The sequence below is a fragment of the Podarcis bocagei genome, assembly GCF_964188305.1.
Source record: "Podarcis bocagei genome assembly, chromosome: 7".
NCBI lineage: Eukaryota > Metazoa > Chordata > Lepidosauria > Squamata > Lacertidae > Podarcis > Podarcis bocagei.
This window is the reverse complement of record NC_138132.1, coordinates 78,871,056-78,943,144: the sequence shown is the minus strand read 5'-3', so window position 1 is coordinate 78,943,144 and position 72,089 is coordinate 78,871,056. Positions and strand designations below refer to the sequence as shown.

Below are 72,089 nucleotides of genomic sequence, written 5' to 3'. Positions count from 1 at the left end.
CAATCAACCTTCACCTCACCTGCCAGCTTCTTAATTACAACAGACCCAAGGGTTGGCACTGCCAGTCAGCTCCCTTCCTCTGATCTTTTGCCCTTACAGAACTCATCTGTGTAGAGGAAGGGTTCTGCCTGTAATTGGCTCTGGAACTACTTACCCATGGCCATGGGTCCAACAAATGAAATAGGCTCCCCCACCCCCACCCCTTAATCATATGCTGTTCAAATGATCATGAAATCATAGAACCGTGCAGTTGGGACACAATGGGTCATCTCGTCTAAACTCCTACAATGCAGGCATGTAGCAAGTCACTTGGAGATTTCTTTTTTTCCTAACAAGCAATGAATAAAATTAATTAAACTATCACCATCATGTGTGCTTTTCTCATAGGGTGACCGAAAGTGGAGTACATTAAAAGGAACCTGGAAGATCCAATGTAAACTAAAAATACAGCTTCCCAGATCCCTCCCCACTGAAACAGGTCAAAGTGCCACCCTTAAGAAGCCAAATGTTTCTGCCTGGCACCAAAAAACAGATAAAGATTATGCCAGACATGCCTCCCTGGGGAGAGCATTCCACACGGGGGGGGAGGGGGGGAAGTCACTCCTGAAAAAGCTCAAAGATCTCAGAATTTATTGAAGAAGCCAAACTGATTTTCACCAGGACTACGGATTATTTATTGGGAGTTCCAAAAAATAATACACAGGGGTTCAACATGTGGAGCCATATGTGACTCCTGCTATTCCTACTTAGAGCATGTCCGTTGGGTTGTTTCCAATGATAGTCAAAACCACAGCTAACCCTGTGCAGGTGCGGCCTTAGAGTATTGAGCATGCTCAGAAGAGCTGCCTGGCCAATCTGGAAGTAAACCCGTTTAACCCAAATAGTTGGTTGAATAATGGCCATTTGCCCTGAAAAAATAAAAATAAGATTACACACACACACACACACACACACACACACACACACACACAACATTTAGTGTTACTCCTACTAATTTCTACAAGAGAGCTGTCTACGTCCTCACCCGTGTTGGGCTCATCTGCACCCATGCTGTCTGCACTGTTGGCTCCAGAGCCTTTCGATCCGCCCTTGTTGCTGCTGCCCTTGTGGCTACCGGAGGACGTATGGCGCTTGAAGATGTGCTGGACATTGGCCTGGTAAAATTTAAAAATAGTTTACTTGTTTTCCCGTCTAAAGATTCTTCATCCCTTCCTCCATGTCCTTTGTTTTCTGCCCCTCAAATACCTTTTGAGGGGGGTCAGAGTCTGAATGCAGTTAAAAATAAATAAATGCTGGGCATTTCTCTTGGTAGGGCTAAGCCCTGGCTGCCCGCTTGGACCAGCCTCCACAGAAAGCACCATTACTCAAGACATGGTGGTAGCTTCCAAGTGTCAAGACCTTCTCCCACCCACTGCTTTCAGTGTTAATTCTACTCACATCATCTAGGACGCCAGCCTGGTCCTCAATGTGGCTCTCCTCGTTAGCCAAAATTCTTGTAGCACAAACCAGGATCATTACAGCTAGCAGGATAGACAATTTCATGATGGCTCAGAATCAGGGTGTCTCCCTTTGGTCAGCAGAAAGGAATAGAGGTGAGGAAGAGTTGCCCCTTGTCTTGGCTCTGCCCGAGATGGTGCTCTCTGCTTTCTTTATATAACCCTTTTTAGGCTCTGTTGGGTGATAAGATCTATCTCTGGACTAAAAAAAAGAAGAGCAATTAGCCATTTCCTGATGGCATGGAGGACACTAAGCTCCTTGCCAGGGCTGAGTGGACTTCCTTCATTCTCCTTCCTTGACTGTTCTGCTGGTTCATTCCGCTCTAGAGCTCACCCTTCCCGAATTTGACCATTCCTGATCCCACTGCTGAAATGGAATCATGCACCATTAAGAACATGAGAAGAACTCTGCAGCAGCAGGCCAGAATCCCACCTAGTCCAACATCCTGTTCTCAAAACCAAAGAGCAGGATTTGAGCACAAGAGCCCCCTGTCCTCCTGTGCTTTCCAGTAACCGGTATTGCTGCCTCCAACTGTGGTGGCAGAGCATAGCCACAACGGCTGATAGCCATCTCCTCCATGAATTTGTCTAAGCCTCTTTTATATCAATCTAGGTTGGTGGGCGTCATTGTCTCTTACTGGAGCAAGTCCCATAGTTTCACTATGTGCTGCATGGTGAAATACTTTCTTTTATTGGTCCCAAATCTTTCAACTTGCCCAAGTTTGTGTTCCTTACTGCTCTCTACCTTTGGACCCTGGTTTGCTGTATAAACACAAGCTGAACATCTAATATTGTATCTTTAAACAGTTCCCAAGCATTTTGGAGTTATTTGACCCTCTTGAATTTGCCTTTCTGCCCTTTTCCCCAACCTCCTCATTTTAAGGAACTTTCCCCTTTTTAAATCAGATGAAATCTGGTGATGGTGGTGGTGACCTGGCTTGCCAGTGCAACATGTGAAAAGGATCTAGGGGTCTCGGTAGACAATAAGCTAAACATGAGCCAAGAGTGTGACAAAACAGCAAAAAAGAAGCTAATGCTGTCATAGGCTGCATCAACAGAAGTATAGTGTGCAGTTGAAGGGAAGTAATAGTACCATTTTATTCTGCCTTGGTCAGACCACACTTGAAGTATTGTGTCTTATTAGGGTGCCACAGTTTAAGGAGAATATTGATGAGCTGGAATGTGTGCAGAGGAGGGTGACCAAGATAATCAAAGGTCTGGAAACCAGGCCTTATGAGGAACTGTTGGGGGAGTTGGTATGTTTAGCCTGGATAAGAGAACGACAGGAGATATGCTAGCCGTCTTTTAATATCTAAATGGTGGTCACATGAAGGATGGTGTGAGCTTGTTTTCACCAGCTCTGGCGGGTAAGTCCAGAAGCGATTGGGATTGTGCTCTCTGTGCAGTGATCAGGGAGATGAACATGGAGGTGAGTGGGAGGAGTGCCCAGTGCAGACAAGGGACACATGAGTCACCTGTACAAGGTGTGTCAGGTAGTGCTGAGCCTCCACCTGCAATGATGGGATCTTGGAAAGGGACTGGAAAAGAGCCCCAATGCAGTGCTTTGACACTCCAACCATCAGTTTATGACCTTCTGATATGCAGTAGTACCTTGCATTACATACGCTTCCGGTTACATACTCTTCAGGTTACAGACTCCGCTAACCCAGAAATAGTACCTCGGGTTAAGAACTTTGCTTCAGGATGAGAACAGAAATTGTGTGGTGGCACAGCAGCAGCAGGAGGCCCCATTAGCCAAAGTAGTATCTCAGGTTAAGAACAGTTTCAGGTTAAGGACGGACCTCCAGAACAAATTAAGTTCTTAACCCGAGGTAACACTGTAAGTTGATTGACAGGTGGACAGATACACCACTTATTACATTTGGCCCACTGAGGAATGTGGAGAAAAATATCTGACCTTCTTTCCCCACCCATTTCACGAGGGAAACAGACCCCTTTAATCCACATTGATTGCAGAAAACCTAATTTCCTAGGATGTGCTGGAATCCATCCCACAAAACACTCTTCAACTCAGTCCGGAGAAGTACTGCCTCTGAATGGAGGGATGGAATTGGATGGGGATGTGGGATATTGTGTCCCTGCCCATGTTTGCAAGTGTGGGAGAGCAGGTTGTAGGGGGTATAGGGGTGTTTTTAGTGGGTGAGGCAATTTGGTGGTTATTGAGCGAGAAGAATCTTGTTCTATGGTTGTTGATGTTTCATGTCTTCTATATACTGTAGTATTTGGTTTATTTATTTGCCAGTCTTTGTAAACCGCATCAGAATCCTTCCTGATACAAAAAGTGGTATAAAAGTTCAGGGGGGGGGGGAAGAATCATACCCACAAATCCTCACTGATCTAGCAGTTCAGATTGCAGGGGCAGGGAGCACTCTTGCTGCATTTCAAATATAACAAGTCAGGGGGGAAATGAATTAGCAACCCCCACCCTGCACTTAAGGATACAGTTGCATGACCCATGTCTCATGCTGTTGTAGAACCAATGAGGTGGGAAACATTAGGTACCATGGGGAAGTAACCCCCTGTGCCCGGAAGTCTTAGGAATGAAGTTGAATTGGTTGTACCTACAAATGAGGCATGGAATCTGCTGAGGTGGTCCTGTTCTAAGAAGCATTGCAATTTAACAGATGAACCATAACACAGGTAAAATTAATGGTCAGGGTGAGCTTGGCCAGATGGGGATGATCTGGAGCATTGATTATGAAAGTCATTGCCGCCTCATTAGGCCAAGAATGGTGCATGTTCCTTGTCATGTGGTGCTTAAATGAACTGGAAAGTGTGTCTGCTTTGTAGCAAAGAGAGGACATTCAGCAGAGCTCAGAACATATTTTTTCCTTCCTTATCATGAGACAGAGGAGCAGAGGCCATATTGAATGTGAGCATGTAGACAGTGGATGGGTAAGGACCCTGGAGTGAAGGAGGGCTCCTGCCCTTGACCCTCCCCTTTGCTCCTCTGCCTCTTTTGGGACATATGAAGAAGCCTGCTCCGTCAAAGACTCCACGTGGTGTAATATCCTTGTCTCAAATGTAGCTATTTAAATACCAGCAAAAGCCAATGCAGCAGGGCATGGCGGCATCACTCATGGCCCCAATGTTTACCTGTGAATGTCATGCAACAGTATTTATCAGACATAGCAGCCTTTATCAGAGGGAGAAGGGAATAACCTTCCTTTCTTTCACACCCCCAGCAGAGAGAACAGTAAATGCAGAAGACTCTCAGTAGGAGGAGGAAATGGAAAGGTCCGAGATAGTTGCTGAGCAACCAGGAGGGTTGTTTGGAAGGTTCTTCTTTTGAGAGCATGGGGGTATCTCCTTCCCTCCCCTCAGACTAGGAGGTACAAAAGGGTTAAGGTGCAATGGAAGCAAGGGGTATGGAGATCGGAGAATTGGTGCACTTCCTGTTGCAGAGGAGGAGGAGATTTAGAGCGAACAACTGGTTCCTTTGAGAGAGTTTGGCACAATACCTCTCTCCCTGTGTTGTTGTGAATAAATGGCTAAAACCTGCCAGAGACTCATTACTTCTTATTGGAAGCTTTGGTGTCCGCCGGTAGACCTGACAGTTTGTTCACTCTCAAGTCTCTTCACATCCAGCGCCAGAGAAGCAAGCAAGGATGCCTGAGGGGCAAAGTACGTTGGCAGCAGCAGAGGCAGGGCCATGAGGAGGCCAGGAGCATCAAGGAGCCACATGTAGCCAGATGCAGGTACTATGTGCTCTCATTCAGTATAGCCTCTGCTCCTCTGTCTCATGATAAGAAAGAAGAAAATGTGTTCTGAGCTCTGTTTAATGCCCTTTCTTTACTACAAAGTGGACACACTTTCCAGTTCAGTTCGTTTAGCACCACATACCAAGGAACATGCACCATTCTTGGCCTAATGAGGCTGCAATGACTTTAGTAATAAACGCCCCAGATTGTCCCTATCGGGCCAAGCTCACCCTGACTATTAATTTTACCTGCGTTATGGTCCATCTGTTAAATTGCATTGCTGTTGGGAACAGGACCTCCTCAGCAGATACATGCCTCATTTGTAGGTACAGCCAATTCAACTTTATTCTCAAGACTCTTCTGGGCACAGGGGATTACTTCCCCATGGTACCTAACATTTCTCACCACCTCATCGGTTCTCCAACAGCATGAGACGTTGGTCATGCAACTCCATCCTTAAGTGCAGATAGGGGGTTGTTAATTCATTTCCCCATGTCTTGTAATATTTGAAATGCAGCAAGTGTCGCCCCCTGACCCTGCAATCTGAACTGCTGGATTAGTGAGGATTCATGGGTACGATTCTTTCCCCAGTACTTTTATACCACTTTTTGTATCAGGAGGGATTCTGATTCGGTTTACAAAGCCTGCCAAATAAATAAATAAATAAACTTCAGTATATAGGAGAGATGAAAGATCAACAACCATAGAACAAGATTCTTCTCACTGAATAGTCACTGAAATACTCACCCACTAAAAACACCCCTATACCCCCTTCAACCTGCTCTCCCATACTTGCAAACACGGGCAGGGACACAGTATCCCACATCCCCATCCAATTCCATCCCTCCATTCAGAGGCAGGACGGATTCAAGCACATCCCAGGAAATTTAGGTTTTCTGCTATCAATTTGGATTAAAGGGGTCTGCTTCCCTCATGAAATGCAGTGGCATAGCGTGGAGGGTGCAGGGGGAGCCGGGCGCACCGGGCGCAACATCTGGGGCTTAGGGTTAGGAGGCGCTAATCCACGGGTTAGGGGGTGCAAATTACTTGCCTTGCCTCTAGTGCAGACAACCCATGCTACGCCACTGATGAAATGGGTGGGGGAAAAGGTCAGATACTTTTCTCCACAATCCCCGGTGGGCCAAATGGAATACGTGGTGTGTCTGCCCACCTGTCAATCAACTTATGAGGACGTAGACAGCCCTCTTGTAGAAATTAGTAGGTGTAACACTAAATGTTGTGTGTCTGTCTGTCTCTCTCTCTCTCTCTCTCTCTCTCTCTCTCTCTCTCTCTGTGTGTGTGTGTGTGTGTGTGTGTAATCTTATTTTTATTTTATCAGGGCAAATGGCCTAGTCTGAGGGGAGAAACCAATGAGGTGGGAAACGTTAGGTACCATGGGGAAGTAACCCCCTGTGCCCGGAAGTCTTAGGAATGAAGTTGAATTGGTTGTACCTACAAATGAGGCATGGAATCTGCTGAGGTGGTCCTGTTCTAAGAAGCATTGCAATTTAACAGATGAACCATAACGCAGGTAAAATTAATGGTCAGGGTGAGCTTGGCCAGATGGGGATGATCTGGAGCATTGATTATGAAAGTCATCGCCGCCTCATTAGGCCAAGAATGGTGCATGTTCCTTGTCATGTGGTGCTTAAATGAACTGGAAAGTGTGTCTGCTTTGTAGCAAAGAGAGGACATTCAGCAGAGCTCAGAACATATTTTTTCCTTCCTTATCATGAGACAGAGGAGCAGAGGCCATATTGAATGTGAGCATGTAGACAGTGGATGGGTAAGGACCCTGGAGTGAAGGAGGGCTCCTGCCCTTGACCCTCCCCTTTGCTCCTCTGCCTCTTTTGGGACATATGAAGAAGCCTGCTCCGTCAAAGACTCCACGTGGTGTAATATCCTTGTCTCAAATGTAGCTATTTAAATACCAGCAAAAGCCAATGCAGCAGGGCATGGCGGCATCACTCATGGCCCCAATGTTTACCTGTGAATGTCATGCAACAGTATTTATCAGACATAGCAGCCTTTATCAGAGGGAGAAGGGAATAACCTTCCTTTCTTTCACACCCCCAGCAGAGAGAACAGTAAATGCAGAAGACTCTCAGTAGGAGGAGGAAATAGAAAGGTCCGAGATAGTTGCTGAGCAACCAGGAGGGTTGTTTGGAAGGTTCTTCTTTTGAGAGCATGGGGGTATCTCCTTCCCTCCCCTCAGACTAGGAGGTACAAAAGGGTTAAGGTGCAATGGAAGCAAGGGGTATGGAGATCGGAGAATTGGTGCACTTCCTGTTGCAGAGGAGGAGGAGATTTAGAGCGAACAACTGGTTCCTTTGAGAGAGTTTGGCACAATACCTCTCTCCCTGTGTTGTTGTGAATAAATGGCTAAAACCTGCCAGAGACTCATTACTTCTTATTGGAAGCTTTGGTGTCCGCCGGTAGACCTGACAGTTTGTTCACTCTCAAGTCTCTTCACATCCAGCGCCAGAGAAGCAAGCAAGGATGCCTGAGGGGCAAAGTACGTTGGCAGCAGCAGAGGCAGGGCCATGAGGAGGCCAGGAGCATCAAGGAGCCACATGTAGCCAGATGCAGGTACTATGTGCTCTCATTCAGTATAGCCTCTGCTCCTCTGTCTCATGATAAGAAAGAAGAAAATGTGTTCTGAGCTCTGTTTAATGCCCTTTCTTTACTACAAAGTGGACACACTTTCCAGTTCAGTTCGTTTAGCACCACATACCAAGGAACATGCACCATTCTTGGCCTAATGAGGCTGCAATGACTTTAGTAATAAACGCCCCAGATTGTCCCTATCGGGCCAAGCTCACCCTGACTATTAATTTTACCTGCGTTATGGTCCATCTGTTAAATTGCATTGCTGTTGGGAACAGGACCTCCTCAGCAGATACATGCCTCATTTGTAGGTACAGCCAATTCAACTTTATTCTCAAGACTCTTCCGGGCACAGGGGATTACTTCCCCATGGTACCTAACATTTCTCACCACCTCATCGGTTCTCCAACAGCATGAGACGTTGGTCATGCAACTCCATCCTTAAGTGCAGATAGGGGGTTGTTAATTCATTTCCCCATGTCTTGTAATATTTGAAATGCAGCAAGTGTCGCCCCCTGACCCTGCAATCTGAACTGCTGGATTAGTGAGGATTCATGGGTACGATTCTTTCCCCAGTACTTTTATACCACTTTTTGTATCAGGAGGGATTCTGATTCGGTTTACAAAGCCTGCCAAATAAATAAATAAATAAACTTCAGTATATAGGAGAGATGAAAGATCAACAACCATAGAACAAGATTCTTCTCACTGAATAGTCACTGAAATACTCACCCACTAAAAACACCCCTATACCCCCTTCAACCTGCTCTCCCATACTTGCAAACACGGGCAGGGACACAGTATCCCACATCCCCATCCAATTCCATCCCTCCATTCAGAGGCAGGACGGATTCAAGCACATCCCAGGAAATTTAGGTTTTCTGCTATCAATTTGGATTAAAGGGGTCTGCTTCCCTCATGAAATGCAGTGGCATAGCGTGGAGGGTGCAGGGGGAGCCGGGCGCACCGGGCGCAACATCTGGGGCTTAGGGTTAGGAGGCGCTAATCCACGGGTTAGGGGGTGCAAATTACTTGCCTTGCCTCTAGTGCAGACAACCCATGCTACGCCACTGATGAAATGGGTGGGGGAAAAGGTCAGATACTTTTCTCCACAATCCCCGGTGGGCCAAATGGAATACGTGGTGTGTCTGCCCACCTGTCAATCAACTTATGAGGACGTAGACAGCCCTCTTGTAGAAATTAGTAGGTGTAACACTAAATGTTGTGTGTCTGTCTGTCTGTCTCTCTCTCTCTCTCTCTCTCTCTCTCTCTCTCTCTCTCTCTCTCTCTCTCTGTGTGTGTGTGTGTGTGTGTGTAATCTTATTTTTATTTTATCAGGGCAAATGGCCTAGTCTGAGGGGAGAAACCAATGAGGTGGGAAACGTTAGGTACCATGGGGAAGTAACCCCCTGTGCCCGGAAGTCTTAGGAATGAAGTTGAATTGGTTGTACCTACAAATGAGGCATGGAATCTGCTGAGGTGGTCCTGTTCTAAGAAGCATTGCAATTTAACAGATGAACCATAACGCAGGTAAAATTAATGGTCAGGGTGAGCTTGGCCAGATGGGGATGATCTGGAGCATTGATTATGAAAGTCATCGCCGCCTCATTAGGCCAAGAATGGTGCATGTTCCTTGTCATGTGGTGCTTAAATGAACTGGAAAGTGTGTCTGCTTTGTAGCAAAGAGAGGACATTCAGCAGAGCTCAGAACATATTTTTTCCTTCCTTATCATGAGACAGAGGAGCAGAGGCCATATTGAATGTGAGCATGTAGACAGTGGATGGGTAAGGACCCTGGAGTGAAGGAGGGCTCCTGCCCTTGACCCTCCCCTTTGCTCCTCTGCCTCTTTTGGGACATATGAAGAAGCCTGCTCCGTCAAAGACTCCACGTGGTGTAATATCCTTGTCTCAAATGTAGCTATTTAAATACCAGCAAAAGCCAATGCAGCAGGGCATGGCGGCATCACTCATGGCCCCAATGTTTACCTGTGAATGTCATGCAACAGTATTTATCAGACAGAGCAGCCTTTATCAGAGGGAGAAGGGAATAACCTTCCTTTCTTTCACACCCCCAGCAGAGAGAACAGTAAATGCAGAAGACTCTCAGTAGGAGGAGGAAATAGAAAGGTCCGAGATAGTTGCTGAGCAACCAGGAGGGTTGTTTGGAAGGTTCTTCTTTTGAGAGCATGGGGGTATCTCCTTCCCTCCCCTCAGACTAGGAGGTACAAAAGGGTTAAGGTGCAATGGAAGCAAGGGGTATGGAGATCGGAGAATTGGTGCACTTCCTGTTGCAGAGGAGGAGGAGATTTAGAGCGAACAACTGGTTCCTTTGAGAGAGTTTGGCACAATACCTCTCTCCCTGTGTTGTTGTGAATAAATGGCTAAAACCTGCCAGAGACTCATTACTTCTTATTGGAAGCTTTGGTGTCCGCCGGTAGACCTGACAGTTTGTTCACTCTCAAGTCTCTTCACATCCAGCGCCAGAGAAGCAAGCAAGGATGCCTGAGGGGCAAAGTACGTTGGCAGCAGCAGAGGCAGGGCCATGAGGAGGCCAGGAGCATCAAGGAGCCACATGTAGCCAGATGCAGGTACTATGTGCTCTCATTCAGTATAGCCTCTGCTCCTCTGTCTCATGATAAGAAAGAAGAAAATGTGTTCTGAGCTCTGTTTAATGCCCTTTCTTTACTACAAAGTGGACACACTTTCCAGTTCAGTTCGTTTAGCACCACATACCAAGGAACATGCACCATTCTTGGCCTAATGAGGCTGCAATGACTTTAGTAATAAACGCCCCAGATTGTCCCTATCGGGCCAAGCTCACCCTGACTATTAATTTTACCTGTGTTATGGTTCATCTGTTAAATTGCATTGCTGTTGGGAACAGGACCTCCTCAGCAGATACATGCCTCATTTGTAGGTACAGCCAATTCAACTTTATTCTCAAGACTCTTCCGGGCACAGGGGATTACTTCCCCATGGTACCTAACATTTCTCACCACCTCATCGGTTCTCCAACAGCATGAGACGTTGGTCATGCAACTCCATCCTTAAGTGCAGATAGGGGGTTGTTAATTCATTTCCCCATGTCTTGTAATATTTGAAATGCAGCAAGTGTCGCCCCCTGACCCTGCAATCTGAACTGCTGGATTAGTGAGGATTCATGGGTACGATTCTTTCCCCAGTACTTTTATACCACTTTTTGTATCAGGAGGGATTCTGATTCGGTTTACAAAGCCTGCCAAATAAATAAATAAATAAACTTCAGTATATAGGAGAGATGAAAGATCAACAACCATAGAACAAGATTCTTCTCACTGAATAGTCACTGAAATACTCACCCACTAAAAACACCCCTATACCCCCTTCAACCTGCTCTCCCATACTTGCAAACACGGGCAGGGACACAGTATCCCACATCCCCATCCAATTCCATCCCTCCATTCAGAGGCAGGACGGATTCAAGCACATCCCAGGAAATTTAGGTTTTCTGCTATCAATTTGGATTAAAGGGGTCTGCTTCCCTCATGAAATGCAGTGGCATAGCGTGGAGGGTGCAGGGGGAGCCGGGCGCACCAGGCGCAACATCTGGGGCTTAGGGTTAGGAGGCGCAAATCCACGGGTTAGGGGGTGCAAATTACTTGCCTTGCCCCTAGTGCAGACAACCCATGCTACGCCACTGATGAAATGGGTGGGGGAAAAGGTCAGATACTTTTCTCCACAATCCCCGGTGGGCCAAATGGAATAAGTGGTGTGTCTGCCCACCTGTCAATCAACTTATGAGGACGTAGACAGCCCTCTTGTAGAAATTAGTAGGTGTAACACTAAATGTTGTGTGTCTGTCTGTCTGTCTCTCTCTCTGTGTGTGTGTGTGTGTGTGTGTGTGTGTGTGTGTGTGTGTAATCTTATTTTTATTTTATCAGGGCAAATGGCCTAGTCTGAGGGGAGAAACCAATGAGGTGGGAAACGTTAGAAGTAACCCCCTGTGCCCGGAAGTCTTAGGAATGAAGTTGAATTGGTTGTACCTACAAATGAGGCATGGAATCTGCTGAGGTGGTCCTGTTCTAAGAAGCATTGCAATTTAACAGGACCACCTCAGCAGATTCCATGCCTCATTTGTAGGTACAACCAATTCAACTTCATTCCTAAGACTTCCGGGCACAGGGGGTTACTTCCCCATGGTACCTAACGTTTCCCACCTCATTGGTTCTCCAACAGCATGAGACGTTGGTCATGCAACTGTATCCTTAAGTGCAGGGTGGGGGTTGCTAATTCATTTCCCCCCTGACTTGTTATATTTGAAATGCAGCAAGAGTGCTCCCTGCCCCTGCAATCTGAACTGCCAGATCAGTGAGGATTTGTGGGTATGATTCTTCCCCCCCCCCCTGAACTTTTATACCACTTTTTGTATCAGGAAGGATTCTGATGCGATTTACAAAGACTGGCAAATAAATAAATCAAATACTACAGTATATAGAAGACATGAAACATCAACAACCATAGAACAAGATTCTTCTCGCTCAATAACCACCGAATTGCCTCACCCACTAAAAACACCCCTATACCCCCTACAACCTGCTCTCCCACACTTGCAAACATGGGCAGGGACACAGTATCCCACATTCCCATCCAATTCCATCCCTCCATTCAGAGGCAGTACTTCTCCGGACTGAGTTGAAGGGTGTTTTGTGGGATGGATTCCAGCACATCCTAGGAAATTTAGGTTTTCTGCAATCAATGTGGATTAAAGGGGTCTGTTTCCCTCATGAAATGGGTGGGGAAAGAAGGTCAGATATTTTTCTCCACATTCCTCAGTGGGCCAAATGTAATAAGTGGTGTGTCTGTCCACCTGTCAATCAACTTACAGTGTTACCTTGGGTTAAGAACTTAATTTGTTCTGGAGGTCCGTTCTTAACCTGAAACTGTTCTTAACCTGAGATACTACTTTGGCTAATGGGGCCTCCTGCTGCTGCCGTGCAACCACACAATTTCTGTTCTCATCCTGAAGCAAAGTTCTTAACCCGAGGTACTATTTCTGGGTTAGCGGAGTCTGTAACCTGAAGCATATGTAACCGGAAGCGTATGTAATGCAAGGTACTACTGCATATCAGAAGGTCATAAACTGATGGTTGGAGTGTCAAAGCCCTGCATTGGGGCTCTTTTCCAGTCCCTTTCCAAGATCCCATCATTGCACGTTGAGGCTCAGCACTACCTGACACACCTTGTACAGGTGACTCATGTGTCCCTTGTCTGCACTGGGCACTCCTCCCACTCACCTCCATGTTCATCTCCCTGATCACTACACAGAGAGCACAATCCCAATCACTTCTGGACTTACCCGCCAGAGCTGGTGAAAACAAGCTCACACTATCCTTCATGTGACTGCCATTTAGATATTTAAAGATGGCTAGCATATCTCCTGTCATTCTCTTATCCAGGCTAAACATACCAACTCCCCCAACAGTTCCTCATAAGGCCTGGTTTCCAGACCTTTGATTATCTTGGTCACCCTCCTCTGCACACATTCCAGCTCATCAATATTCTCCTTAAACTGTGGCACCCTTAATAAGACACAATACTTCAAGTGTGGTCTGACCAAGGCAGAATAAAATGGTACTATTACTTCCCTTCAACTGCACACTATACTTCTGTTGATGCAGCCTATGACAGCATTAGCTTCTTTTTTGCTGTTTTGTCACACTCTTGGCTCATGTTTCGCTTGTTGTCTACCGAGACCCCTAGATCCTTTTCACATGTTGCACTGGCAAGCCAGGTCACCACCACCATCACCAGATTTCATCTGATTTAAAAAGGGGAAAGTTCCTTAAAATGAGGAGGTTGGGGAAAAGGGCAGAAAGGCAAATTCAAGAGGGTCAAATAACTCCAAAATGCTTGGGAGTTGTTTAAAGATACAATATTAGATGCTCAACTTGTGTTTATACAGCAAACCAGGGTCCAAAGGTAGAGAGCAGTAAGGAACACAAACTTGGGCAAGATGAAAGATTTGGGACCAATAAAAGAAAGTATTTCACCATGCAGCACATAGTGAAACTATGGGACTTGCTCCAGTAAGAGACAATGACGCCCACCAACCTAGATTGATATAAAAGAGGCTTAGACAAATTCATGGAGGAGATGGCTATCAGCCGTTGTGGCTATGCTCTGCCACCACAGTTGGAGGCAGCAATACCGGTTACTGGAAAGCACAGGAGGACAGGGGGCTCTTGTGCTCAAATCCTGCTCTTTGGTTTTGAGAACAGGATGTTGGACTAGGTGGGATTCTGGCCTGCTGCTGCAGAGTTCTTCTCATGTTCTTAATGGTGCATGATTCCATTTCAGCAGTGGGATCAGGAATGGTCAAATTCGGGAAGGGTGAGCTCTAGAGCGGAATGAACCAGAAGAACAGTCAAGGAAGGAGAATGAAGGAAGTCCACTCAGCCCTGGCAAGGAGCTTAGTGTCCTCCATGCCATCAGGAAATGGCTAATTGCTCTTCTTTTTTTTAGTCCAGAGATAGATCTTATCACCCAACAGAGCCTAAAAAGGGTTATATAAAGAAAGCAGAGAGCACCATCTCGGGCAGAGCCAAGACAAGGGGCAACTCTTCCTCACCTCTATTCCTTTCTGCTGACCAAAGGGAGACACCCTGATTCTGAGCCATCATGAAATGGTCTATCCTGCTAGCTGTAATGATCCTGGTTTGTGCTACAAGAATTTTGGCTAACGAGGAGAGCCACATTGAGGACCAGGCTGGCGTCCTAGATGATGTGAGTAGAATTAACACTGAAAGCAGTGGGTGGGAGAAGGTCTTGACACTTGGAAGCTACCACCATGTCTTGAGTAATGGTGCTTTCTGTGGAGGCTGGTCCAAGCGGGCAGCCAGGGCTTAGCCCTACCAAGAGAAATGCCCAGCATTTATTTATTTTTAACTGCATTCAGACTCTGACCCCCCTCAAAAGGTATTTGAGGGGCAGAAAACAAAGGACATGGAGGAAGGGATCAAGAATCTTTAGACGGGAAAACAAGTAAACTATTTTTAAATTTTACCAGGCCAATGTCCAGCACATCTTCAAGCGCCATACGTCCTCCGGTAGCCACAAGGGCAGCAGCAACAAGGGCGGATCGAAAGGCTCTGGAGCCAACAGTGCAGACAGCATGGGTGCAGATGAGCCCAACACGGGTGAGGACGTAGACAGCTCTCTTGTAGAAATTAGTAGGAGTAACACTAAATGTTGTGTGTGTGTGTGTGTGTGTGTGTGTGTGTGTGTGTGTGTGTGTGTAATCTTATTTTTATTTTTTCAGGGCAAATGGCCATTATTCAACCAACTATTTGGGTTAAACGGGTTTACTTCCAGATTGGCCAGGCAGCTCTTCTGAGCATGCTCAATGCTCTAAGGCCGCACCTGCACAGGGTTAGCTGTGGTTTTGACTATCATTGGAAACAACCCAACGGACATGCTCTAAGTAGGAATAGCAGGAGTCACATATGGCTCCACATGTTGAACCCCTGTGTATTATTTTTTGGAACTCCCAATAAATAATCCGTAGTCCTGGTGAAAATCAGTTTGGCTTCTTCAATAAATTCTGAGATCTTTGAGCTTTTTCAGGAGTGACTCCCCCCCCCCCCGTGTGGAATGCTCTCCCCAGGGAGGCATGTCTGGCATAATCTTTATCTGTTTTTTGGTGCCAGGCAGAAACATTTGGCTTCTTAAGGGTGGCACTGTGACCTGTTTCAGTGGGGAGGGATCTGGGAAGCTGTATTTTTAGTTTACATTGGATCTTCCAGGTTCCTTTTAATGTACTCCACTTTGGGTCACCCTATGAGAAAAGCATACATGATGGTGATAGTTTAATTAATTTTATTCATTGCTTGTTAGGAAAAAAAGAATTCTCCAAGTGACTTGCTACATGCCTGCATTGTAGGAGTTTAGACGAGATGACCCATTGTGTCCCAACTGCACAGTTCTATGATTTCATGATTATTTGAACAGCATATGATTAAGGGGTGGGGGTGGGGGAGCCTATTTCATTTGTTGGACCCATGGCCATGGGTACGTAGTTCCAGAGCCAATTACAGGCAGAACCCTTCCTCTACACAGATGAGTTCTGTAAGGGCAAAAGATCAAAGGAAGGGAGCTGACTGGCAGTGCCAACCCTTGGGTCTGTTGTAATTAAGAAGCTGGCAGGTGAGGTGAAGGTTGATTGAGGTTATGGAGTCCTGTGCCTCATTTGTCCTGAGGCTTTAGCCCATTCCTGCCCATAGCATTGGATACAGCCCAAGGAAAACAATGAGCAGTCCCCCCCCCTCCCCATCTACTACACTGACCTTCCTGAAGCAAATTGAAAAGATGTTCAGGGGAGGAAAGTTACTGATAAGCAAATCAATGTAGGGAGGGTAGAAAGCCACTTCTGCAGCAGTGAGGCCTTAACCTCTCTTCTTTCTATAAATAGGGTCTGCTGCTTCAGACAGGTATTAAGGAAAATGTGTCATCGTTCAGTGAAGCCACATAAGACAAGGAGCCAGTGCAACAGAGTAGTCCTCATTGCGGATCTTCCTTCTTGGCACCTCAACCCAGAATGCAGAATCCCAGATTGATCTAAAAATCAGTTCCTTTGGACCCCACCCACCAACATATCTGAGGACCTTGATGCTTATGGATTCGGTTCAGCTCCAGGTTTTTAGGGAGGGGGGTTGGGGGTTGGGCAGGAAGTCTTGATTTCATGCACAAGTCCACTCTGCCCCCCATCCCAAAAGGCTCTGGAAGGGGTGGAATTGGAGCCCATTTCAGGGAAAGAACATGCATAGCCATAACCACATAACATGAACCTACACATTACAATAGTGGTGGAAAGAGGAGCTTAACAGAATCTGTATGACATCAAGCAATCTACACACTCCTTACTGTACAATCCTACATAGGAAACTATCCTTAATATAACTGCAAATAATGAAACATTCTTTGTTTTAATTTCTCTTGTGTAACCAATGATCAAAGTATTGATTGATTGATTGATTGATTACCAGAATGATGGGAAAGGCTATTAATAACTTTGATGTTTTCATTTCTTTTCGGCCTTGGCACTCTTTGCTATAATCACATATAACACAAGTGTAATGCAATTTCTAAAGTATAAGCAATCTATTGTGGCAAGAGGAGAAAATCTTTAAAAAAACTTCGATTGATGTTTTGTTTTCACATAATTAATAAAGAGGGCATTGCACGGCACTTTGCTCCTTTGTATATTTTTTCTTAAATGTGTCATTTCTGTCCTTGAATTGTGATCATGCCTCCTGCTTGCCTGGCAGAGAGATGTGTGATTGCGGACAATGTCAGAGGTTTGCAGCAGAGTTCATTCGGTGTGTAATTTAAGGGTTAACTCTGTTATGAGTAAAGTCAGCAAACCGAGATGGTGTTGGTGGAGGCATTGCATTCCTTAGGCCAGCCTATCCAGACATTTTAAATGCTTTTAAAAAATTCTTTTCAACTGGTTTCTAATGAATACAAATACACACACACACACCCTTTGAGGTTTTACTGCAATCAAGAGCTATTGAAATTTTGTTGAATAAAAAAGGAAAGAAACCAGGGATGATCTTCAGGGAGGTAGCACCTCGTCTGCTTGGCTGCTTAGTTCAAAGGGAATTTTTCCACTGTATGTTTGGTTGCGTGTCTCCCTCCCCAGTACAAGTGCTGGCTTAAGAATGACCACAACCTCTATGTCTCTTTCTCCTCAAATTAAACACGGCTTTTGTTCTGTTTGCTCAGTAAATTGGGAAATGTTATTTTCCATTGGCAGAGTTTTAATTAATGGTGTGCCAAAACCCACCATCTGATTTCTAGAACCTGTTTCTTCCCCTGAGAAAGAGGCATCAATTCTCCTGCACACGAGAAATTCTTTAGAATTAATTCATAAGGACTTCATTTTTATGAACAACAGCACACCAGCAGATAAGCAATTTTTTATTACATAGTAGGCAGGTACTGCCTTTCCCTGTACTGACAAGGGAAAAACGTAGCTGAGGATGTGATGAGGGGTTTTGAGGATGAGCAGGAAGTTGGAGAGGCATTAGTTGGCAACACCTCTCTCTCCAGGCGAAAGGATTCCTCTCAGATGACCCGTGAACACCTTTTGCCATGTTAACAGATTTGCTCTTTGCTAGGCCATCCAGGCTGGTTTTCGTAAGCCAGCCCAGGGATTCCTTGTCTGACACAGTTCTGCAGTTTGTACTTTCATCCATATCCCAGTTCATCAAAATCCTACCATTTATCAGTTTCTAGGGTTTAAGGGGTTCCCCCCAAATCTATAGAAATATGTTCCTGAATATGCAGCATCCCCTGAATTGACCTGATGTTTTGCAAGGGTCACCAACCGACCTGAAAATACCTGGCCCAGAAGTATCCTGAGCAGTAAAGTCTAGCTGCTCATTCACCAAGGAATTGGTCCATTCTAGGGAGTCCTCAACCCTGAGGCCCCCTTTCTCCCTGACAGCAAGGGAGCTATCCTTGTGGGAGTGGGACAAAGCTAGAACACTCCCGGAGGCCTCATCCACCAACCTCTCTGCCTCCCATTACTCACCTTGGCCTCAAGGGAAATGATGCAGAATAATAGCTAAAGGAGCTGAAAGCCAAGACCAAAAAACCAAATGAAGAGATATATGAACCTTTTCCTCAATTTTGCCTTTTAGTCTGCTCTCATTTTAACTCGCTCCTCCCGTTATTTCTCTCCTTCGAATCCTTTCTTTCCCTTTGTCAAATAAAGCATTTTTCTTTCTTCCCTGCACTGCCCATTACTCTATTTCCTGAATTGTCTGCAAAGGTGCCAACTATGCAAGGTCCTTGGAGCCTGGGCACCCACAAATTTTAAATGAAGAGGACACCCCCAACGTTCTATTGCATGGTGTGTACATGCAATTGCACAGGGTGTGCAATTGATGTCAGCACACTGCGGGACGTGCCGACATCACTCACGCACGGACGCATGCCACAGTAATGTCACCTTGCCCCAGGCACCCACTGTTGTGGGGGCAAGGCGACGCGCCTGATTGTCTCCATTTGTGCCTTCAATACTTCACCTTTAAGAAACTCCCTTCTCTTTTAGTATTTCTGACTATCTGATCTCGTCCAGAGCACAGTTGAGACAAGCCTAGTTAGCTCAGTTGGCTAGAGTGTGGTGCTGGTAATGCCAAGGTTGCAGGTTCGATCCCCGTATATGAGACAGCTGCATATTCCTGCTTTGCAGTGGGTTGGACAGGATGATCCTCAGGGCTCCTTCCAACTCAACAATTCTGTGATTCTATTCAAGAATACATGGATAGAAATGCACCCTGTGTGTGCTCAGAAGGGCTCTTTTAAAGCCTGCAAAAGACATGGTGCCTCCAAGAGGTAGGTGCAGAGAGTACTGATGTCTGGGGACCACAGCCAGCAGGGAACCCAGACTTGGAGCTTTCATGTTCTTTCTTTCAGAAGCCCATCTGTGTTCCCGCTGGAAATGAAGTTATGAAGCAGAACCCCCACCCCTCTAGTGCATTGTTCTCGTCCTCAAGTTGTAACCCTTTGAATAACCACAATCTGCCTTTTGTTTTTTACTAGCAAGAAGTACAGATCTTTCCTGGGGTGGGTTTGTCTGCAATCAGGGGCTCCCTAGAAATGATCTTCTGCAATAAGTGTGGGTGGGTCTAAGAGGATTCTCTGACCCCAAATAACAAATGCAAAATGTAACAACTGTTCAGTGAGGCTTAGGCAAGAAGAAGAAGAGTTTGAACTTGATATCCCGCCTTTCACTCCCCTTAAGGAGTCTCAAAGCGGCTAACAATGTCCTTTCGCTTCCTCTCCCACAGCAAACACTCTGTGAGGTGAGTGAGGCTGAGAGACTTCATAGAAGTGTGACTAGCCCAAGGTCACCCAGCGGCTGCATGTGGAGGAGCGGGGTAGCGAACCCGGTTCACCAGATTACGAGTCCACCGCTTTTAACCACTATACCAGAAGCTAAAGACTGGGCACTCAGTGAGAACTCACAGTATATTTAGATTAATGTAAAACTGTATACATGTCTACTTTGAACTCTCTTTGTGGCTTTAACAGATGTGTGTGTCTGGGAGAAATTCAACAGGTTAGGCTTTTCTTCTAGGAGATTCCATTCTGGAGAAAAGCTTCACTACCTGGCATCAAACTATCAGTGCGTACATAAATGGTATATCTTGGGGCCTGACAATGCACCTAAAAAGGGGACACAACTTTGAATATGACATGAGGCATATGCATTTTTATTTTTTTGCAGAGCTTTTTCCTCTTTTCAGAGTATGTTGGAAGGTGCAGTATGTGGGTGCACCTCTGGATAAACATCTTGTAGGTTCACATTCAAGACACCAAATGACAGGCTTGAAGACCACAATTTATTTGCAATTGCTGAATTTTGACAGGTTCCTTGAGGCAACTGGGGTGACTGCCCATGAAATCAGGGTTCAGGGCTAATGGAAGACAGGGGTGGAGTGGAGGTATCAAGCAGTGGAGGTGTGCCTTTGAGATCTTTTGGTGAACCTGCTGAGCATCTGGGTTGATTGCAATCTGCTTCTCAGTTTTCTTCAGCCATAGCCTCCTCTGCATCTGTGAGGAGAAAGTAGAGGGCATGTGATTCATTACTCTGAAAGATCAGCCCTCAGGAAGGCAGGAACCACACAATTAGAGAACTGAGAGGGACTTTGGAAGTCATTGAGTCCAGTCCCTTTCATTACAAGCATTCCCAACTTGTGGCTTTCTAAAAAAGAAGGGGCAGATTTGCTCTCTCACTCCCAAACACAAATCTATTGGGATTGGGTCCATTGTCCCCCTGTTTTTACCATCAGGAATTGCCTCCTAACGTTCTACCAAAATCTACTTTCCTGCAACTTAAGCCACAAGACCCACTCCTCTCCTCTGGAGCAGCAAAGGATGATTCTTTGCCATCTTCCAATTGAGAGCCTTCCATGGATGTAAAGAGTGTTCTCCTCTCCTCTCCCCCTTCACTCTTCTATTCTCTAGGCTGAACCAACTATGTGTTGTATCCAATGTTAGTGCCAGTTCAAGTAGGCCCATTGAAATTAAAGAGCATGCCTAACATAGGTCCATTAATTCCAATGGCTCTAATCGGAATATAAATCAGTTGGATATGACTATAACCTTTCCTCTGAGGGCATGCTTCTTGGGTCTCAGCTCATCCTTATTGCCCTCCCCCCAACTCATCCTGAGTCCTCTATTGATTGCCTTCTCATCTTCCTAGAGCAGCATTCACCTTGTGGAATATCTGAGCAAAAGACAGACATTCAGCAGGTCGGAAACTTCCCATCATGGATACTTCTTTGTTAGCAAAGTTACACCTGCTGAATTCTTGTCCACTAAAATTAAAGGAATGGGAGGACTTGGCTTGGACAGAACAGCCAAAACAGAAAGCCATCTTGACCAGAAAGTTGCCAGCCTAGGTGTTCTCTCTCACTGCCCAAATCACGTTTGAAAGGACAATTCTGCTGAAGCCCATAGAAAGGGTTGAAGCATGCAGTTGGCCTTAGTTTATGTTTAATGCCTGAAAAACTTTCCCCTGTACTCCAATGTGCCCTCAAGACAAGATGTTAGCGAACCATGATCAAGACCATAAATGGTGCGGATCTCATTTCTCAGAGAGGAAGGACTTTTAAATAATTCATTGGAGGAAAAGGGAAAGCTGCCAAAGCATAGAGACTATCCAAAAGGTTCATCATCCTTTTCCCCCATCCCCCAGAATCTTCTGGTCCATACCAACCTCTTTTGCTTACATAACTTCCTATGGGTTTCCAATTTTCGTCATAGCAAATACATTCCATTTTTCCCGCACTAGAAATAGAAAGAGATGCAGCTTAAGATCAGACTATGCATCTCTAATACATATTAAAAATGACTGAACAGCTTCCTCCACCACAACAACCATGCCTCTGAATCCTGGAATGATTGTTTGGATATCAGCTGAAACAGCTATCCTTAAAAATTATTTAGGGGAATTCAAGGCACTTAGAAAACAATAATGCACTGTATCCCATCTTAGTCCTCCTCAGAGTAGACTGAATTTGAATCAATGGATATGACTAAATAGATTCCATGAATCTAAGCCCACTATTTATAGTGTGTGTCCTTTGAGGTAGACATAAGCTTACAGTGAAGACGTCGTAGACCATTGATGAGCAGAAAATTGACATCCATCAATTTAGTTGGTTTGCAGGTGGTTTAGCCACAATCTTACATGGATGCAGAGTGGTTGATTGTGCAATGGCACCAGCCTTCCTGAATGCACAAGTGCCCTCCAGGTGTTTCACACTACAGCTCCAGCCAACTTGGCCAACAGTCAGAAGTGTTGTAGCATCCAAAGAATCTGAAGGGTACCAGGTTAGGGAGCATGGAGCACACTAATAACATTGATCATAATGATAATAATAGAGAATGGAGAATAGCTTCCTGCTTTCAGTACACCTATGTGATGAACACAGAGTGTTCCTGGAGCTACACAAATCCCCACTATCTACCTTTCCTTAGCTTTTAAACCAGGAGAGCCTCTGTACCTTTTCCCTGCTGAGAAATTTCCAGAAGGCCAACTGGGTGCCCATTTTTGTGTCCCTGAACCTCCACCCTCTTTGAACTGCTCCTTGTGGGACTCTGACCTTCCTTTGTTTAGGATTTTATGATCTGCTACACACCAGTCTGCCATGCCTCTCCAGCTACAAGGATGTCCTCACCAAGCATCTGAAAGGATTTCCTTTCCCTTTCATACTTACGCATTCGGTGTACACCTCTGACGACCGCAGCCTCCGGCCATTGCACAGCTCATGAGTGCCAGAACAGACACCAAGATCACAAGATTCTTCATGATAGATGGTGAGGGAACTGGCTTTGAATCAACTGAAATGAGAAGCGGGAGGAACTTGCAATTATATTTTTACTGAACTCCAGAAAACATACAATAAGCACAAAGCAATAGAGTCCATGAGAGCAATATCTGCAGCAACATTTAGAGTCATATTGCAAAGGATAATATCACAAAACATCTGAGGAAGTGACTCAGAATCATAGAAATGTAGAGCTAGAAGGGACCCCGAGGATCATCCAATCCTCTGCAATGCAGGAATCTCATCATCATCATCATCATCATCATCATCATAATAATAATAATAATAATAATAATAATTTATTATTTGTACCCTGCCCATCTGGCTGGGTTTCCCCAGCCACTCTGGGCGGCTTCCAACAAAGATGAAAGATACACTAAAATGTCACATATTAAAAACTTCCCTGAACAGGGCTGCCTTCAGATGTCTTCTGAATGTCAGGTAGATGTTTATCGCTTTGACATCTGATGGGAGGGCGTTCCACAGGGTGGGTGCCACTACCAAGAAGGCCCTCTGACTTGTTCCCTGTAACGTGGCCTCTCGCAGTGAGGGAACCACCAGAAGGCCCTCGGAGCTGGACCTCAGTGTCCGGGCAGAACGATGGGGGAGGCACACTTGACAGATGATTTAGAGTAAGACAGAGCACATCTCTGACATGAGCAAATGTTCTTGAGCAGCATGTAGGCTACTTAGGAATGCCCTCCACCGTGCAGAAGGACCCATTGGAAGTTGTAGACAATGTCCATTCTTGTTCACGTAAGATGACCAACATGCTGTGTCAGATTTGTCTTTAGAAACTTATTGCTCAATCCACCCAATTTGGATAAATTACTCTTTCAGAGAATGCCACGTCCCATGTTTTGTCCAGCCAGCCAACCTTTCATTGAAAACCTTCCATTGGCTGTCTATCTCTAGTAGTGTCATTGCCCTCCCCCCCCCCCAAGAGCTTTCAGGCCAGAGGGGGAACATTAGGGAACCCACCCACCCCTTTTTATTCTTTTATACTTAGAGAGTTTCTCAGTATACTCCTAAACAGGCAGCATCCCCTGAACAGGCCTGATGCTGTGCAACAGTCACCAACTGACCTTAAAATACCTGGGCTGGATTGCCCCTCTTCATACCTGAGCTCCAGGGAGAGTCAAAGCAACGTCTTATCTGCCAAAGTAACACACTAAGGAGTTGGCAAAAAGGACATCCCTTGTTTCTGGAGAGAATCCCAATCCTAATTGCTGCTGAAAACAGGAAACATTAGGGAACCCACCCCCCTTTTGAATGTTTTTATTAAAGATTGCCTTGGGTTAGTACATACATTGTTTCATAAAGTTTTCTTTAGAGATCAGTGATATTCTTTCTGAGACTTTAATGTATAAAGTATAGGTTTGGAGGAGAAGAGCAGGGGGAGAGATGGGGGGATAGTGAACTTTCATTCTTTTACATAGTGTATGCACAAGGTTTTGGATCAGCGCCACGTGGGTAGGTTCTCTTCCTTTTCATTTGTTAGTTTTTGTTGGCACTGAGAGGCATTGGGGGCCCTAGGGCTTGGTTGATGGCCCCCTTCTTTAAAGAAGATACAATGGTACCTTGGTTTAAGAACAGCTTAGTTTATGAATAACTTGGATTAAGAACGCTGCAAACCCGGAAGTAGGTGTTTTGGTTTGTGAACTTTTCCTTGGTTTAAGAACATGTTCCACATCCTGTTGAGTGTGTTCCATTTGTAAATTGAGTCCCCCGCTGCTATGGGAAAGCATGCCTTGGTTTAAGAACGCTTTGGTTTAAGAACGGACTTCTGGAAAGGATTAAGTTCATAAACCAAGGTACCACTGTACTCACCCTTTTCTGGTGAATTCTCAGACAGGCATGCAGACAGAAATTGACTTGGCACTTCCCAAAGCAAAAGGAACCATCTAAAACTATTAACTCAAGAGTATCAATAAAGGCAAACTTTAAAAAAGCATACATAACATATTTAAGTAGAAAGATGTTTAAATAATATACTGTTAACAACTCCTTTAAACACTATTATTTATACATAAAGTTACATGATAAAAACATTTTCAGTATAGAAGAAAGGGCACTAATAAACACATTGAGTATTTGAAAAGTGCCGTAAAGCCCAGCACTCCACTCAGGAGATTCTGGCCCAAATTTCCTCGTCCCTCAGAGCATTTTTGTCTGCAGTTTCTTTTTTCCAGGTATTTCTGGGGAACAGCCAGGACAGCACTGGGTTGAATCTAACTGCTGCAGGTCAAAAGAAAATGGGATTCTTACCAAGCTAGTGGTCTTTCACTCTTTCTCCAGGGATGGAAAGAAATTCGCTTTCAGAGAAGTCAAGAGATGTGTAGAGCAGAGGAACCCACCTTTGACTGGTTTAAATAGCCAAATGATCAGTATCTTAATCTTAATCAAGATTAAGATGCTCATTGACATTTGGAACTCACACAATCGTTCCACCAGGGACAAGCTGTTACAGGGCACAGGGAGTTACTTCCTGAAAGCACTTCACAGTTTTCATCACCTCATTGGTTCTCCAATGAGAAGAAACGTTAAGTCATGTAACTCTGTCCTTAAGTACAAGGTGGGGGTTAATATTCCCCCACCAATTTATGATAGTTCAAATGCGGCATGAGGCACCCTGATCTGAAGTGGGAGATAAGTGGGGAAGTGTGAGGATGATGTCAGGAGGTTATCAGCTGGTTATCAGCTGCCTTGGGGAGTTTCCCCTGCCCCTTTCCAAAAGCCCTTTGCTTCTCATTGAAGCTCAGCACTTGGGACTTCCAAAGGGCCACCTATCAGCTGATAGTTGGTGCTCCAGAGACCCCTTTTGCCCTCGCCCAGCCGCCTTTGCGCTTGCCTATACCTGACCTCAGATAGGATGTCAGGTGATTGGGAAGCTTGCCCAGAATTGTCTGATGGGCGAAATGGGGAGGTCTGGTAGGCCTCATTGAGGCTGAAGGTTCATCATCCTTGCCCTGGCACAATAATGTTTAGAAAAGAAACACATGTCAAAATACCCTGCAAAGTTTAACATGAAGAAGTGGGGAAGAGGAAGATGTGGGAACACTCTGCAAAAAAATATTAAGAAGGAATGCAGGATGAATGTTCCTTGTCATGTAACATCAACACAACATGCACATCAAATATGCTTAATAATGGCCAGGTATGCCCAATCTCCGTGTGAACTTTGTTGAAGGAAATTGGGAAGAAGCCTCACTGAATGTTTCACCTGGAGGAGACCTCCCATCAAATTGTGATTGACAGGTACCAAGGAGTCCATGTGGTGGCAAGAAGCTGTTTCCTCCAAGCCCTGCTTATAGGCTTTCTGTAGGCATCTAACCAATCTCTGTTGAGAATCAGAGCCTGGACTGGTTGGAGCCATTGACAGATTAAGCAGTGCATTTTATGTCACTCAAGGCAAGTGAAGGGGAGCATGGAGGATAGCACAGATAAGCTGAAATATACATTCCAGTTTATCAATATTCTTCTTTAGCTGTGTTGCCCAGAACTAGACCGCGTGCAAGAGATCAACTTCATCACCCTCCTCTGCACACATTCCAGCTTATCAATATTTCTCCTGAACTTCTTGAACTAAACACAGTAATCTAAGTGTGGTATGAACAAGGAAAAATAGAGCTGTAGCACAAGATACTCTAGGATCAATCAAGCATGTGTGTGTGTGTGTGTGTGTATCCCCAAATAGAAGCAAATAGATAATATCAACATAAAACATCTCCCCTCCTCTCATAACAGAACAGGAGAGCAGGAGCATTAGCACCATATATACGGAAATCATACATGAATGAAAGGCAAAAATAAATGCACAAAGGAATAAATGTCTGATTCAGATATCTGAAGATGCACATCAATGAGCAGCTGTTCAGAACCTTTGATTCTCCAGCTGATCAAAAACTCTGGGAGTATAGCCAGAGATAAGAGTGAGTGAATCCGAGAGACAGGGAGTCTGACATGTGGGAGTTAACTTTTCTTGGTGAGGAATGCATTGAGGTTTTCTCCGTACGAAATAATGGAAATCACTGGGCAGCTTGTTTTATAAACTGTTTCTCAGGAGCAGATTACATTCACATAGTAGGACTTGCATGTACAAGTACAGAAATAGGAGCTAGACCTCAGCCGAAGACCAGGAGAGGATGATGGAAGCCAAATTGTCTTGGTGGTTTCCAATAGAGATTCTTAGCTATGTGATTCAGAAATTTCTAAAGTAAAGTCCCACTATATAGCGTTAAAGGATAATGACCTTTCTTCACCCCACAGCAAATAACAGTCTGTGGGTAATCTTTTCTAAGACTGCAATGTTCCTAATGTTCTTATACCATGTTTGCAATGATAGATTGTCCAAAAGTTCCTATTGTTGTACTACTGTTTGCCTGACAGCAGCCAGTAAGGATGCTAGTTCCTTCGAATGGAAGCCGTTGTCTGAGTCCAGAAATAAAGGTAGTATTGATTGATCTAACAGATACCTGGTTATCATGTTGCACTGTTATATCAAAGCATGACTGTAAGCCAAAGACAGATTAGTAAATAAGGAGCTGTCCTCTTAAATTAAGATATATAATACATAATTCCCTCCATTGTTTCAAATCCAGGATTGTGATGCAGCACTACAAATCTTCCAATGGCAATGGCTGTCTTAAATTTTTAATATCTATGAGAATACATAATTCCCTCCATTGTTTCAGCATGTCCAGGAAATGAATATTCCTCTTAAATCCTACGTCAGACAGTGTATCCGTGCCAGAGGCATGATTTTTAGGCTTAGCCACATACCCATTGACGAGGCTGTGGATTTTGTGTAGATAAGGACAGGACTGCAGGATGTGTTTCAGGGGCTGTGTGTCTATGCATTCAGGCTATGTGTCAAGGAACTGCCATCGGAGCCAGGGGGAGAGGGAGGGCTCCAGAGGGATTCCGGAGAGCGTCCCGGGAGGGAGAGAAGCAGCACATCTTCTGGGGAAGGAAATCAGCGTAGCACCAGTGGAGAAGGGGGGCAGATGGGGGAATCGGCGAGGTTGCTCCATGACTCCTCACCGGGGACCAGCGGGGAGAGCACAGGTCCTCCGCTGCCCACACCCTCCCTGTGCAGAAAGCTTCCGCACAGGGAGAGTAGGTGGAGACTAGGCGTCAAAGAACTTCTTTGCTGGAAGAAGTTCAAGAAACGCCCACTGACAGATTCTGCCAGCGATTGAGACAGCCATGGGCGAGTGGCTGTCTGGACAGAAAGGGTTCACTCAGGCAACCCAGCCAGGTGTGGCGCTGATTTACGCACAAGCAACCCCTAGAACCATTACACTATGCTATCAGATCCTTCAAGGGTCCCAATTTAATCAGGACATCCTGAATTGACAGAAGCTGCTCTGGCTTCTTATCCCAATCCGGGATGCCCTGATTTTCCCAAAGACCGCTCTAAGCTGTGCTGCATCTCAAAATGCAGCATGGGCTGGAGCGATCTTCCTGGAGGCTGCTCTAGGCTATGGGAAAGGAAGAGGTCAGCAGCAGGGAGGCGGCGAGCAACGGAGATGGGTGGTGGTGGGGTGCCCAGAATTTTTCTCACAAAATGTTGAAGGGTGTATGCTAACAACAACCAAGAAATACATCAATGGGTCCAATATACATTCCTTTGGGGGGCTTTCTCCAATGTGCACATTCATATTTGTGAGATGGGTTATGGAGAAGAAAATGATTGGGGAGCTGTGCATTATGCAATTCTGGCATGGATATAGTAAACAGTCAGGATATAGGAAACACACAGCCTTGGTAAGGTGCGCCCTGTTCTCCACGTCAGCACAAGATGCCTAATTGCCTTCCCTAATGGCACTTGGTCTTAGTCCAGAAAGAGGTTGCATCACCCAACAGAGCTGAAGAAGGGCTATATAAAGAAAGCAGAGAGCACCATCCTGGGCACAGCAGGGACCAAAGGCAACTCTTCCTTGCCTCTATTCTTTTGTGGAGGACACTCCAGTTCTGTCTCATCATGAAGTCGTGTCTCATTCTGCTAGCTGCAATGCTGCTGGTTTCAACGCTGAGCAGTTCAGATGGTGAAGATGAATTGGGCCGCGTAGTAAGTAATGTTAAATGTTTGTGGGTGTCTGTATGTGGGATGGTATGTGGGTGTGAATTGGCTCCTTGCTGTATAGGGCATACAGTAGATGTGTTCAGTTGTTCGTTCTAAAACGAAAGAAATAGGGTGTGAGTAGAAGACGAGAGCCTGGGTTGTTTCCTACTCAGAGCAGACCCATTGAAATTAATGGGTGGGACTAACAGGCCCGGGGGGGGGAACAACTCAAATTGAGCATGAGTTGAACTTTGTACAAAGTTCTGAAGTAAAAAAGGGGAGGGAGGGGGGAGAAAATGCATTGTGTCTGACGTTGGTCCTACACATAAGAACATATGAAGAACCAATGACTCATCTAATCTAGCATCCTGTTCTTCCCATAAAGCAGGAGCCAAGCACAAGAGTAGTCTCCTGTTCTGCAGTTTCCATCAATTGGGTTAGGGCTGCCATATTCCCCAAAGTGAAAGTTGCCATGCGGAGTTCCCAGAAATTTTAGTCAATTTGACGAAATCCACCCGGATGTCATTTTGCCAGTCTGATTCCCTGGAAAACTTGGATATGTGGCAGTCCTAATTTGGATGCATTTCAGCCTCTGACTGTGGATGTAGAGCAGAGTCATCCTGACTAGTAGCCATCAGAGTAGACTCACTACAGTTAATGAGCATAGTTAACTTAGAATCTTTAATTTCCATGGGTTTCCTCTGAGCAGGACTTAGCTAGATTGCAACTCTTTGTCTAATGCTTCAGTTACAAGAGTTGGTTAATTTTGTAACTCAGAAATCCTGGCAGGGGGAAGAAATAAAGGGAGTCAAAGTATCGTCTAGTCTTGTCCCCTTCAATGCAGGAATCACAGCTCCCAAATCCCTAGCAGATGGCCACCCAACCTCTGCTTAAAAACCTCCATGGAAGGTGAGTCCACCACCTTCTGAGGTTGTCCATTCTATTCTCAAACAGCTCTGACCATTAGGAAGCTCTTCCTGGCGTTTAATTGGAATCTCCTTTCTTGCCTTTGGAATCCACCGGTTCGAGTCCCACTCGCTGGAGCAGCAGAAAACAAGACTGCTCCTTCTTCCATGTGACATCCTGTCAAGAGGTCCATCCCACACAATGTCAGAATCAGGCCAGCACCCTCCAATTGGCAGGCGTCTCCTCTATTGTCATTTCTGTGCCCGCTACAGATGTTCTACTTTTTATAAGCATTCTAAAAACTTTGTCTCTCTTGGATTTTCCATTGCTTTCATGGATGTGCTATTGCTCTTTTAAAACTGCTTTTATGTTTCATATATGTGGTATTATATTGCAAGTCACTTTGGGAAGTGCTTCACTAATAATAGTAGTAAAGATAAGGTAAAGGGATCCCTGATTATTAATAATAATATAATAATAATTTATTATTTATACCCCGCCCATCTGACTGGGCTTCCCCAGACACTCTGGGCGGCTTCCAAAAAAATTTAGAATACTGTAATATATCAAACATTAAAAGCTTCCCTAAACACTCATGGGCGACTCTGGGGTTGCAGCGCTCATCTCACTTTATTGGCCTAGGGAGCCGGTGTACAGCTTCCGGGTCATGTGGCCAGCATGACTAAGCCGCTTCTGGAAAACCAGAGCTGCATACGGAAACATCGTTTACCTTCCCACCGGAGCGGTACCTATTTATCTACAGTGGTACCTCAGGTTACATACGCTTCAAGTTACAGACTCTGCTAACCCAGAAATATTACCTCGGGTTAAGAACTTTGCTTCAGGATGAGAACAGAAATCGTGCGGCGGCGGCAGCACAGTGGCAGCAGGAGGCCCCATTAGCTAAAGTGGTATCTCAGGTTGGGAACAGTTTCAGGTTAAGAACGGACCTCCAGAACGAATTAAGTTTTTAACCTGAGGTACCACTGTACTTCTCCTAGCAGTTTGAAAGCACATCAAAGTGCAAGTAGATAAATAGGTACCGCTCCGATGGGAAAGTAAACAGCGTTTCCGTGCGTTCCTCTGGTTCACCAGAAGCAACTTAGTCATGCTGGCCACATGACCCGGAAGCTGTACACCAGCTCCCTCGGCCAATAAAGTGGGATGAGCGCCACAACCCCAGAGTCGCTCACAACTGGACCTAACGGTCAGGGGTCCCTTTACCTAAAAATGTTTTAACTAACAAGTAACATTGTAGTGGGAAGCGGGTGGTGCTTTGGGTTAAACCACAGAGCCTAGGACTTGCTGATCAGAAGGTCTTTGAATCTCCGTGATGGGGTGAGCTCCCATTGCTCAGTTCCTGCTCCTGCCCACCTAGCAGTTTGAAAGCACATCAAAGTGCAAGTAGATAAATAGGTACCGCTCCAGCGGGAAGGTAAACGGCGTTTCCGTGTGCTGCTGTGGTTCGCCAGAAGCAGCTTAGTCATGCTGGCCACATGACCTGGAAGCTGTACGCCGGCTCCTCGGCCAATAAAGCGAGATGAGCGCCGCAACCCCAGAGTCGGTCATGACTGGACCTAACGATCAGGGGTCCCTTTACCTTTACCTAACATTGTAGAATGACATATCTACTATTGTTCTAATAGGCAAAAATAATGTTAAATAGGTCAGTGTAGATCCATCCTTGGATACATTTCTCTTCCTCTCCCTCTCTCTGACCAGGGCAATGACAAAAACGTCTTCAAGCGCAAAGTGGTCTATATGAAAGACAGGATAAAGTCTGCGGCCGCAGCAGAAGCCCTAGGAAATGCTCTAAAAAGCAGTTTGTTTCCTGATGGCTCCGATGATGATGATGATGGTGAGGACCTAGACAACCTTATTATAGAAGTTAGAAGAAGTAATACTAAATGTACTCTCTCTCTCTCTCTCTCTCTCTCTCTCTCTCTCTCTGTGTGTGTGTGTGTGTGTGTGTGTGTGTGTGTGTGTGTGTGATCTTATTTTTATTTTATCAGGGCAAATGGCCATTATCCAGCCAAACTATTTGGGTTAAACGGGTTTACTTCCTCATTTGCCAGGCAGCTCTTCTGAGCATGCTCAACGCTCTAAGGCCACACCTGCACACCGTTAGCTATCCTATGGGTATCAGTGAATACAACCCGACGGACAATCTCTGAGTAGGAATAGCAAGAGACAAATATGGCTTCACATGTTTCACCCCGTGTATTATTTTTTGGAACTCCCAATAAATGATCCGTGGTCCTGGTGAAAATCAGTTTGGCTTTTTCAATAAATTCTGAGATCTTTGAGCTTTTTCAGGAGTGACTCTCCCCCACCACCGTGTGGAATGCTCTCCCCAGGGAGGCATGTCTGGCATAATTGGTGCTGTGCAATGCCAGGTCCATAGGCAACAAAACTGCCACCATGCGTGACTTTTTTGTCTCGCAGGGGATTGACCTGGCTTGCGTGACGGAGACCTGGGTACGGGAAGGCGAAGTAGTCTCCCTACATGAGATAACACCCCCAGGTTTCTCTGTCCTCCATCAATCGCGGACTGTAGGTCGGGGGGGAGGAGTAGCGTTGTTATTCCGGGAGGATTGCTCTTTCAGAGCTCTGCCATCACCGGCGATCTCCGGCATTGAATGTGTTGGTCTCGTGTGGGGCACCAAGGAGAGCTTGGCTGTCTGGCTGGTGTACCGACCACCCAGCACATCTGCAGCCACCCTGTCAGATCTGCTGGAGGTGGTGGCGGGCTGGGCCTTGGAGTTCCCAAACCTACTGGTTTTGGGAGACTTCAACGTCCATGCCGATGCCGCTCCCTCCTCACAGGCTCTAGACCTAGTGACTTCCATGGCAACACTAGGGCTCTCCCAGTTTGTTTTGGGCCCCACTCATCAAGCAGGCCACACGCTGGATCTGATCTTTGGGGCTGGCATAGATGTGATCATGCTCCCCGCTGTGAAAGTGCCATGGTCTGATCACTACGCTTTAAAAGCCAAGATTGACTTCCCGCTCCTCCCCGGCTCGGGTGGCGAACCTATTTGGGCTCGTCCGCGAAAACTGATGGATCCTGATAGATTCCGACAAGCCTTGCGGAACCCTGCTCCTCCTGGCGACTCATTAGATGACCTTGTTGAGGACTGGAATAACCGGCTCTTGGCAGCCATTGATGAGATCGCGCCTAAGCGCCCTCTGCGACCCCGTCGAAACCGGGCCCCTTGGTTTACTGAGGAGCTCCGGAAAATGAAGCGGGATCTCAGACGGCTAGAGCGAGTATGGCGACGGACTCGTGACGGAGCCTCAAGAACATCTTATAGGATGCTTATGAAAGCCTATGAGATGGCTATGAAAGCTGCTAAGAAATCTTACTTTGCAGCTTCCATTGCATCCGCTAGCTCTCGCCCGGCACAACTTTTTAGAATAATTAGGTCAATAACGTCCTTAGGAGGACAACCAAATTTAAGCACAAATTCGACCCACAGCTGTGAGGCATTCGCGAGCTTTTTTGCGGAGAAAGTCCTGTTGCTCCGCCGTGACCTCCCTGCCAATTTAGATACAGTGACTGAACTGGAGGCCCCTCGACTGACTTCAGGTCCAGTGTTGGACCATTTCGATCGGATACTCCCTACTGATGTGGATAGATTCCTCCAAGTTGGTAGGCCCACCACCTGCCTCCTTGATCCGTGCCCGTCTTGGCTGATTAGGGAGTGTCCAGATGTTGCGCGGACCCCCCTGGTTGAAATTATCAATTTGTCCCTTGACACGGGGACATTCCCAGGGGAACTGAAGGAAGCAGTGGTGCGTCCACTCCTAAAGAAAACTTCATTAGATCCCTTAGACCTATCCAATTACCGCCCAGTTTCAAATCTTCCATACCTGGGTAAGGTAATTGAGAGAGCGGTTGCTGAACAGCTTGGTAGGTTTCTGGAGGAAACATCGGCATTAGATCCATTTCAGTCCGGTTTCCGTCCTGGTTTTGGGACGGAGACGGCTCTGGTTGCCCTAACAGATGATATCCGTAGACAACTGGATCGAGGCGGGTCAGGACTGCTGATCCTTTTAGATTTGTCAGCAGCTTTTGACATGGTCGATCATGATCTTCTGGACCATCGCCTTGCAGACGTGGGGATACAGGGCATAGCCCGTAACTGGTTGTGCTCTTTTATCTCTGGTCGGGGACAGAGGGTGGCACTAGGGAGGGAAATGTCGTCACGCCACTCCTTGGTGTGTGGAGTGCCGCAGGGCGCAATTCTCTCCCCAATGCTTTTTAACATCTTTATGCGCCCCCTTGCTCAGATTATCCGGAGCTTTGGGCTGGGCTGTCATCAATATGCTGATGACACTCAGCTCTATCTACTGATGGATGGCCACACCAACTCGGCCCCTTACACACTGACCAGATGCTTGGAAGCTGTGGCTGGATGGTTTCGTGGGAGCCGATTGAAACTAAATCCTTCAAAGACAGAGGTCCTATGGCTAGGTCGGGATAGCATGGGGATGAGGGACCAACTCCCTTCTCTTGCGGGGGCCCAATTAGTGCCATTACCTTCCGTTAAGAGTTTGGGTGTAATCCTTGACGCCTCCCTTTCCATGGAGGCGCAAGTCACAGCAACAGCCAAGGCGACATTTTTCCACCTTCGCCGCATCAAGCAGTTGGTCCCTTACCTTTCCCGCCCCGACCTGGCCACAGTGATCCATGCGACAGTCATCTCCAGGCTTGACTACTGTAACTCGCTCTACGCGGGGCTGCCCTTGAAGCTGTCCCAGAAACTCCAGCGGGTACAGAATGCTGCAGCGAGGCTCCTCACAGGGTCTCTGCCATGGGAGCATATTCATCCAGTGCTTTTCAAGCTGCACTGGCTCCCGGTGGAGTACAGGGTCAGATTTAAGGTGCTGCTTTTGACCTTTAAAGCCCTTCACGGCCTAGGACCCTCGTACCTACGGGACCGCCTCGCCTGGTATGCCCCACGGAGAGCCTCAAGGTCCATAAATAACAACACCCTAGTGGTCCCAGGCCCTAAGGAAGTTAGATTGGCTTCAACCAGAGCCAGGGCCTTTTCAGCACTGGCCCCAACTTGGTGGAACGCTCTGTCTCATGAGACCAGGGCCCTGCAGGATCTGATCTCTTTCCGCAGGGCCTGTAAGACAGAGTTGTTCCGCCTGGCCTTTGGATTGGAGCCAATTTGATTCCCTCCGCCCCCTTTTTCTTTTTTCTTTTCCTTCTCCTGCAATGAGGCTCCATTTTAATATTTTAATGTTCCATTATTTTAATGTTGTATTTTATTTTTGTTTTTAAGTTGTAATCACTCATCTTGTTTTTATTATTGCTTGTAAGCCGCTCTGAGCCCGGCCTTGGCTGGGGAGGGCGGGGTATAAATAAAAAATTATTATTATTATTATTATTATTATTATTATTATTATTATTATTATTATTATCTTTATCTGTTGTTTGGTGCCAGGCAGAAACATTTGGCTTCTTAAGGGTGGCACTGTGACCTGTTTCAGTGGGGAAGGATCTCAGAAGCTGTATTTTTAGTTTACATTGGATCTTCCAGATTGCTTTTAATGTACGGCACTATGGGTCACCCTGTGAGAAAAGCAAATAACACATGGCGGTGATGGTTAAATTTATTCATTGCTTGTTAGAGATCTCCAAGTGACTTGCTACATGCCTGCATTGCAGGAGCTTAGACTAGATGACCCATTGTGTCCCAACTGTATGGTTCTCTATGACTCCATGAACATTGTAACAGCATATGATTAAGGGGTGGGGGTACCCATTTCATTTGTTGGACCCATGGCCATGGGTAAGAAGCTCCAGAGCCAATCACCCTTCCTCTACACAGATGAGTTCTACAAGGGCAAAAGATCAGAGGAAGGGAGCTGACTGGCAGTGCCACCCCTTGGGTCTGTTGTAATTAAGAAGCTGGCAGGTGAGGTGAAGGTTGGTTGAGGTTATGGGGCACTGTGCCTCATTCGTCTTGAGGCTTTAGCCCATTCCTGCCCATGGCATTGGATACAGCCCAAGGAAAACAATGAGCAGTCCCCCCCCCCCTTCTACTACACTGACCTTCCCTAGACAAATCTAAAAGCAGTTCAGGGCAAGGAGGCCACTGACAGGCAAGTCAGTGTAGGGAGGGCTTGAAAGCCACTACTGCAGCAATGAGGCCTTAATCTCTTTTCTTTCTACAAATAGACTTTTTGGATTTTTGATTACGAACCGTACCTCATTCGTCTACCTGATGCCAAAGTTCAGTGAAGCCACGTAAGACAACGAGCCTGTGCAGCAAAGCAGTCCTCATTGCGGATGTTCCTCCTCAGCACCACAAACCCAGAATGTAGAATCCCAGATTGAGCGAAAGATAAGTTCCTTTGGACCCCAACCCACCAATATATCTGAGGAGCATGATACTTATAAATTTGGTTCAGCTCCAGGTTTCTTTTGAGGGAGATGTGGGCAGTAGTTCTTCATTTCACACTCAAATCCACACAGGAAACTGCAAATAATGAAGCATTCTTTGTTTTAATTTCTGTTGTGCAACCAATGATCAAAGTATTGATTAATTACCACAACAGTAGGAAAGGTTTTTAATAACTTTGATGTTTTCATTTATTTTCCTCCTTGGCACTCTTTGCTATAACTGCATATAACACAAGTGTAATGCAAGTAATAAAACATGCTTTGTTTTAATTTCTAAAGTATAAGCAATCAATTGTGGCAAGAGAAGAAAACTTTAAATAACTTCAATTGTTGTTTTATTTTTACATAATTAATAAAGTGGGCATTGCATCGCACATCGCTCTTTTGTCTATTTTTCCTTTAGTGTGTCATTTCTGTAAATTTTAATGCCCCCAGGAGAGGAGAGGGGATTATTTACAGAGGAAAGAAGTTGATAATGCTTAAATCACAATTAAACTAAAAGGTGAAACAGGACAATTTGAAACTTGCATTCCTGGGGGTGAGCAAAGCCTCACCAAGTCCCCTCTGAAACCCAGAGACAGACTTTGGATTCTGAAGGGACCACAGCCATGGAAATTTGCTACCCAACTCATAAAGAAATAAATATGTAACATCAGCAAAACAAATAGAAAGCATGATAAATCAGGTCACTATGTTTCCCTGAACCTTCGAAGCACTTTTAATAAAACACAACTTATTTCAGTTCTCCTCCAGGATTTTTACTCACAATTTAGCCAGATGTGCAAGGATATCACAATCTAATGATCCCTGGCATGCAAACAGTCTGATAAGCAGCAATGAGTCTCTGTCAGCTTTTTGTACATTTAATTACAAGAAAGACACATCCAGGGCTTCCCACCTCCTCTCAGCGAAGAAGTTGCTCAGCCTAAATCAGAATCCCACCCGCAACAGGAAGGATGCCAGAACCCTGCTTTTCTCCTCCTTCCCTTCCACAGTTCTCTGAGCCTCACCCATCTCCTGTGCCAGGACTGATTGGTTGGCCTATCTCTTCCCCAGAAAACACAGACTCCGGCTTATTTGATGGTTGCCTGGCAATGCTTTGGCCGGCTTCCAACTCTTCCACTCCTTGTGAACTAACGGCTTCCTGGGCTGTCCTGTCTGGAATCTCACAGTTCTCCATCATATGCCAAGTTAACCTCTTGTTCACACAGCTCAAATTCTGAGGCTGAACCTTCTACTGCACCTTGGAGGGCCAAGTTCCTGACACACAAGATACTCTAGGATTGATCTAGCAGATGTTTTAAAATATAATATATATCATCAACAACAACAACAACCTTTATTACGGTCCAGAGACCCAACAAATCATTATAAAGCAAAGAAAAAGATCATAAGTGAAAAATTTTAAAAGTAGATAAGTATTCACTATACATAGCCGTTTCCCATCTATATTTATATTTGATTGTATAATTTCATCTTATCCTTATCTACCTTAAATAAAATGTTTTTTAAAAGACTTCCACCGTTTGCCTCACACGTTTTTAATAATCTGTTCGTCAGATCCTCTGTTCTTCATATTTTCCCTTTGGATTTCCTTGATGTCTCACTTTGTATTTTTTATATTACACACAAGATTATTCTAAACACAAGCAGATTTTTGTCGTCGAGCCCTGGTTTTGTAAATAATCATTTAAGAACTCCCATTGCTTCATAACCATAGTTTTGGATTTTCTCCTTATTATAGCCGTCAGTTTTGCTAGTTCCAGGTACTCACAAGTTTCCCCAACCATTCTCTTTTTGTTGGGATGCTGTCCTCTTTGATGGCCGACATTCCTGACATCCCTGTGCAAAGGTTTGGCAGTATGCCCAGAGAGGACCTGGGGGAGGAACTCATGCAATTCGGCTCAGTGGGAGGCAGACTCCAGTCAGTTCCATCTGAGAGAGAGCGGAGGAGAAGAGAGAGGCTATGCTTCATCTGTGGCATAGCAAATCACATAGTGAGGCAGTGCTCTAGCAGAGTGGTGTTGGGTTCCCTTTCAGGAGCAAGTGTGGGGGAGAAGCCTGACCCTAGGGAGAAGCAGGTGGAAAAGGAAAGTTCCCAGTCCCTCTAGGAGGCCCAGGACTGGGAGTAAAGTTAGCCAAAGGGTCTCAACTGGGTCCAGTGATTCCGCCCCGCCAGGCACCTGCCACTTAAACGGACTTTGCAAGGGGGGTAGGGAAAAGAGTGCATGAAAATCCAAAGCCTGGGAGCAGAGGAAGAAAGCCTCTTAAAGTGGCAGGCAGCTCTTTAGAACGCCAGGGTGTGAGTGTGAAAAGCTACTTAAATACGCCCAGGATGTTGCAAGAAGGCACCCTCTAATTCACTCTAAGAAGAACTTTGCTCTAAGCTCACCAAGTGCTGCCCAATCCCTGCTCGATACAGAGGCGATTAGAAAGCAACAATGAGGGGTAGAGCACCAAAGGGGGGGCGGATACCGCAGCTCAGAAGCCCCTGTTTCCACCCAAGAGAAGGCTGTGAATGAGGACGCGAGGATCACTCACAACCCCACTGAAACAGTGCAAAGCCACAATGCTGAATAAATAAACTATGTCACTCAACTCTGCCTGCTCCCCCGCAGAAAACCACAAACCTTGACAATGTCCTGCAAACACCTACCACCCATTGCTTCACTTGCGCACACACACGCAGCCCCCCAACTCCCACGCTACAAGAGAAACCTTTTGCAATCAGCGCGGCAATGCATGCTCTTGCCACCTTTATTGCCCCTTTTAATAATATTTTTTATTAATTCTTAACATACTAAAATTTTAGACATACCGCACAAATTATTTTACATATATCCTTATTTGGACTTCCTTCAGCATCTCTGATAGCCTTCCGTCTTAATTATTTCTCCTGCAGTTTTTAACATAATATTGCCTTTACATTTTCTAACAAATTATTTCTTCCTTTCGATTTTTACAATATTTCATAATTACTCCTCACAGAGCACCTACCACCCACTGCTTCACTTGCACACACACATGCAGCCCCCCAACTCCCACGCTACAAGAGTAACCTTTTGCAATCAGCGCAGCAATGCACGATCTTGCTGTCTTTATTGCCCTTGAGGGAGCAGCGCCCGGAGATCCTGATGCAAGGGCTGGAGCCGCGTGGAGGGAGGCGAGGAGCAGGTGATTAAGCAGCAGCAGGAGCTGAAATGACTGAGAGATGCGTGGCGTGAGGCTGAAAGGGAAGCCTCAGATTTGCGCCAAGGCTTAAATCAGCCCTGGCCACGCCCCCAAGCGACCTGATTGGCTGCCTGGCAACGTGGCATGGCTGGCGTCTCCACCAGCATGACGTGAGATGCTGTCCCACCCCCACGCTGTGAAGGGAGTCTAGGCAGCCTGTCCGTAACCCAGCCCCACCCAGAAGTGGAGCAGATTTCCTGGACTCACATTGCTTGCCGTGCTACTGTTCCCAGATGAGAGTAGGATGCAGTTTAGAGCCCTCATAGATTCAGGGGCTTCTACCGACTTTATAGATCAGGACTTTGTAGAGGAATACGGTCTACAAATACAGAGACTGGCGCCACCCCTCAAGTGCAAACCATAGATGGGAGGCCTCTGGTGTCAGGGACGGTCTCTTTTTAAAAAAAAATATAATATTTTTTATTAACAAACCAATCAAATCACATTAGTTCCAAATTACAAAACCAAATTTTAAATTTTTGTTGGGAGTACCCATGCTTCGAGCTCAGAAAGGGTCCAATCCTCTCATATTTCTGCTGCTTTGATGTTCACAGTTCTGTCCATTCATCTCTTTGTTGTTTTCCTTTAGAAATCATCTTTCAATTTTCTTGTTGTTATCGTATTTTTTTCCTTTCTTTATAACCTCTGAAAGTCTCCACAAGCGAGTTGAAATGAAAGTTGTTGTAATTCTGTGTGGATTTTCACATTAATCCAAAAGTCGTATTCACACGGCAGGTGCCATTACAGCATTTCCATAAAATACAGTCTCAGCGTCTGCTCATTAACTTTCTCAGACCTGTTGCTCCGACATCAATCTTTTTCAGGGGAGGTCTGCCAGATCAAACGCAGAGTCAAATATGATAACAAAGCCGTGGCTTCCTCCCCCTCTTGACCGTCAATCCTGCAACAGAGCCTGTCTTGTCCTGGCGATTCTCTTTTAGAACTACGTCATCCCAAAAGCCTTCCATTTCCTTTCTAGATCTTCCACAAAGCAAAGCCTTTAGTTAATGAATTTATTTCCACATAGTTCATTATTCCGTCTCACTTGTTATCGGTCATTGCAACGGTTCTTCTTGGGGGGTGGGGGTTGTTAGGTAATCACATAGAGAAAAAAAGAAAAGTTTTCCCCCCCTTTCCGCCCCGTTCTGACATACCGACATCTTTGATGTTGATATAATTTCTTGTTCAGTCCAACCCGTCGCTCAGCATCACAGAGGTTGCTTCAGTTAGCAATCAATACTCCCTTTATTCACTCGAAACTTATGCATTTGCTGTTCTCTAATTATTTATCTTGAGCTCCTGCAACCAGGTCGCGCGATCAGAAGTAGCGTCCAGGAGAGCGAAAAACACACACAAGGGCTTTACGTCTAGTGCCCTCACCCCCTCCTTCTTTCAAACTCGGGGGTGATTTATGTGCATCCGCAGATGAGGCAGTGTTTTCCCATTCCCCCTGGGAAAACTCGGGAGGCTAACTACTCCCATATTAGCCTCTTAATTACCTCGTGTGTGCCGGAGAGATGGTACTGTCGGCCATCTTCCAATGCGCCCCTAGCGGCCCCCCTGGTGTCAGGGACAGTCTCACATACAAGTGTGCCACTGGTTTTGGAAGTGCCTGGCCACAGGGAACAAGCCACATTTCACATCATGAAATTAGCCACCTACCCTCTTGTGTTGGGAATGACGTGGTTATCGAAACATGACCCAGTGATGGCCTGGGGGCAGCGATCCATAAAAATTGCTTCAGCTTATTGCCACCTGCATTGTTTATGTATTGAGGGCCCAGTAGTGATGGCTGCAAGGGGGCGGAGGCATTGGGACCCCTAACTGGAGAGGAAGGGCAGTTGCCTCCCCAGTACAAGCTCTACCAGGATGTTCTCTGTGAGAAGGATGCAGACTGGTTGTCCCCCACCCCCAGGCCTTATGACTATAAAATAGACCTCCTGCCAGGGGCTCAGATGCGCACAAGTCAACTCTATTCTATCTCTGAGACAGAGCTGGTTGCTTTGAAGGAGTTTCTAGAGAGGAATCTGGCATGGACCTTCATCAGGCCATCCAAGGTGCCTGGGGGCTCCCCTGTGCTCTTTGTGAAGAAAATGGGGGCCTCTGAACTTAGACTTTGTGTTGATTACAGAAAGATAAATACACCCGGGATGTTGCAAGAAGGCGCCACAGTGCAGAGTGTGGTGTCATGGCAGGACCCCGAAACTAAGAAGTACTTGAAGTACTACCGCAAGTTTATGTCAGGCTACTCCAGGCTCACAGCTCCTCTCACAGATTGCTTGAGAAGGAAAAGGCCTTCCTCTGGACAGTAGAGGCCCAGCAGGCATTCAAACAAGGAGCTGCTTGCTATCAGAGACTCATTTGAAGTGTGGAGACATTTTCGACAGGGTGCACAACACCAAGTAGAAGTATGTACTGATCACCGAAATCTAGAGTACAGTGGTGCCTCGCAAGACGAAATTAATTCGTTCCGCAAGTTTTTTCTTCTTGCGAGTTTTTCGTCTTGCGAAGCACGGTTTCCCATAGGAATGCATTGAAAATCAATCAATGCGTTCCTATGGAGACCGTCCGGGGACAGAGGGGAAGCGCCGCTTTGTCCCCTCTTTTGAAGCAAGGGGCGGAGAGGAGAAGATCGCTTCTCCCCCTTGCCTCCCCTTGGTTCAAAAGGGGTCCGGGGAGAGAGGGGAAGGCGCTGCACCTTCCCCTCTGTCCCCGGAGCTTGCGGGGCTGGCAACGGGGAGAAGCGGTCTTCTCCCCGCCGCCCCTTGCTTCAAAAGAGGTCCGGGGACAGCGGGGAAGACGCGCTGCGCTTCCCGCTGTCCCCGGAGCTTGCAGGGCAAGCTTCGTTTTGTGAAGCAAGCCCATAGGGAAATTCGTCTTGCGAGGCAACTCGAAAACGAAAAAACCTTTCATTTTGCGAGTTTTTCGTCTCGCGAGGCGTTCGTCTTGTGGGGCACCACTGTATTGGGAAACAGTGAGATGCCTCAATCAAAGGCAGATTTGGTGGGCAAAGTTATTTGCCAGATTTGACTATAATAATAATAATACTAATAATAGTAATAATAATAATAATAATTTATTATTTATACCTTGCCCATCTGGCTGGGCTTCTCCAGCCACTCTGGGCGGCTTCCAAAAGAATATTAAAATACTATAATACATCAAACATTAAAAGCTTCCCGAAACAGGGCTGCCTTCAGATGTCTTCTAAAAGCCTGGTAGTTGTTGTTCTCTTTGACATCTGGTGGGAGGGTGTTCCACAGGGAAGGCGCCACTACCGAGAAGGCCCTCTGCCTGGTTCCCTGTAACTTGGCTTCTCGCAGTGAGGGAACTGCCAGAAGGCCCTCGGTGCTGGACCTCAGTGTCCGGGTAGAACGATGGGGGTGGAGACGCTCCTTCAGATATACTGGACTAAGGCCTGCAGTATGTGGCCGGCAGTCAGAATCAGAGGGTGGATGCCCTTTCCAGGAAGCTGGAGTATCAGGAATAAGAGTCAGCATATCCTGAAGCTGCAGCAACTGCAGTTAGCAACTGGCTCTGTAGCATAGACACCTGAATTCCAACAGAAGACAGCAGAGAATGAATGCATTGGGATTTTCTCCATATGTAATAATGGAAATCACTGGGCAGTGTCAGGCTGGAGCCAGCAAGCGAACAACAGCAACTGCCAGACTTGGACGGCAGCTCAGGGGACAAAGGGAGGTTTGTTAAGGGAAGCTCAGAGGAGTGAAGAGGGAGGAATTCACAGCCCAGAGAAACACAGGACTTAGCAGACGATAGCTTGTCTGAGTCAGTTTGCCAACCTCTCAGCATGCAAGAATGCAGAAGAGGAGGGCTACAAGAAAAGGGGAAATTGACATCACAGAAGCGACGGAAGAGATTCGTTTTCAAGCGTTGTTTCCAGAGGAAGAGGAACAACGCTGAGGATTTAATTGAGTCATCATCAGGGTAGCCATAAGTCACGCCGGCAGAGAGCTCCGGACGAGTGGCATGCTTTTCTGGAATAAAACCAACTTTTAATTGACTGTACATGTACACGTCTTGCTGCCACTACAGGCAGCTTGACTTATGAACCATTTCTCAGGAGCAGATTCCATTCGCATAGTAGGACTTGCATGTACAAGTAAAGAAATAGAAGCTGGACCTTTGCAGAAGACCAGGAGAGGATGATGGAAGCCAAATTGTCTTGGTGGTTTCCAACAGAGATTCTTATCTAGGTGATTCAGAAGTCTTTTCCAAGACTGCAATGTTCCTAATGTTCTTATACTGTGCTTGCAAGAATAGATTGTTCAAGAGTTCCCATTGCTGTACTACTGTTTGCCTTACAGCTGCCAGTAAAAATGCCAGAAGTTCCTTAGAATGGAAGCCCTTGTCTGAGCCCTGAAATAAAGGTAGTATTGATTGATCTAATAGATACCTAATTATCATGTTGCACTTATATCAAAGCATCATTGTAAGCCAAAGACAGAATAGCAAATAAGGAGCTGTCCTCTTAAATTAAGATATATAATACATAAGTCCCTCCATTGTTTCAAATCCAGGATTGTGATGCAGCACAACAAATTTTCCAATGGCAATGGCTGTCTTAAATTTTTAATATCTATAAGAAGACATAATTCCCTCCATTGTTTCAGCACGTCCAGGAAACAAATATTCCTCTTAAATCCTATGTCAGACAGTGTATCCTTGCCAGAGGTAAAACTTAATTTGCAGTCTTATCCACATACTCATTGAACTCGATGTGAGTGTGGATTTTGTGTAGCTAAGCACAGGACTGCAGGATGTGTTTCAGGGGCTGTGTGTCTAGGCATTCAGGCTATGCTATCAGATCCTTCAAAGGTCCCAATTTAATCAGGACTTCTTGAATTGGCAGAAGCTGCTCCAGCTTCTGATCCCAATCCGGGATGCCCTGATTTTCCCAGAGGCCACTCTAAGCTGTGCTGCATCTCAAAATGCGTCACAGGCTGGAGCAATCTGGGAAAGGAAGATGTCAGCAGCAGGTAAGGGGCAAGCGACAGAGATGGGGGGTGGACAGTGCCCCAAATTATTTCGCGAAATGTTGGAGGGTGTGCACTAACAGCAACCAAGAAATAAGTCAATGGATCCAATATACATTCCTTTGGGGTCCTTTTTCCAGTGCGCACATTCATATTTGTGAGATGGATGATGGAGAAGAAAATGACTGGGGAGCTGTGCATTAGGCAATTCTGACATGGATATAAGAAATGGTGAACTTCAGGAAGCATAGGACACAGAATGGAATGAAGAAGAGAAACAGTCAAGAAAGAGAATAGAAGACCACACAGCCTTGACAAGGTGCACCCTGTTCTCCACGTCAGCACAAGATGACTAATTGCCTTCCCCAATGGCACTTGGACTTAGTCCAGAAGGAGGTTGCATCACCCAACAGAGCTGAAGAAGGGCTATATAAAGAAAGCAGAGAGCACCATCCTGAGCACAGCAGAGACCAAAGGCAACTCTTCCTTGCCTGTATTCTTTTTTGCCAACTCAAGGAGGATACTCCAATTCTGAAGCACCATGAAGTCGTGTCTCATCCTGCTAGCTGCAATGCTGTTGGTTTCAATGCTTAGCAGTTCAAATGGTGAAGACAAACCGGGCCGCGTAGTAAGTAATGTTAAATGTTTGTGGGTGTCTCTATGCGGGATGGTATGTGGGTGTGAATTGGCTCCTTGCTGTATATGGCAAAGATGTGTTCTGTTGCTTGTTCTAAAATGAAACAAATGGGTTGTGAGTAGAAGATGAGAGCCTGGGTTGTTTCCAATGGTGGTCCTCCTCAGAGCAGACCCATTGAAATGAATGGGCACAACTAACAGGCCCAGGGGGGAAACATCCCCAATTGAGCATGAGTTGAACTTTGTACAAAGTTCCGAAGCAAAAAGGGGTACGGGGGGGGGGGAGAGAGAAAATGCATTGTGTCTGATGTTGGTCCTACACATAAGAACATATGAAGAACCAATGCCCCATCTGGTCTAGCATCTTTTTCTTCCCAAAAAGTAGGAGCCAAGCACAAGAGCAGTCTCCTCTCCTGCAGTTTCCATCAATTGGGTTAGGGCTCCCATATTCCCAAAAGTGAAAGTTGACATATGGGTTTTCCCAGACATTTTGCCAATTTGACGGAAACCCACCCGGATGTCATTTTGACAGTCTGATCCCCAGGAAAACATGGACATATGGCAGTCCTAACTTGGATGCATTTCTGTCTCTGACTGCGGAAGTAGAGCAGAGTCATCCTGACTAGTACCCATCAGAGTAGACCCACTGCAGTTAATGAGCATTGTTAACATGCTCGTTCTTCCATATGTCCTGTCAAGAGGTCCATCCTACACAATGTCAGAATCAGGCCACCATCCTCCCATTGGCAGGCGCCTCTTCTATTGTCGTTTCTGTGCCTACTACAGATGTTCCACTTTCGACAAACGTTCTAAAAACTTTATCTCTCTTGGATTTTTCATTGTTTTCATGGGTGTGCTATTGCTCTTTTAAAACTGCTGTTATATTTCGTAATTGTGTCTGTGTATTTTGTAGTTGTTTGCGTGTTTTTTAAATGATTTTATATATGGATTCATTTTTCAAAAACAGTTTTAGTATATGTATCTGTTATATACAGTATATGGTCTTATACTTCATTTTTTAATAATATTTTTATTGGGTTTTCACAAATTTTTAGACAAACATAAAAACACAAACAAACACAACACAAATAACAAATATACTTACAGATCCTTATTTTCTAAACATCTTTCCCTGACTTCCCCACACCTCTCCTACTTATATTCCAATTCCAATAGTTAGCTCAGCAAGTTCTTATCCCTAAGTTTTACCTTATTTATTATTAAATTTAATTCATCTTAATTAACCAATTTTAACTTATAAACCTCAATTTAAACAACGATACTCACTATTTACCCCCTTTTCTAAAGTCGACCCTAATTCCCTTCCACCAAATTCCCAATTTTTATATTAATTACACAAGAAAATAACAAATAAACAAAGTATGATTATACACCCTTTGGATTCCAAACCTTCCACACACACCTCCCCCGGTTTCGATCCCCAAAAAATGTCTCTTGTCAACTATCAGCCTGGAGATCTCACGTCCGAGGCCCTCAAATCTCTCTCAGTTCCACTCTGCCGGGTTTTTTTGATAGTCCTTTATATTAAACATCAAGTCTCGGAGAAGCTCTATAATAGGATCTAAGTTTCTTGCCACCAGACCTCCATATTCAAAGGTGGAGCCCAAATCTTGTTTCTTGTTGCTTTTAAGTCCAAATGTCCAAAATGTCCCAAAAGCTCCAACTTTCACCTTGATCAGATTTGTAATCCATAGGTCTTCAGATCTCCCCATAAGGAGATCCCTCCATTCTTCGTTCTCTGATTCAAACCAAATTCTAATCATCCAGGTCTTGTTATGTTTAATGTCCGTCTTAGCAGGCCTCTGGCTCTCCTTTGTCGTCTGCGACATTTCAACTCCTCCTTCCCACTCCTCTGAAACAACACATATCTCTTCTTGTTCAGCTGCGTAGGTTCCTTGGGTCAAGTCCTTGGCAAATTCAGCAAGTTTGTTTACTTTTAAGTTCAAAGTTGTAGCATTTGTAGACAAAACTTCACTCTGACCTTGTAACTTTCCCAAGAGAAAAAACATTTTGTCCAGCTCAGCCTGTATTTTTCCATCTGCAGCCATTGTAATGCCTCAGAACCCCTCTAGAGGGATTCTGGTTACTTAGTGTTCCTTCCAACTCAAATCCAAAAGTCAAGTTAATTTGTTTCTTTCTTCTTTGTTTCAACAGTTTAAAATCAAGTTATAACAGAAATAACCAGCAAAGATAACAGAAATCCACTTTCCTTTCTTTCCTGACTTTGACAGCTAATTTGACAGCTGTCAAACTCTTTATGTCTCCTCAACAGGCTCTCTCGCAGATCGCTCCCGGGTCCCGGGGGGTTGCGCTTCAGCTCTTAAAATCGACTCTTATCCTCCAGAGAAATTACTTATACTGCCAAGTGATGAAATTAGTAACTTTTATCCAATAAAAGGAAGAATGTTCTCTCGACCTTAGTTGTATATTTCTTGCTTTAATTTATCTACAAGCCGGGGGGGGCGGACTTCCTTTTAACACCTCCCCCGATCGTGCCTGATTCAAGAGAAAAAACTTTTTAGTTCCAATTTCCGTACTACTCACGGGTCGTTGCTTTAAAAGTCCAAATGTTCAAGAAAAGAAGTCAGCGCTCTCCAACCATGGCATGCGGCTTCACTCCGTAGAAGTAGCAGTCCACTCTCAGCACCATGCCTCTCCCCGTCCCCAGCTCCGGAGCCTTTAAAAAGGCTCCTTCGCGGATCGGGGGGCGCAAATGGTGTCCGCCAAGTCACCAAGTCCACAGGCTTCAGCGCCTGTGGTTTCTAAGGGTCCCCGCGTTGCCACCACGGCAGGACCCGTCTTCCACAGAGCCGATTCCCTCCGGAGCTCAGAGGGAATCCGTCATTAGCCGATCGCGCAAACCCGGAAGTCTATGGTCTTATACTTCAAGCCACTTTGGGATGCCTCACGGGAACTGAGTCGTTAATAATAATAGTAGCAACAATGAAGAAACAACAACCCACCTTTCCCCAGATTTCTCCTCCTGTGTTAATCTTCCCAATCCAATGCTAAAGAGGGTTGAGGGGATGACACATCAATATGGGAAGGGTCCGAGAAGCAGCTGCTCCAAATGCTAAGTCTTGCCTGCCTCTTTTTTCCCACAGCTCAGGGATAACTTGAAAAACGTTAATGCAGAAGATCCCAATTTATTCAAGAATAATATAAAACCACTACGTTTCGTGCCAAAAGAGCGAAGAGCGTTGCCAGTGAAGTAAAGAAGTCCTCATGTCTGGACGCGTGTGGACATTCCTCCTTGGCCTCTCGACCTCTCAACCCAAATCGCAGACTCCCAAATTGGAGGTGGACCAGAGATCAACTTCCCCTTCACTGGATTGCCCACTGTCTAAACCACGGTTGCGGCACTCTATACCTCTCTCCTTCTCTCTTGGGATTCTTATGGGCCTTGCTCTTCCCCCGCAGTTTGATTGCTTTTGCCTGACTAAATGTTTTCCTTGAATTGTGATCATGCCCCAGTGGGTGGTTGTGGAAACTGTCAGAAATGTAGCAGCAGAGATCATTCAGTGTGTTATTTAAGGGTTAATTCTGTTATGAGTAAAGTCAGCTAACCAAAAAGGTGGTGGAGGAGGTATTGCATTCCTTAGGCCAGCCTATCTAGACAAATAGATACTGATGTCAAAATAAAAAAAAATTCCTTCCAGTAGCACCTTAAAGACCAACTAAGGTATCTGAAGAAGTGTGCATGCACACGAAAGCTCATACCAAGAACTAACTTAGTTGGTCTTTAAGGTGCTACTGGAAGGAATTTTTTTTATTTTAACTATGGCAGACCAACACGGCTACCTATCTACTACTAGATACTGATGTGTTTGATTCTCTTTTAATGTTAATGTTAATTGTTTTAAAATGTTTCTAATTCTTTTAAACTGCTTTTTAATGATTATATAAATTTGTAACCCCCTTAAAGGTTTTACTACAATCAAGAGGGATATACATTTTGTTAAACTAAAAATGGAAACAAACCAGATATGATCTCCATAGAGGTAGCACATGGTCTGCTTGGCTGCATAGTTCTAAGGGAGGTTTTCCACTGTATATTTGGTTGCATGTCTCGCTGCCCTGTGCAAGTCCTGTCTTAAATTATATGCTGCTTTTGTTCTGTTTGCTCAATAAATTAGGAAATGTTCTGATTTCTAGAACCTGTTTCTTCCACTGAGAAAGAGATCTTCATAAAGACTTCATTTTTATGAACAACAGCACACCAGGGGTGGGAAGATGTTCACTTTTGGAGAAGCCACAAGATGCCTTCATAAGAAAACCTCACCTGGGTTTGTTTTAATAGCCAATAGATTGGTATCTGTCTTGAGGGTGGCAGGTAGTGCTGTGGTCTAAATCACTGAGCCTCTTCGGCTTCCTAAACAGAAGTTTGGCTGCTTGAATCTGTGTGACAGGGTGAACACCTGTTGCTCTGCCCCAACTTCTGCGAACCTAGCAGTTTGAAAGCATACCAGCAAGAGTAGATAAATAGGTACAGCTGTGGCAGGAAGGTAAATGGCATTTCTGTGTGTTCTGACACTCGTCACGGTGTCCCGTTGCACCAGAAGCTGGTTAGTCATGCTGGCCACAAGTGGTGTGTCTGCCCACCTGTCAATCAACTTATATCAGGAGGTCATCAACTGATGGTTGGAGTGTCAAAGCCCTGCCTTGAAGCTCTTTTACAGCCCCTTTCAAAGATCCCTTCATTGTGTGGGAATTTTGTGGAGAGTAGGAGAGTATATATTGATTAAATATTATCCTTCCCAACTCACACTAATGAGTCTCTCATATGTGTGTGAGTGTATAGATAGGTAAAGGTAAAGGTAAAGGGGACCACTGACCATTAGGTCCAGTCGTGGCCGACTCTGGGGTTGCAGCCGTCATCTCGCTTTATTGGCCGAGGGAGCCGGCATACAGCTTCCGGGTCATGTGGCCAGCATGACTAAGCTGCTTCTGGCGAACCAGAGCAGCACACAGAAACACTGTTTACATTCCCGCCGGAGCAGTACCTATTAATCTACTTGCACTTTGATGTGCTTTCGAACTGCTAGGTTGGCAGGAGCTGGGACTGAACAACGGGAGCTCACCCCGTCGCGGGGCTTTGAACCACCGACCTTCTGATTGGCAAGTCCTAGGCTCTGTGGTTTAACCCACAGCGCCACCTGCGTCCCAGAGGTATAGATAGATAGATACAGAGATAAATAGATTGATAGATAGACAGGCAGACAGATAGATAGATAGATATGAGAGAGAGTTTATTCCCGCTTTACAGAGCAAGAGTCTAGTTGCATATTCATTTCAATCACTTTAGTTAAAGAATCCTATCTGGCAGTTTACTCCTGGTAAGACCCCTTTGATTGCCTTGTAAAAGAATAAAGACACAAGAGTCTTCCGTATAAGTATTAAAACTTTACTCACATTCAATTCTCAGATCCCTGAAAGCAAGCTTTAGCTTGTAGTGACAGATACAGTGTGGCTTACATCCTTGTTAGGATGGGCCCATGAGCTGCTGGCAGAGAGCCAGCAGTGCAGTACAAGAGAAGAAATGGCATCAAAAATGAGCAGCATCAAAAGAAGCTGACTGCATGACTGGACCATTTGTGGGGTCTGCAAGGGTCATGTCCACCTACCTAGTCACATGCAGAGGGAGGATACTTGAGACCAGGTGTAACAGGAAGTTCAACTGACTGGAGTAGCATCCCCTGCTTGTGTCCACTCTAGGCAAACAGGAAATGTAGTATTTGTCTGCTCCAATGGATTACATCCCACCCATTGCATGTGGAAGCTCAGCACTACCTGACACACCTAGCACCTAATGGGCTACATGTGATTAATATGTCCCTTGTCTGCACTGGGCACTCCTCCCACTCAATTCCATGTTCATCTCCCTGATCACTCTGCAAGGAGCACAATCGCCCCAGCTCCTGCAGGACTTTATACCGAGTTGTCCTCCTTGAAGCAGACATGGAGGATGGGGCGTTCCATGATGCCACCTGTCAATCAACTGGCAGGAGGTTTTCAGCATGATGGTTGGAGCGTCAAAGCCCTGCATTTGCATGCTTTTCCAGCCCCTCCAAGGAAGGAGGCTTCATCACCACTTGAAGGAGTCCATTCCACTGTCAAACTGCTCTTTCCATCACAATGTACTTCCTAACGTTGAGTCAGAATCTGCTTCCTTGTAACATGTTGCCATCGGTTCTGGACCTACCCTCCAGAGCTGGAGAGAACAAGCTTACACCATCCTCCATGTGACAGCCATTTAGATATTTAAAGATGGCTAGCATATCTCCTGTCATTCTCTTATGCAAGCTAAACATACCTGTCAGAGCTGCTCCCGGATCCTAGCTCACAGAGGATCACGCTAGCCAGCGATCATTAAGTAAAAGTCTTTATTGAGTTACAGTTTCCATTCTCAAGCTGCTGCGTGCAACTCTATGTCTTATGATTAGATCGGCGAAGCTCCGTCTGAGTCTCCGCCCCTTGTGCACCAACTTAATATCCTAGCCCTGCTCCACCTTTTCCGCCTGACTGTTCTCCTCTGGATCCCTCTGCCCCCCGGGGTCTCTTCCCTCCGGGATTCCTCTGACGCCGACCCCCCGGACCCTCCTGTCTCCTTGCGCCGGGCTTTGGGACCTGGCTCCCTCTCCTGGCTGCCTACTGCGTCACTTTCCTGTGCATTTGAACTTGGCGCGCGCGCCCAACCTTCCACTTTCCGTCTGACCGTTTCTTCGCTCCCCGATGGAGGTGTGGCCACTCCTGACTCGTGCCCTCCCTCCTGTTGTGAGCTGCCAGCGCTTGATCCCTGGCGCCCTTCCTCTTCCCTGCTCTCTGGCGGTGACGCTGGTCCCGATTTCCAACTGCTCCCCTCTGAGTCCCCTCTGGCTCTATCTTCCTGGGGTGTCCCCCTAGGCTCCCCCCTTGCCCTGGCCACTGGTGCTCCTTTCTGTGAATCTTCTGATTCACTGGAAAGACTCGGAGATCTCGGGTCGTCGTCATCACTCATCTTTTCTTCTGCCTCCTCCCCCTCGCTCTCTGTTTCCTCCCTTGCCCTTGCCTCTGCTCCTGAACCCCTGACAATACCCAACTCCCTCAACAGTTCCTCATAAGGCCTGGTTTCCAGACCTTTGATTATCTTGGACACCCTCCTCTGCACACATTCCAGCTCATCAATATTCTTCTTCAACTGTGGCACCCATAACAAGACACAATACTTCAGGTGGGGTCTGACCGAGGCACTACTACTTCCCTTCAACTGCACACTATACTTCTGTAGATGCAGCCTAGAATAGCATTAGTTCTTTTTTTTTGCCATTACATCACACTCTTGGCTCATGTTTAGCTTGTTGTCTACCAAGACCCCTAGATCCTTTTCACATGTAGTACTGGCACACAAAGTCCTGCCCCCACCAAATTTTATGTATGTGCAGCTGGTTATTTCAACCTACATGAAGGGGACGTCCCTCAAGGTTCTATTACATGGTGCATACATGGTCCACAGGATGTGTCAGTTGGCTAGAGCGTGGTGCTGGTAATGCCAAGGTTGCAGGTTTGATTCCTGTTATATGGGACAGCTGCTTTGCAGGGGCTTGAACTAAATGATCCTCAGGGTTCCTTCCAGCTCAACAATTCTGTGATTCTACTCAAGAATACATGGATAGAAATGCCCCCTGCATGTGCTCAGAAGGGCTCTTTTAAAGCCTGCAAAAGACATGGTGCCTCCAAGAGGCAGGTACAGGGGAACTGATGTCCAGAGCCCACAGCCAGAAGGGTACCCAGACTTGGAGCTTTCATGTTCTTTCTTTCAGAAGCCCATCTGTGTTCCCACTGGAAACCAAGTTATGAAGCAGAACCCCCACCCCTCTAGTGCATTGTTCTCGTCCTCAAGTTGTAACCCTTTGAATAACCACAATCTGCCTTTTGTTTTTTACTAGCAAGAAGTACAGATCTTTCCTGGGGTGGGTTTGTCTGCAATCAGGGGCTCCCTAGAAATGATCTTCTGCAATAAGTGTGGGTGGGTCTAAGAGGATTCCCTGACACCAAATAACAAATACAAAATGTAACAACAGGTCAATGAGGCTTAGGCAAGTCCCCTGCTGTTCAGAAGCTAAAGACTGGGCACTCAGTGAGAACTCACAGTATATTTAGATTAATGTAAAACTGTATACATGTCTAGTTTGGAGTCTCTTGGTGACTTTAACAGATGTGTGTGTCTGGGAGAAATTCAACAGGTTACCCTTTTCTCCTAGGAGGTTCAGTTCTGGAGAAAAGCTTCACTACTATGAATCAAACTATCGGCGTGGACAGACACGTGTATATTTTTGGGCCCAACAATTTACCTAAAAAGGGGACACCACTTTGAATATGACATGAAGCATATGCAATTGTTTTGCAGAGCTGTTTCTTCTTTTCAGAGTAGGTTGGAGGGCCCAGTATGTGGGGGCACCTCAGGATAAACATCTTGTAGGTTCACATTCAAGACACCAAATGACAGGCTTGAAGCCCACAATTTATTTGCAATTGCTGAATTTTGACAGGTTCCTTGAGGCAACTGGGGTGACTGCCCATAAAATCAGGGATCAGGGCTAATGGAACACGGGAATGGAGTGGAGGTATCAAGCAGTGAAGGTGTGCCTTTGAGATCTTTTGGTGAACCTGCTGAGCATCTGGGTTGATTGCAATCTGCTTCTCAGTTTTCTTCAGCCATTAACAGCTCTGAATCTGTTAGTAGAAAGTAGAGGACATGTGATTAATTTCTCTGAAAGATCAGCCCTCAAGAAAGCTGGAATCACAGAATTAGAGAGCTGAGAGGGTCTTTGGAAGTCAGTTAGTCCAGTCCCTTTCATTACAAGCATCCCCAACATGTGGTTTCTCAAAAAAGGTGGGGCAGAGTTGCTCTCTCACTCCGAAGAACAACAGAAATTTCACCAACAGAAATCGCCTCCTAAAGTTCTACCAAAATTTGCCCTCTTATAACTTAAGCTGTAAGATCCACTCCTCTCCTCTGGGGCAGCAAAGCATGATTCTTTACCATCTTCCAACTGACAGCCCTCCATGGATATAAAGAGTGCTCTCCTCTCCCTTTCACTCTTCCTTTCTCAAGGCTAAACTGTGTTGTTTACCTGTATACAACGTTAGTGCCAGTTCAAGTAGGCCCATTGAAATGAAAGAAAATGGCTTACATTAATTCCAGTGGCTCTATTCGGAATATAAATCAGTTGGATATGACTACATGCTTCTTGGGTCTCTGCTCATCCTTATTGCCCTCCTGCAACCTTCTCCCAAGTCCTCTATTGATTGCCTTCTCATCTACCTTGAGCAGTATTCACCTTGTTGAATATCTGAGCAAAAGATAGACATTCAGCAGCTCAGATACTTCCCATCATGGATACTTCTTTGTTAGCAAAGTTACACCTGCTGAATTCTTGTCCACTAAAATTAAAGGAATAGGAGGACTTGGCATGGACAGAACAGCCAAAACAGAAAGCCATCTTGACCAGGAAGTTGCCAGCCTAGGTGTCCCTCTCACTGCCCAAATCACACTCGAAAGCCCATGGAATGGATTGATGTGTGTGGTTGGCCTTAGTTTATGTGTAATGCCTGAAAAAAATTTCCCTGCTCTCCCATGTGCCCTCAAGACAAGATGTTAGTGAACTATGATCAAGACCATAAATGGTGCGGATAGCATTTCTCAGTGAAGAAGGACTTTTAAATAATTCATTGGAGGAGAAAGGAAAGCTGCCAAAGCACAGAGACTATCTAAAAAGCTCATCATCCTTTTGCTCCATCCCCCAGAATCTTCCAGTCCAAACGAACCTCCTCTGCTCAGATGCTGTTTATTGTCTTCCTTGCCAGGGTAGTAAACACAAACACAATCTGGCGGCCTAGAAGTAAAAAGAGATGTAGCTTAAGATCTGAGTATGAATCTCCATGTCATGAATGAACCAGTTCCCAGGGAAGATCTACAGTCATCTAGAGAAAGCAGGCAGGAAGAGATAGAGTCAATTGCAAGTCAGGGGATTATAGTGTGCCAGCGAAGTACAAAATACAGAGACTAGAAATGAAAGCAGTTCAGAGGGAGGAAATGACCATGGAAGAGCATTGTCAGAGAAGGGGAGGGAGCTGACCCCTTGTTCCCCAAGATCTCGGCATCTGTAGGAAACACACACACACCCTTAGAAGAGAGATATTTGGTTTAAAGATGGACGGCTGTGATTGCTGCTTGGATGGAATCTGGTTTTTCTTGCAATAAATCTTCTTTTTAATTAACTACGCTGGTTGTTACCAAGACTCCTTGACATGCCGGTACATATTTAAAATGATTGAACAGCTATTCAGCTTCCTCCACCACAACAACCATGCCTCTGATTCCTGGAATGTTTGTTTGGATATCAGCAGAAGCAACTACCCTTAAAATTTATCCAAGGGAATTCATGACACTTTGTAAACAAGAATGAACTGTATCCCATCTTCATCATCCTCAGAGTAGTCTGGATTTGCATCAATGGACATGACGAAATAGATTCCATGAATCTATGCCCATTATTTATTTACTGACTGTCCTTTGAGGTGGACATAGGCTTACAGTGAAATTGACATCCATCAAATTAGTAGGTTTGCAGGTGGATTAGCCACAATCTTTCATTGATGCAGAGTGGTTGATTGTGCAATGACACCAGCCTTCCTGAACGCACAAAGTGCCCTCCAGATGTTTCACACTACAGCTCCAGCCAATTTGGCGAACAGTCTGAGGTGTTGTAGCATCCAAAGAATCTGAAGGGTACCAGGTTAGGGAGCATGGAGCACACTAATAACGGTGATCATAATGATAATAATAGAGAATGGAGAATAGCTTCCTGCTTTGAGCACACCTACGTCATAAACAAGGAATGTTCCTGGGACTTCACAAATCCCCACTATCTCCCTTTCCTTAGCTTTAAAACCAGGAGAGCCTCTCTACCCTTTCCCTGCTGAGGAATTTCCAGAAGGCCAACTGGGTGCCCATTTCTGTGTTCCTGAGACTCCACCCTCTTTGAAGTACTCCTTGTGGGACTCTGGCCTTCCTTTGTTTCAGATTTTATGATCTGCTACACACCAGTCTGCCATGCCTCTCCAGGTACAAGGATGTCCTCACCAAGCATCTGAAACAATTTCCTTTCCCTTTCATACTTACTCACTCGCGTCACATATCTGTATGCAACCTTGGGCCCTTGGACAGCTCATGAGTGCCAGAACAGACAGCAAGATCACAAGATGCTTCATGATGGATGGAGAGGGCACTGGCTTTGAATCAACTGAAAGGAGAAGTGGGAGGAACTTGCAATTATATATTTCCTGAACTCCAGAAAACACAGCAAGCACAGAGCAATGGAGGCCACGAGAGCAATATTTACAACAATGTGGTACTACAAAGGAAAATAACACAAAACATCCGAGGGATGCCCTCTGCTGTGCAGCCTGACTCATTGGATGTTGTAGTCCATGTCCATTCTTGTTCACGTAAGATGGCCAACATGCTGTATCAGATTTGTCTTTAGAAACTTACTCCTCAATCCACCCTATTCCGGTAAACTAATACAGTGGTACCTCGGGTTACATATGCTTCAGGTTACAGATGCTTCAGGTTACAGACTCCGCTAACCCAGAAAGAGTACCTCAGCTTAAGATCTTTGCTTCAGGATGAGAACAGAAATCGTGCTCCGGTGGCGCGGCAACAGCGGGAGGCCCCATTAACTAAAGTGGTGCTTCAGGTTAAGAACAGTTTCATGTTAAGAATGGACCTCCAAAACGAATTATTATTTTCTTCCTCCAAAAAATTTATTAGTTTTCTCTTATAACACATAGACAAAAACAAAAAAGAAAAAAATACATTTAACAACAATAAAAACACACAAAATAAAAGATTTTTTTTTCTTCTTCTTATTCCCTGGTGTATTTACATTGCTAAAAGACTTCCTCAAGACTCTCCAATCTGGAATTCCTCATATTACATATTTAGCAGTTCCCAATTTCATATTTATAACATCAGTATCTTCTTTCATTACTAACTTCTTAACCTTACTTCCAATTGTAATCGATAATAATCTTTGTTATCAATCTTTTTGTATCCCTTAGCCTAATCTGTTACTTCTAGGGATTTCTTAATTAGCTTATATTACAATATCTCACTATATCTTCTTTAAATTTCTTCCAATCTTCTTTGTTTCCTCCTTTTTCTGGTCGCAGATTCTTCCAGTCAGGTCAGCCAGCTCCGAAAAGTCCATCATCTTCATCTGCCATTCTTCTATTGTCGGTATTTCTTGCAATTTCCATTTTTTGGCTAATAAAAGTCTTGCTGCTGTAGTGGCATACAAAAACAGTCTAACATCCTTCTTGGGCAATTCCGGTCCTGTTATTCCAAGTAGAAAGGCTTCTGGCTTCTTAATAAATGTATTTTTCAACATTTTTTAAAATTCATTATAACTCTTTTCCCAGAAGTCTTTCACCTTGGAACACATCCACCACATATTTAAAAAGTGCCTTCTTTCTCTTTACATTTCCAACATAGGTTAATGTTGTAGATTTTTGCTAGTTTCACCAGGGTTAAGTACCATCTATACATCATTTTCATAATATTTTCTTTTAATACAGTACATGCCATGTATTACCCAGAGCGGAAAATGAAAGCAATTGTATCCTCTCTCTTTGTATCATAAAAATGGAGTCTGGCAGTTCCCCAATGGGAGGTCCACTTCCAAAAAGCAAGAGTCTTTTCTGATCTTTTAGCAGTTTCTAGCAGGATAACAAAACAGTTAAATTTCCTCCCTTTCTCCCTGCTGGGTTGGAGATATTTCCTTAGAAGCTAAAACAGCTGCTTTGAAGTTACGTCTTTGGTAAACAAGCACTGCTTTCACTTTTTCTCCAGCGGAAAGGGATCGACCTCCGTAATTTAAATCCCTTTCATTCCAAATTTCAGTCAAATTATTATCCTTTTTACTCACGATTGTCCAAATTAAAGTTTACTTGGAGAAATTGGCTGCTCACGATTGCCGGACTCAGGAGCTTCAAGCAGTGAGGGAAACGCGTTGATTGCTCAGAACCCGTGTCTCGAACCCAGCTCACTTTCGGGGCTCTAACAGAGCTTACCGGGAAGCGAGGGAGTCGCTATGGGTACCCACTGGAACACCAGGTCCTCAGAACGCTCGATCTGAGGTTTTAACGGGGTGCCGCAACGCTCTTATAGTCACCCCAAGTCTCAATGCACAGAGCTCTGAAAGAGCTCCTGTCTGCCGTGAAAGGGCGACCAACCCGGAAGTCAGAACGAATTAAGTTCTTAACCCGAGGTACCACTGTATTTTGAGAATGTCACTTCCCATATTTTTTTTTCCAGCCAGCCAACCTTTCATAGAAAATCCCGCTGACTTCCAGTGGCTCTCTATCTCTATCTAGAGCCATCAGGACAGAGGGACTGCGCTAAGGGTCACCAGGAAATTGAATCATTCAAAGTGCTAGTGCTGGATCAGGTGGAGAGGGTTTCCTAAACTGTCAGCATCCCCTGAGTTGACCTGATGCTGTGCAAGGGTCCCCAACTAACCTTAAAAGACCTGGCCTGGGTTGCCCTTCTGCTTACCTAAACTCCAGGGAGAGTGAAACTAGCGTCTTGTCTGCAGAACAAGACACACCAACGGTTTGGCAAAGATGAGATCCCATGTTGCTAGAAAGAATATCAATTCCAAATGCTGCTGGAAACAGGAACCATAAGGAAACCCCACACCCCCTTTTTGAATGTTTTTATTAAATACTGACCCTCTTCTGGTGAATTCTCAGACAGGCATGCAGACAGAAATTGACTTGGTGCTTCCCTTAGCAAAAGGGACCATCTAAAACTATTCAATAAAGAGTATCAACAAATAGAAGCATACATAAATAGAAGCATGCAAAACATATTTAAATAGAAAGTTGTTTAAATAATAGATTGTTAATCACTCCTTTAAACACAGTTATACATAACGTTGCATGATAAAATCATTTTCAGTATAGAAGAAAGGTCACTAATAAACACATTGGGCATTTGAAAAGTGTCGTAAAGCCCAGCACTCCACTCAGGAGATTCTGGCCCAAATTTCCTCATCTCTCAGAGCATTTCCATCTGCAGTTTCTTTTTTCCAGGTATTTCTGGGGAACAGCCAGGACAGCACTGGGTTGGATCTAACTGCTGCAGGCAAAGAGGAAATGCTGTCCTTACCAAGCTAGTGGTCTTTCACTCTTTCTCAAGGGATGGTAAGAAGTTTGCTTTCAGAGAAGTCAAGAGATGTCTTGAGCAGAAGAACCCACCTTTGACTGGTTTAAATAGCCAAATGCTTAGTATTTTAATCTTAATCAAGATTAAGATGCTCATTGATGTTTGGAACTCACAAACTCATTCCGCCAGGGACAAGCCGTTACAGAGCACAGGGAGTTACTTCCCCCCAAACACTTCACAGTTCTGATCACCTCATTGGTTCTCCAGTGAGAAGAGACGTTAAGTTATGCAATTCAGTTCTTAAGTACAAGGTGGGGGTTGATATTCCCCCACCAATTTATGATAGTTGAAATGCAGCATGAAGCACCCCTAATCTGAAGTGGGAGATTAGTGGGGAATGAGTTGATTGGATAATTCCCATGCATCTGTATATCTGCTTTTGCCTCCCATGATTAAAATTGAGGCCGCAAATTGTTCCTTGCAATCCTAAAGGGCAGGAGTGGATCTCATGGGGTTAAGTTGGGGGGGTGATTTTGATGGAATGCTGGGGGCAATGAGACAATAGATCCAAATCCCTAAGGATGGATGTTTGGGGATGAGAGGGCGAGTCTGCACATAGTCTGGTTGACCAGCTGTGAGTGAGGGTATCATGCTACAGATTTCTGTCATGGGAAGGCATTAGACTAAAAGTCCCACCCAGATCTCAAATTCTGTGATTGCTCCCTGCTTGGTAGAGAACGTTTCAGCTGATCTCTCAGAGTTACGCCTCCCCTCTCCTCTACTTTCTCCTCACAGATGAAGAGGCAACTCTGGTCATGGAAAACTGAAATGCAGACTGGAATCAACCCAAATACCAAGCAGGTTCACCAAAATATCTCAAAGGCCTAATGCATGCCACCTCTGCACCATTATTCCTTTAACCCAGAACGCAGGTTTCATGGGCACCCGAAACAATACCCGCCATTGCCTTAGAGGACCTGCCAGAACCCTGAAGTTAAAAATAATTCATGGCCTTCAAACCTGCCGTTTGGTGTATTGAATGTAAACCTACAATATGTGTGTCCAGAAGTACCAACAGGTTATTCTGGTCCCAATATGTGAGTTGGGCCCTGGAACCCACTCCCAAATCAGGACACAGATTTTCCTCAAATTTGCTTGTCCTTCATGTCATATGGAGCAGGTCAAGGGAGGTGAACCACAAGTTCCTAATTCGGCCCATTTGGCATCCCCATGCTGGTGGGTGGGACAGTTCCCTTTCTCTCTGTTTATGCCATCTCCTTCTCTCCCTTGCTCTCCAACTCCCTCTCCCTAAGCCATCCCCTTGCCCTTCTTTCCTCTTTCATTGATACCCCTGTGAAATTAGGCTAAGGGCTGCAGGAGATTAGGCTGATTGCTGGCAGTTGTGCACCCTTCTTTTCTTGAGGTCTCCTTCTGCTCTGGCTGGTCTCCTGCACTCCTGGTTGGATGCCTGTGTGCTAATTTAGAAGGACAGGACAATATGCTGGTGATGTGATTTGAAGCAGGGTGGTGATGTGGGGATAGGACTGGGGAGGAGCAGATCTGAACCAAATTCCGTATCCCTCTAACACCACAGCTACACCACAGAACTTTACATCTGCTCCACAGACTCTCCTTAACATTGATAGCCTACTTCAGGTACCCATGAAAGAGTTCTAGAACAGGCAACTTGAAACTTATGTTGTAAACTGGGCAGAATGGGTGTGGGCATCAGGTGGTTTGGAAACTTTTGCAATCCCAATTACCATTGAACCCAACATGTTTTGACTACCTCCCATTTTGACTTTAGGCACTGTCACTGGAACCTAACCCCACCATAAGTTGAGAGTCACCTGTACCTACAAATGAGACACGTCATCTGCTGAGGAAGTCTCATTCCAAACAGCAATGCAATTTAACAGGCGAACCATAACACAGGTAGAATCAATAGCCAGGACAACCTTGGCAAGATGGGGTGATATGGGGCATCTGTTACAGAAAGTGTTTGCAGCTTAATTGGGCCAGGAATGGTTTTGTTCCCTGCCTTGTGGTGCTTGAATGAGCTGGACATTGTCTCCACTTTGCTGCACACAGAGAAATCCAGCAGAATTGAGAACACATTCTCTTCTTCCTTGTCACCAAACAGGAGCAGAGGCTGTATTGATAGATGCCACATGGACTGCAGGTGGGGGAGGACCTTGGGGTGAAAGAAGACTCCAGCCCTGGATCCTATCCATTGCCCCTCTGCCTGCCTTAAGTGCCCATGAAGAGAGCTGCTCAACAGCTCCTGGCCACTACATGGACTCTCCTTGGTGCCTGCCAATCACAGGTTGAGGGGGGTCTCCTCCAGGTGATGCATTCAACTGAGGCTTCCTCCCAATTTCCTTCCACAAAGCTCACACACAGGATCACACAGAGGGTCAGAGGATATCTGGCATTTATTAAGCATCCCTACAGGGGATGCTGTGTGGACAGTGCATGACAAGCAGCATTCATCCCACATTCCTTCCTGATTATTTGCAGGGTATTTCTACACCTTCCATTGCATTATTTGTCCCTGTCACACTTTGCAGGGCATTTTCACATTGCAGTTCTAGCCCCTAAAAGTGCATTTCTTTTCTAAAAGTTGTGTGTGTGAGAGGGCAAGGGCAAGGGAACATACATTCCAACTTATCAATATTCTTCTTTAACTGTGTTGCCGAGAACTAGACACTGAACTAGAGATCATCTTGGTCACCCTCCTCTGAGTACATTCCAGCTTATCAATACGTTTCTTGAACTTCATGAGCTAGACACAGTACTCTTAGTGTGGTCTGATCAAGGAAACATAGAGCAATACTATTACTTCCCTTGCTCGGGACACTATACTTTTGCTGATGCACACTAGGATGTCATTCACTTTTTCTACTGCAGCATCACATTGTTGACTACTTGACAAGTCAGGTGCCCCCCACATCTCATATTTGTGCAGCTGGTTATTCCTCCCTAAGTGTACAACCTTGCATTTGCGAGGTGAGTTTTTTATGATTTTCTGTGACCATTGGGCTACTCTGCTGTTTTTTAAAAAAAATTCTGGATTTGAATTTCTGTGTGGTGGGTGGCTGTGGGAACAGTTGAGGAGGGGGTTCTTCAGCAAGAAGCAAAGAGTGGAAGAGGAACCTTCTTCGAGTTGTCCCCCAGAGTCTTAGAAAATGTACTGCACACTTTGTTGATTTTTAAATGTTTTTCTGTCATGTTTAGAAATTTAATTTATTGTTTCTTCAGTTTTTGAAATGCTCTTTACAGTATGTGTGACTTTAAAGAGCACTTAATAAACTCTTGTTGTACCAAATTTGGCTTTGTTTGGACGTTTTTTGACCATAGGAACACATTAATTAATTGAATTCCAATGCATTCCTATGGGATTTCGTGCTTCGCAAGACGAAAAATTCGCTAGACAAAAAAACTCGCGGAACGAATTAATTTCGTCTTGTGAGGCACCACTGTAAATAATTAACAGCCAGAGTCATCTCGCGTTTGTGGGAGAGACCACAAAGAATGAAACTATCTCTGATGGGGAGAATCTCAACGATAAAGATGAACATGCTACCAAGAATATTATTTTTGTTTCAAACAATTCCAATAGCTCATGGAAAAGGACACTTCAAACAATGGCAAAGGGATATATTGAAATTTGTATGGCAGGGCAAGAAACCTAGGATTAAATATAAATTGTTAACAGATGTAAAAGAAAGAGGAAGACTTGCCCTGCCAGATTTAAAATTATATTATGAAGCGTTCTGTATCTGTTGGCTTAAAGGATAGATAGGTTTGGAAAATCCAGATATATTGGATTTGGAAGGATCTGATAATAGGTTTGGGTGGCATGCCTATCTGTGGTGCGAGAAGGTGAAAAGTGAAAATACACAAATGTTTTCTGAATCATTTAGTAAGAAAATCATTATATTTTACATGAGAAAAGTATAAGAATTTATTGGAAAATAAGACCCTGTGGTGGATATCACTGCTAGAAGTATTAGCAGTTAAACAATTAAATATGGAAAGAAGATGGTTGACTTATAGCGAGTTGTTGATAGAGGAGGAAAACCACTTGAAATTTGAGAAATAGGAAAATATAAAGCATATGTTTACGGACTGGCTCCAATATCATCAAGTAAATGATATATTTAAAAGAGATAAAAAAGTAGGCTTTGGGAAAGAAATCTCAAGACTACAAAAAGATTTGTTGGAGAATAATGAAAAGGGTCTATCAAAAGTATATAAATTGCTGTTGGAGTGGGAGACAAAAGATGAAACAGTAAAATCAGTAATGATACATTGGGCAAAGGATGTGGGGCATAATATACAATTTGAGGCATGTGAAAAGTTATGGAAGGTTGATTTAAAGTTTACAGCATGCTGTGCGTTAAAGGAAAATTATATGAAAGTGATGCATAGATGGTATTTAATTCCAGTCAAACTTGCAAAAATGTACCAAAAAATGTTGAATAAGTATTGGAAATATAAAGATAATGAGGGCACATTTTTACCTATGTGGTGGACCTGTAAATCGGCAAAAGCTTATTGGGAAATGATATATAATGAGCTAAAGATAATGTTTAAAATAACTTTTATTAAAAAACCAGAAGCTTTTTTATTAGGTATAACAGGAGAAGAAATTCCAAAGAAGATAAAGGTCCTATTTATGCATGCAATGATAGCGACAAAAATGTTATGTGCCCAGAGCTGGAAGGTAGAAATGACCCCATCGAAAGAAGAATGGATAATGAAATCAATGGACTAGGCTGAAATGGTGAAAATGACTGGGAAGATCAGACACCAAGAGGACAATAAATTCAAAAAAGAATGGAGGAATTTCATAGCACATTTGAAGGAGCATTGTAAAAACTTAAAAACATTAGCAGGCTTAGAGTAGCACTGGTGTTATTGTCGTTCGAAACTTAGATTCACAAAATGTTTAGGGGTATGCAAACCCCAGGGACCCCGCAGGAAAAAAAGCACTGGAAATACTTGAAGAGAAGGGAGTTCAAGCTGGACAGGAATTTCTTAAAGGTGAACTATTGAAGGTACAGATGCATGTTGTTGTTCAATATATTAATATTTATAAATATATTATATTAATATAAATATATAAATATAAATATATTTACAAAAGGGAAAGAACTTAGGGGATGCTCATCAGATTTGCTGATGACAGACTTCCGGGGTGGCGCCATCGGCAATGGCGGACTCCCTCTGAACTGGAGGGACTAGCTCCGCGGGAAACGGGTCTTCTTCGCTACAGCGAAGCGGGGACCCTTTTAAAAATCACAGGCGGATGAAGCCTGTGACCATGGGACTCGGCGGGCACCTTTAGCGCCCCCCCAACTCGCTAAGGAACCCACTAATGGGCTCCGAAGTGAAGAGGGGGAAGAGGCGCGGTGCTGTGAGTCAATTGCTATTTCCGTAGAGCGAACCCGCACAGCCGTTGCCGGAGAGCGCTGCCTTTTTCCTGGGACAATTTGGACTCTAAAATAAGCACCCGTGAGTACTTAAACTTTGAACAACTGGACCTTAAATAAGGACTTGCGAGCAGAAAGGAATTGGATTTTAAAAATTTATTTCAATTTGGTACTGAACGGGAAGGTCTAAACAGGAAGTCAGCCTTCCGTTCTTTTGTAGACAGAATAAAACACAGACAACGTAAACTAGAGCTCAGAAAATCGCCTTTAAAGGATTGGATTTCATCATTTAAAATTGTGGAATCCCCCTTCGACAGCAGGAGAAGAAGGGGGATCTTTTTTCGGACTGTTTAAAGTGAGTTTAAAGCAAAGCAACTTTCCTCCGTCCTGATCCTGGAGCGGGGTGTCAGGACTGACGTTTGAAGTTCATTGACCAGAGACAAACGTTTTTGACAGATAGCTAAAAGAAGAGAAACATAGTAATTCCACTTTTTCCCTTCGCATTTTAAAGGAACAAATATTGACAAAGTATCTTAAAAAGGGAAACTTTGTTGCAAGAACAAATATAAGTTTTCCCCCTAGAGGGAGACTGTGAAACTGTAACCAACTCCAGGGAGCCGGCAGCTGTTACAGATTACAATCGTGGGAATAGGCATTTGACCTTGCAGGACAATGCATTCAGAAGCTCTGTTGTGTGCTTTCTATAAAACAAATGCCCTACTGGAACAGTTACATGAGAAGATGAATTTGATGGCGACTTCGACTAGAAATTTTGAACAGGCAGTGGGAAAATATGTGGAGCCCACCCAGGAATTAAACCAGGAGTGTGTCCTGACAGAACAGGCTCAACAGGAATATGAGTTTTCGGATTTGACAAATGAACTTGGAAAAAGCCAGATTTGGAAAGAAAAAGTTTGGTTTGGCTTGGAAATGGGGGGCTGGATTGACCCCCCTATGCTGGGGTGTTTGGACTTTTCAAATCTGGCAATGGGCCGTGAGATGTTTGGGATTGTGGGGGCTCTTAATTTTGGAGGGTTTTCGAAACATGCTTTTAAATACCATATGGAATTTAGTGATGAATATGGAAAAGGGGCTGATCTGCCAAGAAGGGTTAAAAATATTGCCAAGCTGGAGTTACCACGAGCAGGAGACAAGGGAAAATACAGTTACAAATATGAAGAAGAGCTGCGGAAGGGACATGGAAGAGACTTGAGGGCCTCGGATATAAGGTTGCCAGGTTAATGGGCTAGATCGATGGGATAATAAGGACTGACAAAACCCGGAACCAGGAGGAAGGGACGTTGGATGAAGATTGGATCTGTTTGTATCTCTCTCTCTCTCTTTTTTTTACCATTAGGACTGTTTTATAAAATTGACAAATGTCAGAAAAATGTTGGAATGAGATTACTCGGCTTTAGTAAAGATGTTTAAAGAATTATGAAAGAATATTATGGTTATGAGAAGTTGGTAAGGATAAGAATTAAGTTTTAAGCTTTAAGGTTTATTTTCTTATAGAAAGATAAGATTAAAACAGTTTAGGGTAATATAATGACAGAATATTATGAAATATGGAAAGGATTTGCTGGGATAATTAATAACTAGGATACAAAGAAAGGGAGGAGGAGGAAAGGATACAAAGAAAGGGAGGAGGAGGAAGTCAAAGAAAGAAGGTAATGACAGTTGAGGATTTGAGAATAATGAATTTGTTTTTAAATGTTCTTAATTGTTTGTGGTGTATTCTTTTTTTCTTTTTTTCTCTTTTTCTTATTTTTGAATTTGTGTTGGTATGGTTGGAAGGGGTTTTTCTTTTTTTCTTTTTCTACTTTGTTAACCATTTTTATTTTGTACTTCCTTCTGCTTTTATTTTATTTTGTAACACTTTGAAAATTTCAATAAATATCTTATAAAAAACACACACAAAAAAAGAGATTTGCTGATGACACCGGATAGGGAGGTAGAATGCCAAGGAAGACAGAATCAGGATTCAAAATAATCTCAACTGTTTGTGGAACTGGGTCAAACACTGACAAAATGAATTTAAATAGGGACAAAACCACTTCTGAGCTTGGGAGGAGGTGGGGTTGCGAGCTTCACGCCCACCCCTCATGCGCAGGGGCTATTCCCGGCCCCCATGAGATCAGGGGAATCCTTGGCCGCGTCATCCTCCCGACCAGCCAATGGGCTGGCCGGGTGTGTGTGGCCGGCCCTATTTAGGGCTGGCGCGGCAGAGGCTCCCCCTCTTTTTGCCGCACCAGCCAGCTGATTTTGTTTCCCACCCTCCCTCCCTTTAGGCAGGTTCCTTTTAGGCAGGCTCCTTGACATTGCTATGGACCTCGTTCGGTCGGTGCAAGGGGCCTGGTAGGAATTTTTCCCATTTGGCAATTTCAGGCCTTTCGATTTTTCGCCTACCTCACAGCAACTCACCAGAACTCTGCGGCATTGGCGGTTAGGCATTGGTAAGGGAGGGTTAAAGTATGTGGGGGGGGGAAGCGCCATCGCCTTCCCCCACAGCAAAGAGTAGTCCGATAAAGGACTCTGGGGGGGCGTTGCCCTGTCCAAAGCCTATGGAGGTGACGGCCTCAGGCACGCCCCCGAGTGGTGACCCCGGGGGAGCTCCAGGTTGACGTCCCTCAGCAGGACTCCCCCTGCTGGTGTTAACCCTTGCCGGTCTTCATGCAATCGGGCTGAAGCCGGCTAGTTGATAGGACCAATGCCTAAGCCAGTACCGCTCATTCCTGTAATCAATAAAGTTGTGCTTCAGGTATCTGAAGAAGTGTGCATGCACACGAAAGCTCATACCAAGAATTAACTTAGTTGGTCTTTAAGGTGCTACTGGAAGAATTTTTTTTTATTTTAACAGATGTGTGTTTCTGGGAGAAATTCAACAGGTTACCCTTTTCTCCTAGGAGGTTCAGTTCTGGAGAAAAGCTTCACTACTATGTATCAAACTATCGGCGTGGACAGACACGGGTATATTTTTGAGCCCTACAATTTACCTAAAAAGGGGACACCACTTTGAATATGACATGAAGCATATGCAATTGTTTTGCAGAGCTGTTTCTTCTTTTCAGAGTAGGTTGGAGGGCCCAGTATGTGGGGGCACCTCAGAATAAACATCTTGTAGGTTCACATTCAAGACACAAAACAGGCTTGAAGCCCACAATTTATTTGCAATTGCTGAATTTTGACAGGTTCCTTGAGGCAACTGGGGTGACTGCCCATAAAATCAGGGTTCAGGGCTAATGGAACACGAGAATGGAGTGGAGGTATCAAGCAGTAAAGGTGTGCCTTTGAGATCTTTTGGTGAACCTGCTGAGCATCTGGGTTGATTGCAATCTGCTTCTCAGTTTTCCTTAGCCATAGCCTCCTCTGCATCTGTGAGTAGAAAGTAGAGGGCATGTGATTAATTTCTCTGAAAGATCAGCCCTCAAGAAAGCTGGAATCACAGAATTAGAGAGCTGAGAGGGTCTTTGGAAGTCAGTTAGTCCAGTCCCTTTCATTACAAGCATCCCCAACTTGTGGCTTGCTAAAAAAGAAGGGGCAGACTTGCTCTCTCACTCCCAAGAACAACACAAATTTCACCAACAGAAATAGCCTCCTAAAGTTCTACCAAAATTTGCCCTCTTATAACTTAAGCTGTAAGATCCACTCCTCTCCTCTGGGGCAGCAGAGCATGATTATTTACCATCTTCCAGCTGACAGCCCTCCATGGATCTAAAGAGTGCTCTCCTCTCCCTTTCACTCTTCCTTTCTCAAGGCTAAACTGTGTTGTTTACCTGTATACAATGTTAGTGCCAGTTCAAGTAGGCCCATTGAAATGAAAGAAAATGGCTTACATTAATTCCAGTAGCTCTATTCAGAATATAAATCAGTTGGATATGACTACATGCTTCTTGGGTCTCTGCTCATCCTTATTGCCCTCCCACAACCTCCTCCCAAGTCCTCTATTGATTGCCTTCTCATCTTCCTTGAGCAGTATTCACCTTGTTGAATATCTGAGCAAAAGATAGACATCAAGCAGGTCAGAAACTTCCCATCATGGATACTTCTTTGTTAGCAAAGTTACACCTGCTGAATTCTTGTCCACTAAAATTAAAGGAATAGGAGGACTTGGCATGGACAGAACAGCCAAAACAGAAAGCCATCTTGACCAGGAAGTTCCCAGCCTAGGTGTCCCTCTCACTGCCCAAATCACACTCGAAAGCCCATGGAATGGATTGATGTGTGTGGTTGGCCTTAGTTTATGTGTAATGCCTGAAAAAATTTTCCCTGCTGTCCCATGTGCCCTCAAGACAAGATGTTAGCAAACTATGATCAAGACCATAAATGGTGCGGATCTCATTTCTCAGTGAAGAAGGACTTTTAAATAATTCATTGGAGGAGAAAGGAAAGCTGCCAAAGCACAGAGACTATCTAAAAAGCTCATCATCCTTTTGCTCCATCCCCCAGAATCTTCCAGTCCAAACCAACCTCCTCTGCTCAGATCCAGTATATGGTCTTCGTCGCCAGGGAAGTAAATACAAACACAATCTGGCGGCCTAGAAGTAAAAAGAGATGTAGCTTAAGATCTGAGTATGAATCTCCATGTCATGAATGAACCAGTTCCCAGGGAAGATCTACAGTCAGCTAGAGAAAGCAGGCAGGCAGAGACAGAGTCAATTGCAAGTCAGTGGATTATACTGTGCCAGCGAAGTACAAAATCCAGAGACTAGAAATGAAAGCAGTTCAGAGGGAGGAAATGACCATGGAAGAGCATTGTCAGAGAATGAAGAAGGGGAGGGAGCTGACCCCCTGTTCCCCAAGGTCTCAGCATCTGAAGGAAACACACACACACCCTTAGAAGGGAAATATTTGGTTTAGAGATGGACGGCTGTGATTGCTGCTTGGATGGAATCTGGTTTTTCTTGCAATAAATCTTCTTTTTAATTAACTACGCTCATTGTTACCAAGACTCCTTGACACGCCGTTACATATTTAAAATGATTGAACAGCTATTCAGCTTCCTCCACCACAACAACCATGCCTCTGATTCCTGGAATGTTTGTTTGGATATCAGCAGAAACAACTATCGTTAAAAATTATCCAGGGGAATTCATGACACTTAGTAAACAAGAATGCACTGTATCCCATCTTCGTCATCCTCAGAGTAGTCTGGATTTGCATCAATGGACATGACGAAATAGATTCCATGAATCTAAGCCCATTATTTATTTACTGAGTGTCCTTTGAGGTGGACATAGGCTTACAGTGAAATTGACATCCATCAAATTAGTAGGTTTGCAGGTGGATTAGCCACAATCTTTCATTGATGCAGAGTGGTTGATTGTGCAATGACACCAGCCTTCCGGAACGCACAAAGCGCCCTCCAGATGTTTCACACTACAGCTCCAGCCAACTTGGCCAACAGTCAGAGGTGTTGTAGCATCCAAAGAATCTGAAGGGTACCAGGTTAGGGAGCATGGAGCACACTAATAACAGTAATCATAATGATAATAATAATAGAGAATGGAGAATAGCTTCCTGCTTTCAGCACACCTACGTCATAAACAAGGAATGTTCCTGGGACTTCACAAATCCCCACTATCTCCCTTTCCTTAGCTTTAAAACCAGGAGAGCCTCTCTACCCTTTCCCTACTGTGGAATTTCTAGAAGGCCAACTAGATGGCCATTTCTGTGTTCCTGAGACTCCACCCTCTTTGAAGAGCTGTTTGTGGGACTCTGGCCTTCCTTTGTTTTGGATTTTATGATCTGCTACACACCAGTCTGCCATGCCTCTCCAGGTACAAGGATGTCCTCACCAAGCATCTGAAACAATTTCCTTTCCCTTTCATACTTACGTCCCCTCTGTACACCTCTGTACGCAACCTTGGGCCCTTGGACAGCTCACGAGTACCAGAACAGACAGCAAGATCACAAGATGCTTCATGATGGATGGAGAGGGCACTGGCTTTGAATCAACTGAAAGGAGAAGTGGGAGGAACTTGCAATTATATATTTACTGAACTCCAGAAAACACAGCAAGTGCAAAGCAATGGAGGCCATGGGAGCAATATCTACAACAATGTGGTACTACAAAGGAAAATATCACAAAACATCTGAGGGATGCCCTCTGCTGTGCAGCCTGACTCATTGGATGTTGTAGTCCATGTCCATTCTTGTTCACGTAAAATGGCCAACATGCTGTATCAGATTTGTCCTTAGAAACTTACTCCTCAATCCACCCTATTCCAGTAAACTAATACAGTGGTACCTCGGGTTACATATGCTTCTGGTTACAGGTGCTTCAGGTAACAGACTCCGCTAACCCAGAAATAGTACCTCAGGTTAAGAACTTTGCTTCAGGATGAGAACAGAAATCGAGCTACAGCGGCGCGGCAACAGCGTGAGGCCCCATTAATTAAAGTGGTGCTTCAGGTTAAGAACAGTTTCATGTTAAGAATGGACCTCCAAAACGAATTATTATTTTTTTACTCCAGAAAAATTATTAGTTTTCTCTTAAAACAGATAGACAAAAACAAAAAAGAAAAAAATACATTTAACAACAATAAAAACACACAAAATAAAAGATTTTCTTCTTATTATTATTCCCTGGTGTATTTACATTGCTAAAAGACTTCCTCAAGACTCTCCAATCTGGAATTCATCATATTACATATTTAGCAGTTCCCAATTTCATATTTATAACATCAGTATCTTCTTTCATTACTAACTTCTTAACCTTACTTCCAATTGTAATCGATAATAATCTTTGTTATCAATCTTTTTGTATCCCTTATCCTAATCTGTTACTTCTAGGGATTTCTTAATTAGCTTATATTACAATATCTCACTATATCGTCTTTAAATTTCTTCCAATCTTCTTGTGTTTCCTCCTCTTTCTGGTCGCGGATACTTCCAGTCAGGTCAGCCAGCTCCAAAAAGTCCATCATCTTCATCTGCCATTCTTCTATTGTCGGTATTTCTTGCAATTTCCATTTTTTGGCTAATAAAAGCCTTGCTGCTGTAGTGGCATACAAAAACAGTCTAACATCCTTCTTGGGCAATTCCGGCCCTGTTATTCCAAGTAGAAATGCTTCTGGCTTCTTAATAAATGTATTTTTCAACATTTTTTTTTAATTCATTATAAATCTTTTCCCAGAAGTCTTTCACCTTGGAACACATCCACCACATATTTAAAAAGTGCCTTCTTTCTCTTAACATTTCCAACATAGGTTATCATTAATGTGGTAGATTTTTGCTAGTTTCATCAGGGTTAAGTAGCATCTATACATCATTTTCATAATATTTTCTTTTAATTCAGTACATGCCATGTATTACCCAGAGCGGAAAATGAAAGTAATTGTATCCTCTCTCTTTGTATCATAAAAATGGAGTCTGGCAGTTCCCCGATGGGAGGTCCACTTCCAAAAAGCAAGAGTCTTTTCTGATCATTTAACAGTTTCTAGCAGGATAACAA

General features: G+C 44.7%; 4 long non-coding RNA genes across 7 annotated transcripts; 2 read left to right on the top strand and 2 right to left on the bottom strand.

The window, feature by feature from the left end:
• Positions 1–20,157: 20,157 nt before the first annotated feature.
• Positions 20,158–37,236, bottom strand: LOC308592069. 4 transcript variants are annotated; one of them, XR_014010340.1, is made up of 5 exons: positions 36,865–37,236; positions 35,904–36,174; positions 22,597–22,720; positions 21,594–21,664; positions 20,159–20,425 (listed from the first exon to the last, which is right to left on the bottom strand). It is a non-coding gene; the product is annotated as an uncharacterized lncRNA (long non-coding RNA). The 4 variants fall into 4 exon arrangements; XR_014010341.1 differs by lacking the exons at positions 35,904–36,174; positions 36,865–37,236 and adding an exon at positions 25,570–25,679 and having other exon boundaries at positions 20,158–20,425; XR_014010342.1 differs by lacking the exons at positions 35,904–36,174; positions 36,865–37,236 and adding an exon at positions 24,976–25,199 and having other exon boundaries at positions 20,158–20,425.
• LOC308592046 lies at positions 28,349–36,007 on the top strand. The gene is made up of 3 exons (XR_014010312.1): positions 28,349–28,780; positions 31,403–31,538; positions 35,874–36,007. It is a non-coding gene; the product is annotated as an uncharacterized lncRNA (long non-coding RNA).
• A 6,684-nt stretch (positions 37,237–43,920) lies between the features above and the next one.
• LOC308592079 lies at positions 43,921–48,440 on the top strand. Its single transcript, XR_014010356.1, has 2 exons — positions 43,921–44,954; positions 48,088–48,440. It is a non-coding gene; the product is annotated as an uncharacterized lncRNA (long non-coding RNA).
• A 5,030-nt stretch (positions 48,441–53,470) lies between these two features.
• LOC308592082 lies at positions 53,471–54,831 on the bottom strand. The gene is made up of 2 exons (XR_014010359.1): positions 54,791–54,831; positions 53,471–53,695 (listed from the first exon to the last, which is right to left on the bottom strand). It is a non-coding gene; the product is annotated as an uncharacterized lncRNA (long non-coding RNA).
• Between the last annotated feature and the right edge of the window lie 17,258 nt (positions 54,832–72,089).